This window comes from Thunnus thynnus, chromosome 19 (genome assembly GCF_963924715.1).
Source record: "Thunnus thynnus chromosome 19, fThuThy2.1, whole genome shotgun sequence".
Lineage (NCBI taxonomy): Eukaryota > Metazoa > Chordata > Actinopteri > Scombriformes > Scombridae > Thunnus > Thunnus thynnus.
Genome location: NC_089535.1, coordinates 7,140,456 through 7,212,544, shown reverse-complemented (window position 1 = coordinate 7,212,544; position 72,089 = coordinate 7,140,456). Strand labels below are relative to the sequence as shown.

Below are 72,089 nucleotides of genomic sequence, written 5' to 3'. Positions count from 1 at the left end.
CATGAATGACAAATGAAGCGAGGCTACAAACTGATATAAATACACATGTCCAGATTCAATATACATAATCTCTCTGGAGCTTTGTCAATCCAGAGTAACTTTAGGAGAAATGTACAAGGTGAACATCAAACTGTGTGAGTGAAGAAGGCCGCTCTGAATGATTATCCCTCTTATCTTGAATCTGGCCTTTTGCTGTCATGTTTAGACGTACCTGTGGAGGGGATGAGGAGTAAAAGGTGACGGAGGTCACAAAGGTGTCAAAGGCTGAGAGACAGCAGTTAAAGCTGAAATGAAAGAGGATGAAGAGCAGGAGGGGGATTGGGGAGGAGAAGATCCCTCTGTCAGACACAGGTGGTAGGGGTCTGGGCTCAGGAGAGTGACACGACCCCGGTGTGGTCTCACACCAAGCGCATTAATGAGCGTCTGAGAGGGATTTGAAATTCAGGGCTTAACACAGATCAGGCGCTGATTCTCTGCCTCAGGAAAACGGGACGGGAGTCTGAGCCACCATTATGCAGGCAGTGGCACATGCTGGGAGAGACGCATTAAGGTCGTCTCAAATGAAAGCAGCACCTGAAACAATGAGAGACTGATTTCGGGACATATTTTATATAATCAACCACATCACAGAGGTTGAGACTTGGTTGGCTTATGCTGTCTATCCATATGTCATTCCCTCCCATGTATAGATGTAAAATGCTTCCATGTTGCTGTTGGTTACACTTTACATCATCATTGACAAAATTGGCTACATACTGTAAGTACGTAAGATGTGCAGAGGGCCCAGTATTTGTATTTGTATCTGCATTTGTTGAGGCAGCAAAATTATTTGTATTTGAATAAAAGTGGAAAGAGGCTTAAAAATTCTGTTTTTGTATTTATTACGCTTTTAATTTTAGAAAATTAAAGTGTTACAATACAATGAGCTAAAACTTTACTCATCGACTCATCGCAGACAGACCTCTACCTATTTATACAACAGTAACACAGGGACAGCACATCATGTAACGTGTAGAAGAACTTCAAGGGTGATTCTTGCTTTGCATTTCTCATTTATTGCCTATTTTTTACAACCTAACTTTTTGGACAGGAGAAGGGGAACAACAGGTTATGGAGAGTCCCTTGGGACTTACCCCTGATAGATGTAACAATGGAGCAGAGGCGAGAGACTGAGATAACGATGTAACCGACCTGCGAACTGGTATTTGACATGAGGTTTTTTTTTTCTTCCTAAAACCAAATAATTTTTAAAATATTTGTATGAAACAAATATTTGTATAAAACCCACTATTTGTGCTTTGCCTATTAACGTATTTGTATTCGGGCACACCCCTAGTAGTTACTAGTTACTTTGCACATTAAAGGAGCTTTTTGTGATTGTGAAAGTAATGTTATAGATCAAATGCTATAACAGTAAAATGCTGCTTACAAATTAACGTTCTCAAAAGCAGGCTGGCTTTGTAGTAGAAAATCTTATAACTGGAGTAAACTGAAAAAAAAGCCTGTAATATTATCTATTGTTCTAAAGGGGAAAATCCTACAAGAACCAGAAAGCATTGCCATTGTGCCTTCAATGTAGTTTACTCCTTTTACGGGTATTTTCAACAGCTGTATTCATCGAAGGCAATTGATTACATTTTGCTGATAATACCTTTTGTACTTCTACTTCAGTCAGATTTTGACATCGTGGTATTGCAACTTTGAAAACTTCTTCCTCTACTGCTGAAAACAGACTAATTGTGACATACAGTCTTTACATTTATTTATATAAGTGTGACCTTATAGTTATAGATTATGGATTTTCCCTTCTGTGTGCATTTGATCTGATCTTTTCTAGCTATAAGAATTTTAGTTACAGTAGTCAAATAGGTGAATAAATCTTTGGGTGGAAAGGTTTCTCCTATTTTAAAATGATGATAATAATTACTTTAAGAGAGGAATTTAGCATTGTTTAGATTATTGTTTTTCCCCTTTTTTATCAAATTATATTTGCAAAAGTAAACACTGTCACTGTTTCATGGAACTTGGTTTTTGGTTAGCGGGTTTAATGTTTGTGTGTTGAAATGTTTTGAGTTGTCACGCATCACTGCAAGCATCCTGCTCATATAGTTACTGAAACTAGACTTTGTACTCCACACTGAGCTTTTCTACTGTATCTACACGCTGATGTGAGCGTCTAAAAAGACAGCACTGACGCAGTTGACACATCGTAATGGAACTGTTATGATATAAAATTAGCAGAGGGACAGAAAAAAAAAGTTTCCTACTGCATTTGATGCTATCTTCAAAATCTGCACTCTTAGACAGTCCACAATTCATGTGTAGCCTATCAAAGGACAGAAATATCAGTCAGAAAAAAAATTTTTACATTCACTATAGTACATTAATCATCCACTCTGCATGATTTCTGTATTTCAGTGAAAAAAGGAGAGTACAACAAATACTGATGTCAAGATAAATAAAACCTGATGGTAGTTTTTACTGCCCTAAAGACATTTTTAAAAAAAAGTAAATCTCAACAAAGAGAATCATAACTGCATGCTTTTAACTTTCTATAGGACTTGCTGTGTGAGGTGAAAAAAGCCCAAATGAGCGTTATGTAAACACATTCCCTGCACGCACAGCCCAGAGAGCCACAGCTGGCTGAACTTGCGTAAGAGGCCCTGGCTCAGATTCAGTATATGCCAGCCGGGTTTGTAGATCACTGGAAATCTGCTTTAGTTCAGTGCTGTGTCACAGGCACGGACTGCATGGCACTGCAACGGATGGATTAACATAAGTGCAGGATTGAGGTTGTCCTAGATAACTAGAGAATCATGAGAGACTTTTGCCCCCAGTGATTTCCAAAAGCATTCATGAAACCTTTCCGGGTTTGTCTGAGGGTTATGTGCTGTAATATGATCCACACTGAGCAATTTTTTGCAGTATAAGTTCTAAAAGTACATAGGATTGTGCTGCTTTTTTAGATGTGTATTCTGATTAACCTTGTAACATCAATACATTTTCTTGACATGGATGTCTTTGGACTTTGAGAAGAAACTTGAGCACACAGCTGGCACACCTGATGCCACAAAGCGGATACACTTAGTCATTAGAGGCGTCTACTGGACGAGGAGTATCTCATTTAAAACAGTCTAACAAAGGATACGTACATTTCAGTTAAAGGGGACATGACATGCTTATTGTCATCTGTCATTTATGTCATTTATATACTGTTATGTTGGATGTCTATGTTAAACATAGTCTAAGTTCCAAAATTTGAGGTGAATGAATGTATAAAATGCTGCCTTCAAGTCCAAAGCCAGGGCTTCAGCCTGCTATGAGCGCTCCGTTTGGAAAGTTAGCTCTACTTCCTCATCAAACTGACGTCAGATCATTCGTGAATTACCACAAACCACAAGCCTTCATTGCTAATGTTGCTCCATGAGTTGTTCGGAGCTGCATAAAGGGTCAGATACATTTTTAGATATATAGATAATACAATGATGTTCCAGTAGAGACCCAGATTAAAAATTATGACCTGTAAATGTGCATGATATGTCCCCTTTAAGGTACACAAAAGAATGGCAGCTACTGTTTTTGTCAATAGATGGTTTATTATACTTTTATAATTTAAAAAAAACATTAAAAAAACAAATGATTTTTTAATTTTACTTACTACAATTACAGGACACATCAAGGATAACATGTATTGCATGTTAAAGGCAAGGCAAGTTTATCTGTATAGCACATTTCAACAACAAGGCGATTCAAAGTGCTTTACATAGCATAGCAGAGCATAAAAGGCATCAAGACAGAATATAAAAGCAACACAAGTAAAAAGACATTTAAATACAATTTAAAAAGTGTTAAATTTGGAAATAAAAAGAAGCTAAAAAAGAATAAGACAGATAGAACAGGAGAATAAAAGTTACTAAATTTGGTTTAATGGTACCCTACGGTGTTTTGTTACCACTGGAAGAGCTGTAGAGTGATGTGTTGGTGAGCGAGTCATCGTGTTTGTACTAGTGCAAGTGTGAACATGGAAGTGACTTGATGTACATTTCCTCGGAGTGCAGACAACCACACCTCATGTATGACCTGTGAGAGTCATCTTCTGGTAAATTTTGTGGTGTCTCGCAGCAATTAAATTGTCACTCTTTCATAATGAAATGTGGTGAAATCTTAGTTTAGTCATTGTGTGACAGCAATAGAGGAAACAGTAGCAGTAGGTTAATGCAAGGAATTAATATAAAAGTAAAGAGAATAAACAGAAACATCAATTTCAGCAAGAATGGAAATACGTCTGTTTCCCAAAATGTCAAACTATTCTATAAGTTGCAGACAGGATTTTGTACCAACATAAAGGTGGCTGATTGTGTCAGGAAGTCAAGATTCTTTGCTTGTAGCACAGTTAGCTATAATAGTTAATTTGACTGTATTCTGATGGCATATTTTGGTAATGCTAGCTGTCACAAATAATGGCCGTATGTTAAGTAAGACTGCAAACTGAATACAGAACATAAGAGACTGTCCTCACAAGAAAAATAACACAATAGGTTGTAATGTAAGTCGCCTAAAAGTGACATATAGTTGTTACATTTGAGTCACAGACACCATCTAGTAATGATGACACCGAGCAGTGCTGTAGTTCAGATGACGTATATAAAAGTTTTCCAATTTTCCACATTCAGAGGAGGTCGGGATGGTTGGAGGTATTAACCCAACAGCGGATTTTGTAACAGGAGACCGCTGTTCGTTTCCCATTTCCAACCACCAGTCAGGACAGTTTTTTAAAAACCACATCTACAATCATCCCCTAACCATAACCCCATGGTTATTATTGTAGCCATGACGATGAAGGTCACCTAACTTTAACCACACCACGTGTTTACAAAATAATCATTTTAACCCAAACCATGAGCTTTCCCTAAACCCAACCAAGTTGTTTTTGTGCCTAAACCTAACCAGACCTCAACCACAGCATTGTCACATCATAAAACAGTTTTTTTTTTTTTGGAAAGCACGGCCAAGCAACGTATTTGCTCATTTCATTCGGAGGAATCGTTGGAACCTAAACAATTTGCACCTAAAACATTCAAGAAAAGTCTTTGCAAATGTTTAATGAGGTATGAAATGCATTCATCATGTTTGTTAGACCTTAGAGAAGCATAAAATGTGTTTTCGGTGAGAAAAGAGTGAAAACTCCACCGGGCTCCTTTTTACTAATGCAGGTCTGTGCATATGCTAATGTGTGCTCTTATGTGTGCTACAGGCAGAAAACAGAAAAACATGCAGATTTTTCCATGGCAATCTTTTTCTCTCAAAGCAACAAATTCTAAAAATACATACTCCTCTGCATATGAATAAGAGAAATCACTGTGATTGGGAAATGCAAGCTAATTTTCCAGAAGCACTTACTTTGGCATGAATATGAGGGAAGGTCATGCACTAACAAGTACAGCCAGGCACTGATTAGTGGGTAATGCACTTACTTCAGTAAGTGGAGTAAAGCGCTCCACTGTATAATTGGAATAGACTGGATTTGCCTCACTTGGGCTGCCAGCATGGCACAGTCTTAACTGTCACAGGAACACGTAGCTTACAGCTGCTCACTTCATCAGCTCAGGATGTAGAACCAACTCAACAATGAACTACTGTTGAAGAGAAAAATACAGCAGATAAAACACCTTAACACGCTTTACCCCTCACATTTGTGTTGAGCAGATGCTTGCATATATTATATATTGCATCAGCTGTCAGGTTCGGTGGAGATCTCATTATGTTCGATTACGTTTGTAGATTTCAATCTTCTAGGAGCACAGATGCTATTTAGATATGGAGATATGGACTGGAAGACATGTCTGCTTCTAATGGTTTGTTTCATTAAGTCATATTTACCTCGCTCAGCACTGGGAGCGATTCATTTGGATGTATTTTCATAGTAAATTTCAGCTAGTTAAGCTACAGTGTTTTGTCATGCAAGGTTCAGCTCTCCAGATGCAACTCATTCTCCCACCAACACTTGCACGGGCTGTTGCATCCTGCCTGTTCATCTTCTTAACGATGCACTGAGCTTGCCATACACATAATGTAGTCCACTGATAATGCATCATACTTCTATATCTATATCTACAGTTCAATTTGAAGTCATTCTTATAAGCAAAAGTATACAAATCTGCAGTTGTCAGATTTCTCACACTGTGGAGACCAGTGGCGACCGACTTGTCAAGCTGCAGATGTTCACAGATTATAGGCTTGTGCAATAATCAGCTTGGTGGAGACGTGTTCACTCTCTCATTACAAGTGGCCCTGTGTGGCGGACAAAGATGCAAAGAGCTGTGTCCTTATTCTTTGGAAACTGTGTGCATGCTGGATAATTTGAGGCAAAGAGTTCAGGCACTGAAGTCACTCTCATGTCAACTGATCAGTGTCAGATGTCACAATAACTATACTGGCTTACTGATGCATCATCTGTTTGGCTACCAGCTGACTAGTATAAGCCAATCATATTCATACAAGTAGTCTTTATAAATTGTTAGATCATTTTTATTCCCTCAAACACCCAAACCTCCTCCTTAAGTCATTGAAGCTTTGGTGTTGCTACCTCGCTAAGCTATATGTTGATGTATATATCTGTATAGCTGATACTGTATCCTAAGTGCTTTCTACGGCTATTTCTGTAACTTTTCACAGCCGACGATCTGACATTCACACCAACCTCAGGCCATGATTTGCCACCTGTGTGGAGGTGAGGAAGGAGCCAGGATTTGACCTTCTCTCTCCTCTCTAGTGCTCTTTGAGTTTCCTTCTCTGGTGCTCTTTTTCCATTCTTGACACAAACTATCTCACTGTCACTTTTCATGTGAAAAACCAAAGTGCAACACTACGAATGCCTTCCAGGAACTTATAAACCCTATAAACCCTTTTGACTACACATCATAAGATTCTGATCAAGCATAACCCAACACTGACTCTGCTGATTCTCTAATTCCAATACTGATTGCTCCCACAATTTGCTCCACCAACCCAATGTCCTCCTTACGTTGTTGAAGTTTTGGTATTGTTATCTGGTTCTAAGCTCTATGTTCATGTATATAAGTGTTGCGGGTGTTAAGTTCTCCAGCAGAATACTCCTTGCTGCCCTGATTCTTTAAGAGCTCCAACAAAGAGCAGAGCTGTTTTCACCAAGTCTGTGAAACCACTTACAATAAATAGTCACTTCTTTGACGTAAATGTCTCTGACTGAGATGTGACAAAGTAAACGAATTAGAAGAATGTGTGCATCAGTATCATCAGTAAAGTTTTATTACCACAAAGATAAAAGCAAACATGTAGCCATTTCCAAATGATTACTTGTACACACAGAGATAAAAGCAAACATACTGTTGCCATTTCCAAAGGATTACTTATACTAATTCACACTTGTAAGGTCACCCGAGGCAAGCTGATGTCGAGTGAAAGCCAAATAGTGAATCACAAGGACCCTTAGGATTCATTTGAAAAGATTAAGGAGAACATTCCCTGGATACAGACACTAAAGGCCACCTCTGGTGCCTAGTGCTCCCAGGGACATGTATGGTGTTTGGTTGCCAGGGAAGCAATAGCTCAGTAATTCAGCTGGGCACAGCCTGCTGGACCGTGAGGTTTGGGCTCAAAACTTGCAAGGCAAAAGGAACGAGACAGACTTACTGTAAGCCATCCAGCACAACACAACCATGCCTCTGAAAACTACCACCAACTAAAAAACTGAGCAATGAACTATGAGCTTCACTAACACAGTTTTTGTTGTTTTCTAGTCTGTCCTAAAACAACAGTTAGGTCAGTCAGTTAGTTTGTTTTCTTGCTGTAATCATTCCTCCTGTTAATGCACTTTCAATGTAGGTGATTCTAGACAAAATCCACAGTCCTTGTTTTGAGCAAAAATGCATTTAAAAGTTTATTTGAAGCTAAAATGAGGCTTCAACCGTCCAAAATTAGCCAAATCAATTCAATATATTTCAAAGTTTCTGTAACTTTAGTGCCAAATTCCATTTCAATTTGTTGCTGAACAGAAAAACATTGTCTGTTGAGACACAAATAGGTTTTTTTTGTTTTTTTTTACCAAAAACTCTGTAACTGTGGAAGATATCCACTTTATTTGACTAACTCAGATTAACTTTTAGATACATTTTTGCTCAGACTGAGGACTGTGGATTTTGTCCTCCATCACTCTGTCATCATATCTATCCTTTAACAGCACTAACCTCATCAATAATCTAAGAAAATGGTAAATTCATGACTAAGTATTATGAAATTTGCATGTGAAACCCATACTGTGAACACAGCACTGCATAACCCAAATATGCTGGAAGCCTATCTAAATATTTCATGCAAGGTCCCTTTCCTGAACTATCACTGGAGTGCAGGGAAAAAGCAGAAAGTTGGTGATTTTACATGGGATGAATAGACTGCAGGGATAGAAACCAGAGGTTAGCATGACATCTTTTGAAACAGATTTCAGACCTTTTGTTCTTGGCCTGATGTGTGTAGCATCTGGACGGAGAGGACAGTGACATCGTCGAAATACAACAACCTGCAAGCGAGGACACAATAGCTGTTGGTTCTTTTTTTAGAGAGAAGAAACCTAATGTATGGCAGATGTTTTACCATCTGAACTTGCATTTATTGAACAAGCTTGCATTAAAAGCCTTTATAAATAAATCTCACATCTGTAATAACACAGTCTATTTTGAACTCGACAGATTGCAGGAAAGCGTTTCTCTTTAATGGATGACTCATGCTGCTTGTTGACAAGAACATGGTCCAATGTTCCCAGAGGAGTTTGTATTGAAAAGCCTCCCACTCACATTATCTGTTTTAGGATTTAATCAAGAAGCAGGTTATCAGATGAGGTAAATGCCAAACTTACCTTCCTGTGCATGTCTTTTTTTCTTATCTGTTTCCAATATGTATATTTTGGCAAGACATGGACACAAACACTGCACAGCCTTGTGTTATCTGAGAAACAGCACAGTAAAAATATATAAAGATTGATTCGGGCTTCGGACCAAAGCCATTCAGAACTATGATAATTAGATTTTACATGGAGGCATCACTCAACGTTGCACTGATTTTTATCGCTAATAACATTTCCTGTGGCGCACGGGGGGATTCATGTGAAGAAAACACAAGGCTGCAAAAAAACCCAAAAAAACCCCCGCAACACTGTCTCAACTATATTACACAGATGAATGCATGAAGTCAGTAACAATTAACTGATTATATTGATCTGCATTCCAATGATCTATTAGTAAGCTGTAAGGACAAAAAGAAGCAGTTTCAACCTGTAACAGTAAAGTGTCTGTCTAGCATTTATGCTATTGATTGAGCCCCATCCAGGGTCACATATGTTTATTTATCTTATTATTTTTGTAACCCTTTATCACAAGAAATTCTCAAAAAAGACTCACCAGAGACAGATAAAGTTGATTTATTATCAATAACACCAACTGACTAACAAACCCATTGTAACCCGTATCCTAGAAAAACACTGAGAATGGACTTTTCACTTAACTTTTGAAATTAAAAATATTCGCTTTTTCATAGATTCTGCAATTTTAATGAGGCAGAAGGAGCGGATGCCATTTTAAGAATTTCTAACCAGGTGATTGAACCTTTTTATGGGAAAAAAAACAGATCAGACAAAAATTATTCTTCAAAGCAGAATATTTTCATATGTCTGAAAACATGTATGGAGGGTATCTTTAACATCTAATGAAAACTACAATCTTTTGCAGAAAAGATTTTTAAAATTCAGCTGTAATATGATGATACATCATCATTTACTGAGGAGCATGTGTATATGATATTGCTGTGCTGTTAGGGGGTCCTAATATGAGAGAGGAGTTTCTTAATGAGTTTGGACGGGAGAAGGGTGACAGACAGGATATTTAATTCTAGAGAGAAGATGAAACATTTTCAGGTATAAACTGAGTAAGACCATAAACATGGTGACAGCAGTAGACAGAGGACCATGGGATAACTTTCAAAAATTGTTCTTTTTTTTCTTAAACATAACTACATTGCCCACTGGACACAAATCTGGACATCTTTCTCATTATTTTATAGATATTAAGAGATTATTTCCTGCCCTGCAGAAGTCTCACAGACTTAAACTCACCTGGGGAGGTATGAGATTGGTGTCATGATCGGACAGGGACAATGAGCTGCAATATTTTTTATATCACTTCCTAGAATGATAAAATGCCTCAGAGCGATGTTCATAAATGTCAGTCACGCCCTGGCAGAGAACTGCACCGCTAAATTAATATTACATGTCAAACAATGCTCTATCCAATTTTATGAGTCTATTCCGGATGCATACACAGACTGAGCCTCCAGTCATATAGACCTGTCCTGGCATGCATGATGAAGCCAGACTAGACACTAAGTGAACTGGCTAGTGCTAGATATGAAGTCAATTTCTTTTAGCTCACAGAATGTTTAATTTAATGGATCGGCCCCTCTGGGAATTAACAATTGACATTTCAAATTCAATCCTGCATTGGCGTGCAATTTTGTCCAGAGCACACAATGTGTCTGCAAATCAGAAAAATATCTCTGCAAACAATCTGTACCTCAGTTCTTCCTCATAAAATATTCAAAGCAGGGACCTTTACATGTCAATAAAATCCAACCTCAGCCTTAACAAACCAACGTCTTTGCAGCTGTGTTAATGTCAAGTTAACACAGTGTTACATTTTTGAGGATCATGTTCTATATAAGATATATAGATATATAAGAGCTGCATCTGCATCTAAGGATTATTTTTATTATTGATTAATATGCAAATAATTAATTTTTTCCATGAATTAGTTACTTGTTTAGTCTATAAAATGTCAGAAAAAAGGGGGGAAAAGGCCTATTACAATCCCTCAGATCCCGAGGTGACGTCTTCACATTGTTTGTTTTGTTCAACCAACAGTCTTCACCCCGAAGATGTTCCATTTATATATATGATATAAAACAGAGTCAAGCAACATATCCTGACATTTAAGAAGCTGAATCTAGAGAAGGGTGGCATTTTTATAACTTAAATTGCTTAATTCAATATTAAAATTGCTGGTGATTAATTTGTCTGTCTTATTTCAGCACTAGTGAACGGGCTAAATTGGCAGGTATGAAGGTCTGGGTGTCGTCGTCTTCAAGAAGTCATGACTCCTGGCTAAGAAATAATCCAGCACCACCACATAAAATCTCAAATTGTGGTTTTTACATTTCAGTTTCTGTACAGATTAAACAAACAACATATAACACATTAATTGGTGAGCTTTAGAGTTGCTGGTAGGTGGATTTTGTGAAGGGTAATGATCTTATCATTTAAAGGTGAACTATGTAAGAATCAGAAATTCCTTCTCATTAATGACACCGGTGGCCGTTAAGTGAGCTGCAGTCATCATCCTGTTGCTCATGCTCGCACTCTGTCAGCACGAGCAAGCAGTGACGCTAACATTAGCCAGCTAAAACCACAATATCACAATATTTCACGTGCTTTGTAGTAATGTTAGCTTACCTGTCCGATAGGAAGAAAGCTAGCTCGGGGTCAGATGTTAGCCGACTCCATTACTAAGCTAATGTTAGCTAGTGTCGCACCCTGTTGGTGATGTAGGGGGATGGGATGCAAGGTACTCTGGAGTTTGCATAAATGTCACATCCTTTGGATTTTCCCAGCCAAACCATCCCGAGTCCTTCACATAGAAATGAGTCCACAGGCTGTTATAGGAAAACGAGAAAGTTGGGGAAGGTCTCATGTTATTATATCTTCACATTCTGTTGATAGTTTTAGTTATTTTTTGAATGTTTTTCACTAAAATTCTTACATAATTCTTACATATTATACCAACATCACAGTGAAACAGAGTGTCTTTAGCTTCTGTGCTGTGACATATTTCCCAATGAAACTAAATATGCGAGCGGTATACAATAACAAGTCAAATCAAATCCTTCATATTTTATTGGACCTCAAAAAAAAATGGTCTTGGCATAGCGAATACAGGAACTGCAGAGGACTGTTTGGCTTTCACACACACTTCCCTCAGCCATGTTGACAGGACAGGAGGAGAGCGACGAAGGATAGATGAATTCATTAGACCTCAACTACATTATTTTCATAGAATGAGAAAGTTTTGGCTCACTGATATAACATATTCCCCTCTATGATGCTGCTCTGCTAGCTACAACAACCCACACAAGCATCAATTATGGTTTTATATGATGATGAGTCGCCCAAAGTCACATTTGATTGGATACATTTTTTTGTATACACCCCTGAGTTCAAGATAATTCATGAAAACAGGAAGAGGAAAGTCTTTAACTCTCAGGAAGAAAGCAATGAGTGTATCGCCTAAAATAACAAACTATTCCTTTAAGGTTTGGAGGATAATGAGGATACAAATGGTGATAGGGGATGGATTTCATAGTGTTTGTTAGGAAACAACTTCTACTTCAACTTCAAATCACCTGCTCATATCAACAAGTCTTTGAAAGCTAATATGTCATACATTTATATACATTTGACAGAAATCGGTGCAGAAACAAACCCACAAGTCAAACTTGACAACTACTATTCAATGTAGCTTGTGTTTGTCTCGTGTGATGGACAACTCTGTGGGGCCTCTCCGTTCCCAGCTTTTTTTTTTATGATGCCAGATGGTCGGCCTTATACACAATGCAGCGCCCTCTCCATCATGTCCTGCACACTGATACCTTGTGGTGGGAACGAGATGTGTAGCCCAGATGAAAGTAGCAGGTCATTGCTCACAGTGTTGCTTTAACTGGTCTCTAGAGCCCGGACCCTCTCTTTCAGTGCGGCGTCCAAGGCCTCACTTCTCTTCTTCTCTTGTGTTTTGTTCTTCCTGCTGTCTTCCTCTTGAGGTGTTTTGATTCCCTTGCCATCTGCTGTCAGAGTTGGCCCAAACGTGTATAAGCGCAGCATAGTAAGTGCCAAGTTTGCCTTCTTGTGTCATAAATTTAAGGGTCGTATAGTAATAGAGGTTATATTCCTAGAATGAAAATAAAAACCGGGGATATTTTGGGTTGATAGATACTCACATTATCTCTGACCTTGGACTCGAGCCATAACACTAGACATGTTCCCACATGCAAGAAACCAATATCTCACAGTAAGCCTACCCAGAGCAGATTCTGTCTTTTTCTTATTTCCTGAAACGACATTTTCTCACCTCAAGTAGCAACATGAGATCCTAACAACCACATATGTTAAGATCATATTAAGACCACTTTATTATTTCCATATTGAATATATCCAATATTGCACACAAGAATGCCTTTGATACGACTAACCCTCTTGTCAGCATATGTTTCTGAATTTTATTCTCATGAGATTGAATGTGGAAAAAAGAGATAATGACTATTATTACAGGGTCTTTTATGAGAAACTACTTTTCATAAAAGCTGTTCTGTTGTTATTTCTGTTCTTTAAAACCTCTACATTCCTCTGGCTAATTAGATATTCCCTTTAAATCATCTTTGAAATAAACTGAAATTAAGCACGTCAGTCCTTGTTATGCAATGAAACATCAGTGACAATGGGCTGTGGTGATAAACATCATAGCAGAGGGATGTACAAACACGAGATAATCTATCACCTTCAATAAATGTTTGGACGTTTGGACGCTTGTTTGTCCAATTTTACAGAAGATATGAACTAGCATGCATTTCATTGTACATGATTATATCTTGAGTTTATTTTAAACAGTAACATATGCATTCACTGCAGACAGAAAGCTGCAGACTAAGTCGGTAAGACAATGTTTCTTATAATCTTCCTGAAAATGTAACAGCGGACCTGCAGAGCCAGTGACAGGGAGATGAATGAGTCTCAGCCAGGAAATTCAATTTGCAGCCAGATCTTATAGCCCCCTCATGTAATTCAAATCGACACTTTGAAACCTGTGCTGTGTGTCGATGACGAATTTGAAATGCAGGTGAGAAATAGCTGGACAGATCCTCGCTGTCAGCGTAGAGGGAGAGAGAGGAACAGAACAGTGTGTGTTCTGTGCTGAGCGCTGCGGACATCCTGGGATTATCCACAGCAGAGTTTATTCAGACTAATGTTCTTACACTTCCTATGAAATATTACGTGGACTATACATCATCCACAAGTACTTTAACCCAGTGTTGTTGATGACAATTTCATATTCTTAACTGCAAAGTCATCTGCTAAAGCAAAGCTAAAGGGTTAAATTCATGCGATGTGTTTCAAGCAGCGTCACGCTTCTAATGCTTGTAATGTCCCGAGGCAGTTACACATGAATATAGCTACAGTTAAGTTAAGAAAACAAGTCAAGTTGATGTATAGAGCACATTTAAAAACAACAAATATTGACTTAAGTGCTTTACAGAGAGTTGACAATTACAATCAAATAAAACAACAGACATACTGTAATTATGAGGATCAAAAGAAAATGAATAAAATGTAGAATAGAATAAAAAAAAACACAATGACAATGTAAACATGCTGGTTTTTATCAGGTATAATGTTTACCATGTTCATCATCTTATAGCATGTTAGCATGCTAACATTTGCTAATTAGCACTAAACAAAGAGTACAGCTGAAGCTAAAATGTTTCATAGTTTGCAGATATTTGGTCGTACATCGAAGTATTGGGACACATTTTGGTGCTAGATCAAAAGTTACAGGATCACTACATCATCTTGAGGGGGGCATGAATGTCTGAACCGTTAACTGTATATAAAGAAGGACGTAGATGGCTAACAATAGCTACTTTAGCTAAATTGTGCTAACAGGGCAGTTATCGTAATCAAGTAACATGAAACTAACTGAAATATTGCAACAATAGTCCAACTTGGTGTGAGTTCCTGAGCTGGGGAGAGCAGCAGGTGAGCCGATTGTCACAGCTGTCAATCAACACCCACAGGCAGACATCAAAGCTACTGTAAGTCTTCAAATCTTATTAACAGAGCAATAAATTACAAAATGCAATTAGAGGGCCCAAACTTAGTGATTGAAACCATAAAAACTCAGTATTTCTAGAGAGAAATTGACGCTTTTTGAATGGGAGTCAGTTGGAGCCAGCATCTAGTGGCTGACGACTGCACTTTAAGGTACTTCTGCGTTGGCTTCGGTCTCACAGTAGTTGCTGCTTAGTCTGAACCAAATGTCATGGCAATCCATCACATAGTTGATGAGACATTTCACTCAAATCCATAAAAGTGGAAGGAAAAAAAGCTGAAGGAAAGCTCACAGGATCACCAAAGTCATTAGGATTCATCCTCTGGGCACCATGGATGTCTACCATATTTCATAGCAATCCATCCAGTAGCTGTTGAGATATTTGCAGTCTGGACAGACCAACATTGCCATCCCTAGAGCCTGAAACATATCAGTAAATATCAAATAGTCTTGACAATGAGGTTTCATTGTGTTGGCTAGTTTTCTCATGACGGTGTAAAGATTTCAACCCTGCCACTGCTGGTCAAATAAATCCCTGCTGCATACAAGGGAACAGCAGTGGAAATTGATCCTGAGTCCAAGTCAACCACATGGAATTATCATTCATTTTGGCTTTGTAACTGTGTAATGTCAAAAGGAAAAGCTCATACTGGGACAAAATGTCTTTCCCGTTTTCTGACTGATTGCTTGACAGAGTAACACAGTGGGCTCGCTCTCCTCGGCCCTCAACCCATCCAATCTATGTGAATTATTACCTCCCTCACAGGGAGAGCGTCGTGGCAGTCACATCAAACAAGATTACACTTATAGAGCAAGGGTATATTTACTCTCCTTGGAGACATATTTAATTTGCTTGTTGCCCTGGTAACATGAATCTCACAAAGAGTGGCTGTGGAGTTGCCTGTAATTACAGAGCAGGCCTCTTCATCAGAGGCTTTAATTCTGAAAAATGAATACACTCAGGCTGTCATGTAGGCCCTGTGGCTGCTCACACATGGCCTTGGACACCATGAAATGGCGGCCATAGGAATTAGGACTTATTATTGCTCTTGAACCCATGAACTCGTGAAGTGAGCATTATTCATAATTTTGAAATAACGGGGGAATAGGGCAATTGGTATCGCTATTTCCTGTAGTGTAATGCAAAAAGAAAACATATATTTTGATAACAAAAAGAAAAACAGCAACGGAAGGGTTACTGGGTTTACCGTTCAAGTATGTCAACTAAGAAAAGCAGCCTGATGCATTTGTCTCACGTTGAGGGGGAAATTAATAATTCAAGTCAGGAGAGGTCTTGCCTGCACAGGCACTTAGGAAAGGAACTACATGGGGATGAACAGGGAGAAGTGAGCCTAATATACAGAAGAACATCTGAGAAAATGTTTAATTTATACAATTTAATTCACTTGTAAGATAAAACAATTGGTGAGGACCTAACAAAATGATTAATATGGTGGATATGGAGATTGATACTGCTTCAAAAATGTAAGAGAGGTTAAGATAGAGACATAAAGACGGAGAAAGCAAGAGGAGACATGGGGGCCGGCATGAAGGAGGAGTATTCAGGTTCCACCCAACAAGAATCATGTCTCGTCTCTTGGAAGGGTTTCAAGCCCAAGTGCTCCAAATGAGAGGGCCCTGAAGCAAGGGTGCAATCTCTGCGAGCGAAATCACTGGCCTGTGCTCATCAGCCATAAACATGTCACTGCCGAACTAGGTCACCGTTCTCCGTGCATGCACATCAAACGGAGGCCTCCAGTGCAGCAATGGCTAACTCTCTGCGACTCTCTGCACTGCACCTCCGCATGATGTGGCCCATTTTTTCCCCTTTGTTTATGTGACATGTCATCGCCTCTTGCTCCCACAGCATGCAGTAAAGACGGGGATGGGAGGGGGGGAGGGCGGGGGTGGGATGTGGTCTAAGCATTCCAGACAGGCAAGGGTTAACAGGGGAGAGGAAGGATCAGTTGGAGAGACAAAAAAGAAAGAGAGAGTAAAAGAGAAAGAGAGGAAGTGTGCATACATGTGTAAGGAGATGGCAAGATTAAAAGGGGAAGTTTAGTTGAACTGCAATAGGAAGTACTGTATAATGGTTTTAAATGTAAAAAAAAAAACAATTGCAAAGTTGTCTTTATATGGAGAAATAGGAAGGAAAGTACTTACTAAGGATACTGTAAAAATGCTCTATCTTTAAAAGGACTGTAAAGTGATTAGCAACATTAACCAACACCTCTAAACAATGTGTTACGCTGGGGGAGAAGTTTTTTAAAAGAAAGAAAGACAGAATAAGAAGGCCAAAGTGATCCAAACATTCATGTTAGATGACAGATCAGGTCTCGATCTGTGTCACTGATTTCCCAGAAAGCCTCACCACAGCTTGCCAACATTATTCATTAATCACCTTGCAGCACTTTGTGCCAAGATGCCTTTTTAATGCAAAGCAGAGGTTACTGGATTTTTGAAGCATTGTTCAGCTGACGTGTGGAAGTATACTAACCTCCCATTTTCTTCTTCACTCCTGTTTTAGTTTGCAGCTGTTTTTGTGAATTATTTATTGTAATACAGAATTGATTATGTATTCAAAGAACAACACGTCCACCGAACTAAATGACAAAACACATAATTTGTCATCGGCCATATCAGCTTTCTGATCTGACAGCCCTATTGGCAGGACAACATTGTTTGTCATTGTCTTCCAAAACGGTTACAAATCACTGAATCCAAAATGAAACCTTGTCCTGATGGTTAAGGTTAAGGTTTGGTTAGGTTTAGGCATGTAAATGACTTGGTTAGGGTTGGGAAAGATCACTGTTTGGGTTAAAATGAAATGAAATCTTCATTATCGTGGTTACAGTAATAATAACTGTTTGGTTGAGGTTAGAAACCAACATTGATTGTCGTAGGAAGCAGGAACTGAGCAGCAATCTTTATCTTAAAGTACAGAATTTTGTTGACCCATCCGTCCACCCCCAACCTCCTTCATCTGCAAACTTTGTGGCTCTATAACAACATCACACGACTTCTCAGTTTTCTCTCAATGGACAAGAGGGATCATTTTTTACAACTGATGTTCCCATTTTTCGTGGGAGGACAGTCCTTGGAATAGTTCAATATCTTGGAATTTACTTATTTGCTTTTCGATTGTGAGGTGAAAAGATCAGTATCAAACTCATGTCAACGTCTTTTTTACATTTCTGTAAAATTTAAAAACCATGAATCATCTAAAATATGCATTCCTAAAAAGATGACCTATTTCTTTAAGCTTTCTAACAGTAAAAAAATATGTTCTGCACAGCAACACATATGGCAACTGCAGTATTTTGGCCTTTAGAGTCATTACAGCACAGTTAAGTGTGCTGTGGTTGTCAAACAGTATTCGACTGTACTACTGTCACAGTATCACATGCTGTACATCCTGCGTGTTCCATCGGACTTTCCCCAGCATGACAATAATGTGATAGAGACACATTGCACACATTAGCCTCACACACACACACACACACACACACACACACACACACACACATATGCAGAAACATACCACCAGATTTATCCGTTCAAGGTAAGAGATGAAGCTTAAGAATATTTGAGCATTAATTTAAAGGTATACTATGCAGGATTTGTTGGCCCCTCCTCCCTGGTTTGACACCAGAGTGAGAGCAGTGGTGGTCGAGCGAGCTATTGAGTGAATAAAGAGAGCAAGCGATGCTGGCGACAACAAAGCTGTGAATCAGATAAATAAAATATTATTTTCTGATTGTTTAGCACAAATAAACACGCCCACACCTCTGCACAACCCTGCAGGACGGTGCCGCATTGCCGGATTTTGGTGTGAATGCAGCTTCATCCTGTCCGCTGTGGCCTCTCTGCTCTGTGTGTGTGTGTGTGTGTAGCTCAGCCCTGCCCTCGGTCAAGCAGATACACAGACCTTCTGCTCTTTATACGTCCATGACACAGAGAGCAGAGAGCAGAGCGGAGCAGAGGAGAGAGACGGAGACAGTAACATGTAACCTGGTCGCTATGCTACAAGTCCTGACCTCACACCCTGTACGCTATTATTGGCTGCGGGCTGCACACCCACTGTCCAAAGGTTGACACCCAAACACAGCAAAATGCAAAAAAGATAAACAGATAAATACACCACCACACACTTCTAGTTGGTCATAAGTGACAATGGAGAGGTATTACTTTTGTATGCATCTATACATCGTTTTTTAGGAAAATCCTGCATAGTATACCTTTAAAGTTTTTTTTTATATGAAATTAACGAAAATTATATTGATATGTGTCTATATTTGACTCACTGGATTGTATTATGGTTGATTCTATGTCACAATGTGATTTTATGTATGTTCAAAATGTTCAAATTTCATAAATTTTGGCTTTGAATTTGTCCCATTTTCATTTTCATCATCACAACTGAATTTGGTTTCTGATAATTTACTCTAAGTTATAGCAATGCATAATTGTGAGATGAAGGCTCTGCAGTTTTGTTGTATGGCTGTCTCCCAGCAAACTAAGGTTAGCTCACTTACATTGTATGCATACCACACTGAAAATTGTTGTTAGCGAATGGGGACTGGTTTGAAGTGCATACCCATCCTCATCATGGTTTGCATTGTTGTCATTTTGATCATCTTAAAGAAGACCATGTGACTCTTCTGAGATATGAGCAAAGAAACAAAAATACACATCTCCACCATCTAACAGGTAGGAAAAATGTAACCCAAATACAATGCATGCTGGGAAATACATGCTTATAAACTCATCAGTTGAACATTTAGTGAACTCATCATTTCATTACAAAACTGGATTCATAAATGTAAGACGAGCTTACTAATTATAGCGTTAATAATAAAGAAGAATAGTCTAGTAAGTATGTAAACATGGAGTCAGCTCAAAAAATTGTTGTTTTCCTACATTCCATAACTTCAGAAGACAAATTCACAGAAGCTTTTTTTCCTCGTAATAAATCACAGCTGAGGATTTTGTGTTACGTAACAGGACTCACTAACTATTATTGAAGAAACGGACCACCTTTGTTCGTTGGTTCAGTTCAGTTCAGTTTGTACTTTAAAAGCTGATTGTCCATATTTTTGTATCCTAACAGAACTTTATTAACACCAGCTTCTTGATTTCTACAGCAGATAGGAATTCTTGAGCTGGAAAGCACATGAGGTGTGGCTAGTACTGAAAATGAATGATTTATGGTCTCCTCCAGTGAAAAAAGTCATTGTCTGCCACATTTGATGAGTTGATGGTTGAGTAAGAAAGGAGTGTTCTTCCATACCAGAGGAATGTTGTTAATGACAGGCGCACAAGCAAGCCTGTGCCCCGAGTAAAAAGAATTTACAGGGGTTTCTTTGAATTGCCGGATGTGGAATTAGCGGTGGAAAATCATCAAGCAGCATGACAAGGTGCGCTAATGAAGGCTAATTCCAGTCTACAAACATCACACTTTGACTGAGCGGAAAACCTCAGTGCCAGAGTGCCAGATGAGCGATGCCAATGAGCGTTTTAGAGTCGGAGCCATTTTAAAACATCATATCCAACGGCTATAAAACGACAGCTTTTCTTGCATATTTCTGATATGCAAAGAATATACAAGAGTTTCAACGTTACACACGCTGAAACTAATTCATATCTCAACACTGTCTGTGGAGATTAATGAAGTATTAATAGCTCTGCTGTAAGAACATGTCAACAATATAATAGTAATAATAAAGCACTTTTCAAAACAGCGTTACAAAGTGCTTTACATGAGAGAACCATGTAAACCAGCACAGTAAAATGAAATAAAGTCAGATCACTAAAAATGACAGAGAATTGATCAAATATTCAACAACACAACCATTTAATTAAGGTAAAAATGGTGAAATAATCAATATAACAAGTAAAACAAGTGATGACATTAGTAAAATACTTTTTCTGTTTAAAAAGATGTTTTAACCCTACTGTTCATAATCTGATCCTTCACAGCATCCTCTCGTAATTAGTCTCCACACCAAACACCTGAACTACAAATCTATTGCTTTTAATTCATAAATACCTCATCAATCATTAATAAATGGGTGATTAATCCTTCATAGAGCAGAGAGAGTGCATTCTTTGGGTTTTATGCTGTTTGTTTATGGAGAAAAAACATTTACAATCACACTTTATTATGGTCTTATGATACATAAAACAGGGGAACATCACAGCCATCATGGTTTCATTGAATTTCTCAGAATTGTATTGAATGTGATGAATGCAACGACATTTTTGAATGGTGATTTTTGAATTTGAATAAATATTGAACCTTTAACACTCTCTATGTATAAAAATGTGTATCAGCTACACACAAATAAAGTTGAAATCTTCACATTTTTTGTATTTTTTAGGTAATTTCCGCAAATGTCATAAAATGTCAGGCTAAAAGAATCATGTTTATGTGTTTTTACTGCTCTGTACAAATGACCTGAACAGTATGTAAGGGTTAGGAAACTGATTCCGCAAGCATCCTCTGCAAACCCATAGCAAATCTCATTAATGTCTCAATATGTGTAGAGTTTAATGCACATATTTAATGCATACTGATGGAAATTGCAACAATAAAAAGGCAATTATGAATCATTATACGTGTTTCCGCCTACTGGGTCAGTAGAGATGCACAACTCTGTTTTGTATGGTAATTCCAGAATAATATTCTTTTCATGACGTTCCCCTCTCACTGGATGACGGGCACTTCACTATAAAACTACAAACAACGGAGAAGCAAATGTGTCAATGCAGCAAAGTATTCCTGTGGCAAAAGGGAAGCAAAGCATAAGGAGGAAGTATCCCCCCCCCCCCCCCCCCCACCACCACACTCCTTCTTCTTTTTTTTTTCTTTTCAGTTTTGGTTAAATAGGCGTTGGTGGGTGATGCATTTCACAAGTTCATCTTATGTTAGTGAGCATTACGTGGTTACCCATGTGAGAATTCTCAGCTTGCTCACAAAAGTGAAAGAATCAGAGGTGGGGGGGGGGGGATAAAAAGCTGCCAGTCTGAGAGCCCTACACTCTAAAGTTAGCCATTATTAAAACCTTGAAAACACTGCATAGATTAATGGTTTAAGGGGCCCAATCCATGCAGAGTGAATTCTTTAAGAAGTAGGTCCCACTGTTATAACATGAAAGGAACACTCCGCCAATGTACCTGGAGCTTTAATTCAGAGTCTGATAGCCTATAGAGTGCTTCACTCCCCCCGAGCAAAAAACACTTCTGACAGATTCTGTAAGAGAGGAGAGAGAAACATTATTTTGACTCTACATTTTTAAAACAAATGTTACAAATCCTTCAATGAGCCTGCAGTGTTTTGCTGATAAACGTCCGTGTGTTTATTCATGTGGGATAATTGTGTTCACATTGCTGTTTGTATCCGTGAAATTCTGTGATGTTTATGCTTCTTTATACATACATATAAATATCATCCAACTTTAGGCGAGATTTTTAAATTTGCAATATTTTTCTAGCATCATGAGGTTGTTGACCTATTTTCAGTCTGTTTTGGAATGCCGTGGCACAGTAGGTGGTCCGAGAGCACTTCACACTTTGGAAATTACCATATTAAAGGCTGAGGAGGGCTGACAGTTTGGACCTCAAATAATGTTACTTCAAGGAAGGATATGTCAACAGAAAAGTGCATATCTAATGAATTATTCAAGTAACCTACTTATACATTTCAAGAATGGTTATTTAAAATGAAAATGATCAGTATTTCTATGAGGAACAAAAGCAACAAAACTGATCATGTGAAAACAGAGTGCTTGTAAACCGGAACATGGAGAAAAAAAGTCTCCAGGATGATATATCTAATTAGAATCAGATGATATGTCCGACAAAATGCATATTTTTCATCTGTAAAATTGCGCATATAATTGTAATATACATGCTGACAAATTTTACTGATTGAGCCTTTTGATGCTGACCAGATGAAAGCTTTCACATCGCAAGTTTACTGTAAAGAAAGTAGTAAAAAAAAACTGCTTTCGAAATCCCTGCTGGCGCCGTCACAGTATACATGTTAAGCTTAAGATCACATTTCCTCTCACAATTTTTGCTGAAAAGCACAATTATGACCACAAAATATTCTTAGCATAAACAAATCCAGTGTGTCAAATTACCCAATATTGGAGAATGTGGTATAGGAAGAGAGCAGTAAGTCATGCATGGATTGCAATGAAAGCTTCTTAGCTTTGCATAAAATATGCAAACAATTTCTGAGAAAGAATAGAATATAAAAAGTGGGTCAAACTATTCTAATGAATGCTGGATGTGCAGTCTAAAGAGAGATATTTAATAAGATCATGCAGCATTGAAATATTTAGAAATAATTCTTAAGTAGAGGATATGTGAAAATATAAACAATTCATATGCTGAAAGGCCTTTATGTCCCATAAAAAGTAAATACAAAGTTCAGGACTTCACCAAAACACAAGTGCTAAATTTATACTTGCATCTATGCACTGTTAGTGAAGAAATACACTTAATGAATAGCTTTCGGTTTGAAGAATAACCACTTTTTTTCATTTTTTAACTCACCGAGTGTTGGCACACCTTGTTTGTGCAATATTCTACTGTGCAAACAAGCCAGACAAAGTTATGGGAAGTATGGTGTGCTTTTGTTTTATGTCTCACTTTTTAAATGTCAGTTAGAAAATATTAATAAAGTCCAAACCATTCGATGGTCTGTGTGGGTACAGAGATGCTACCAGAGGTGTCGTTTGGGTATCCGCAGGACAGCAGATGGGTCACCAGAGCCTGACTATTTAATCACAGGGGCGAAGTGTGGTGCTGGCAGAGTGGGGATTATATGGTCTGGTGGTTTAAATATTAATTTCCATCACCTGCAGCAGAAATATAAATCCTGTTTATAATATTCAGTGGCTATCTACTGGACACTGTTTGGTCTGGAATTGAGAAGGAGGAAAAACTCCTTTCTCCTGAAAATGGAGTAAAGGTAGAAAGAAATACTGTCAAAAGTTAACACATTTAACTCAGTTGTGGTTGAGTAAACTGTGAGGTTACTGGCAGCCAAAAAAAGTGTGACATGTGTGCAGTTTATTGCAAAAAAAAAAAAATGTTACGAAGAGAGTCAAATGCGCATTTTGTTGAAGTTTCATAATTCACTCCTGATGTTCCTTTAGTCACTGTTGATTTCACCACCACAAATTCTCATTTTTTCTAGACTTCTTCCTCTTTTCAAAGTGGTGATGGCCACTGATGCCTGTGTCACTGTGGAACACGTAAAGGGGCCTACCCTTGTACAAAGCTGCTTACAGCCTCTTTTAGCACAGCCGGGACAGTAGGGTTTATACTTGATAGGGGATTTCTGCAAGCCAGCCCTCTTTTCCTACCATAATTAGGCCACCCACATTCACAGTCATGCGCCACAAATGGTGACTCTTTAGATTTTGGGACCTTCCACACAGAGAACTTCTAATGATTTATAGGAGAAAAAAAAGTTACATGTATAGACTGAATAAATAACCTGAAACATGGTTACATGTTGTCCTAATTGTCACAGAAAACATAATTCTTGTGTTTTTCCTGTTGGGTTATGTTATGGACGTTATTCTATTTCACACATAATTTAATGTAGAAAGCATACTTCATAGTTTCAGAATAGTGTGGAGGTAGAAAACAAAGAAATTAGGAATACCCCACAATAGTTTATGTTCTTCATGATATACAATAGTCTCTGGAGTGTTGGTCCATCTTTTGGCGCATAGTGGAAGCTGATATCTTTACTGTGCCTTCAATATTTTGGATGATAATTCTGTAAATATAATCCCTGACATGTATAAACACAGATGCTGTTACCAAAAACCAAAATGAACTTAGTTACCATAAGAATTGCATGTTGAAGTTATGTAACTTCCATAGATGTTTCGTATTGCGTGCAGGAATACATGAACGGGGAGTGTCCGCCACTGGACAGAAGCTGATTGGTCCGATTCTGTGATGGTTTTGATTGACAGCGAAATTGACCAATCAGCGGCCGACCTTTGTCTTGCCCCTTGTTGGCCGCATAGGCGACGTTCAAGGCAGCATTTGTTCGGGACGATGAGACCGTGCCGTTATGTCGACAGGCTGTGACAGTTTGTACAGCTCGTTATACCGGATTTAAACCCAAGCAGAGGATTTTTTGTGTGTGTGTTTTAACCGTGCTGGTAAATGACCTGTTTAGGGTTGCGTTTTATTGATAACACGCCGCAAGTCAGACTTTTATCCAAGTGGAAGCGTTCAATGTGGATCCATGCAGACTCGGTATGTAACGTTGCTGCTGTCCAAGTTGGCTAACGAGCTAGCAAATGTTTACACTACTCTCTTAAATAATCACTTTTTTAACAAACTACTTTTTAGTTACTTACATTTTCTGTAAGACAGCTAGGTCAAACTTAAGTTACTCTTTATTACTCTTGCGTTAACTTGCATATCTTTTTTTCTTCTGTGCTGTTCCTTTCTGCTCTTGATTGTTTGCTTTTGTTTATATAACTTAACGCACAATTGCAACTTCTAAGTAAACTTATTGAAATGGCTTTCCGCAGACAGCTAATTAACTCTAATTTGACTTAATGCTAGTCGTTAAGGTTAATAAGCTGGCGTTAGCTGGCTGACTTAAGTAAGCTAACTGTTAACCAGTCTGCTCCCTGGACATTTTTTTTTCCAGGCACTGTAACTTTAGACTCCCTAAAAGTTTAGTTTGCAACCATCAAACGTTTTCCAAATCCACAGGTTTCCAGCCCTTTTTGCTAACACACCATGGAGGCTACTATATTAGTTATATAATACTAACAGCGCTGTGAATTTAAGCTGTCACGCTAAATGCTAATGTTAGCAACCATATGTTGGCTGACCAGCACTGAAATTAACCCAGAATGCCAGGAACTGGTTAAAGGACGGTTTCACAGTTTTTTCCCACAAAAAGTCTGTCTTTAAGCAACAGTTAGGTGCCTAAAATGAACACTGAAGTAGGTTTTTTCTTGCCATAATCATTCCTCCTGTTCATACTGACCATTAGAAGATCCCTTCATAATGCATTTACAATGTAAGTGATGGAGGGGCCAAAATCCACAGCCCTCCTCCTGTGCAAAAATGTGTTTAAAAATTTATCTGAGCTCTCTCAATGTTACAGTCTTTTTAGTGTCAGAGTCCCTCTTTTCTGTGACTGTATTTCCACTGAAGCTTAACAGGGAAACACTGTCCGAGGAAACACAAAAAGGGATTTTTTTATGCTAAAAAGACTGTGAATGTGGTAGATGACTAACTCATACTGCTGAAGCATCATATAAGCTCAGTAAAGTAAAGTACCCAGTTGGAAAGAGTTTAATTTAGGGAAATAGTGCAATGGTGCTTTAAACTAGTACATTATGAAAATTAAGATATTTTAATAAGGTGAACATACAGCTTAAGTTAATGTTACAGTTAATGAAAAACATTGCAAATTTATCTTCATTAAAGAAAATATGATTTGCCGCAAACTTGGCATGTGACTTGGAATTATAAAATAAGTATAAACTGTTAGTATGAAGTGTTTAAATATTAATAGATATAAAGTGCCATCAGTGATACTGTGCAGTGTTTTCTATGATGTACATAGCTGAGTCTAAGCACGCAGTATTAATTCGCTTGGGCTTCAGCTCAGTATTCTTACTGTTGGTGTAAATTCTGCCTTTATCGTAAAAATCTACATTGGTTTTTCTGTTGATTTTATACAATCTTTTTTTGTAAACTCTGTTCACATCTGGGCATTAAATGCGATATATATATATGCTGTAACTGTCTTATGCAACGTGTTGCAAATGGTCTCCACTCTCATCTTGCAGGTCTGGATAGCATTCTCAAGATCACAGCTGTAGGCCATTTACTGATGGGTACATATTGTGAGGCAACACACCAAGAGAAGTGCAAATCATTCAGAAGAGACAGGAACTGTGAAAGAATGAAGACAAGCTAGATATTGTTTCCGAAGAACGGCCGCAGACTGTTGTTGTTGTTTTGGAATCGTACACATACAAATATTTCAACTAGCAAATGTGTACCTGGACTGAACACATAGTCAGAAAAACCTGAAAAGTAACTTTGCTGGTTGAACTACCATCAAGCCCCAGCAGTTCATCTTCAAAAAGAACATCTTGACACAAAGTGATCAGTATGAGTGCTGAAGGATATCAATACAGGGCGCTTTATGACTACAAGAAGGAGAGGGAGGAGGACATTGATCTGCGTGTGGGGGATATACTGTTGGTAAGCAAAGGGGCACTGGTGGCCCTTGGGTACACTGATGGGCTGGAACAGAGGCCAGATGAGATTGGCTGGCTGCCCGGCTTCAACGAAACCACTCAGGAAAAAGGGGACTTCCCTGGGACATATGTCGAGTACATTGGAAAGAAATGGATCTCTCCCCCCACGCCCAAGCCACGGCCCCTCAGACCCTTACCTGTAGCTCCAGGCTCCTTCAAGGCGGAGACAGACTCGGACTCGGAGCAAGGTGAGTTCAACACCGGACCACAGAAGTGTATAACAGGTATTTTTATTATCAATTTATCTACTCCATGTCTTGTATAGTCTATAAAACGTCTGAAAATGGTGAAAAAAGCCCCTAGAGCCCATGATTATGTTATTAGATGTCTTGTTTTGACCAACCAATAGTTCAAAAAATAAAATATTTTCAGTTAACTGTCATAAAAGAGCTTGAAAACTAGAAAATATTAAGGTTTGAGAAGCTGAAACCAATGAATTTTTGGCTTTTTTGCTGAAGAAATGACTTCATAATCAATCCCAGTCGACTTGCTGAATGACGCTAACTTGTTAACACCCGCGTTTGAGTAAAACAACACATTAGTGTGTATTTACGTCACTAGAAGATTAAAATATTATTTGTCAAGGTTCAGTTGTTATCATAGGACTTAACTATGACATTTTGGTCATACTGCACGTGTAGATGATCTCTGACGTCGGATGCGAATGAGTTTTTTAGCCGATGACTAAATAATTGTTATATAAACATGCAGCAACCCACAGATTCTGGATTCCGGTTAGTAAAGTGTGAGAGAGATGCTGATTTTGCAAAACAGTTGCAGTCTTTGATAACAAGTGGCCCTGCTCAGTGCTATACAGCTGCACTGAATGTCAACCAATCCCAGTCCCAGAGGACAATGGTGCTGGCGTGTATCCAGGCTATAGTACACCAGAGCATCTCGTACCAGCCATATGTTACCAGTGGATATCATCTGTTTTTTTTTTTTTCCCCCTACAAAGCCGCATCTTAGGGGAATATAATTCCCTTATCAGTGTGGAGAAAGATGATTAGATCACTTTATACTGGTGATTAACTCAAATTACTTCTTCTCCAGTAGCCAATGGGGAACAGCTAAGCTAGCTCCACCAAAACTGGAAAAAAAAACAAAAAAAACACGCCCTCCTACATTTTCAAAGCTGTATCTTGTTTACATGTTGTTTGTTTGTTTGCTAGCAAGCTGGAAGTCGCCATTTTCGAGTCACTTGAGCTTTGTTCATGATAAAGTTGCAACAGTTTGCAAACTTGGCAACCCGGTAAAAATGCTGCATGCAGTTACTGCATCCTAAAAGTTAGAGAAACACTTATCACTCGAAATACATTACTCCTCCTAAAACCACTTTGATCTATTTGCATACATATTAAACAAGAGTTAACGTGTAAATAAAACAACTTTGGAGCTATTTTTTGCACTTTTGACAAAGGTAGGTGAGCTGTGTTCATGACACATTGTGCAAAACAAAAAGACTAAACACATCTGATCAGTCTGTTTTAGATACAAAGATAAGAAGTCTCTTATCTTGCTCTGTGTAAAAGTTGGACGGTTCCTGTAATGCAAATAAGATAACCCAGTTTAAGTGTTTTATGTAACATCTATAAGCAGTTTGAGTATTTCCCTGCTGCAGATACAGCTGCATTATTGACTAAGTGATGTAAAGACTGTATTTCTCTCTATTAGTGATTTCAATCTAGTTCTGTGAAGCTCGACCTGGTTGCACATGAAAAATACCCTTTGAAATCTGGATCAGCATTACTGAGACCACAGCTCTGAACTGCAATTAAAAACTCGCATCTTTTTAAAGGCACTGTGGTTTGCATGAAATGTGCGCCTAATGCTTTCTGCTCACCTAAAGAGCAGCTGTAGTTGCCAGGTTTCTAGTTTCTGCCCTTTTGTGGTACGATTGTGAAATTCTTTGCTGTGGTTTCGCAGAGGGTGAATGAGGAGCTGTATGAAGGGGGCATGTGTTGAATGGGCTGTGTCGTGGTTGAGTGGCAGCGCCGAGCCTGGAGCGAGTGTGAATGTTGCACCAGGAGAAGAAAAGTCTCTGTGTCCGGGGGCCGTTAAGAGACACAGAGAGGGAGGGAGAGAAGGGGCCCTGAGGTTGCGGGTAAAGGGAGAGAAAGCCTCAGTGCTAGCTAAAAGGTTGGTGCAAGGGATGGTGTGCAAAAGGATCAGGACTAGAGCGGAGTTGTGGGCTTGGCAGAGGGGCTAAAGCAGGGGTGGAGGAGTGGTGGTGGTGGTGGGTGGGGAGGGGGGATTGGGCCCTGCATGCTCAAGGGGGCTTTGAAGAGGGGCTGAGGGCTCTGTGATTGAGGCAGGGCTCTTGTTGCTCCCAGAGTGTTTGTGATTTATTGCCCACCACCAAGGGATCTCACTCCCTTCCTCCTACTCCTCAGCTTTTTTTTTTTCTTCCTCCTCTCTTTTTTTTTTTTAATGTTTTGATAGTTCTACAGTCAGCTCTGGTAGGGGGAAAGAGGTGGAGAATGGAGGCTTGGAAAAGGGGCCTCTCCTTTCTGAGCCACAGGGGTTTACATGAGTGCAGCAGATGTGGAGAGGGTAAGAGAAAGAGAAGAGGGCCGGGCTGGGAAACTATTCTGCCTCATTCCAGCTCTCAGCCTTTTTTTTTTTTTAAACATTAAAGTGTTGCTCCTTTTCTGGGCCTCTCAGTTGAGAGAATATACATGTGCTCGGGCCCGCCAAGAAAAAGGAACTCGAAGATTGAAGCAGATAGAGCGAAGCGCCTTGCAGTTCATATTAGGGCTCCGTTTTTTTATTTTATACAGAAATGAAGAATTGATATGAAAGTGAAATTCTTCAGCTTCACCTTTTTTAAAGCACTATTTTTTTTTCACATTGATGCGCAACAAAGATAACGTGCCTTTGTTTCATCAAAGACGGAAAATAATAGTTTTTAAAGTGCATTTCATCCTCACAAATGTAGTTTTCTCCAATTTTCAACCATTTAAGGAAGTAATATAGTATATTTAAGTGCGTTGAGCAGGCAGCTCCATAAAGTTTGAGAGTATATTGTCTAATATCAGTGAAGCTCAACGACCTTGTTTGTATATGACGATAACCGAGTCGATGGCCGCTAACGGTTAAATGTAAACCCAAGCGTTCTGACTCCTCCATGTTTACTGTTCTCTGTGTGTATAATTGCTCTTTTATCTCCCCAACAGCCAGTCTGAGCGAGCATTCTTCCAAACGTCGGAGATAAAAGTGTGAATAACTGGTCGTTACTCTACATGCTCTCACAAGGTTCAGTCTACATGCAGCGTCTTGTTTAAGGAAATATTTGATGCCGTCACGCTATCTTCGCTTTTCTCGTCTGAGGCTTATCAGCATGTTTTTCCTGTAACTTCACCAGTACGTCGCATTTCATTATTAATGCAAAAGTGACATGTCAAAAAATAATCCCCCCAAAAAATCACAGTATTTAAATGTTAAATATGTCTCGAGTGCATTTCTAAAGCATTTTTTTGTGTGGGTTTTAAAACCAGTAATGGTTTTATCATATATTTGCACAATAGACCACACTATATGTGGAACATGTGGGCTGAAGTAGTTGACTTTCTGCGTATGTAAGATAGACATTTTGAAAGAGACTACTGGAGAGGAAGAGAGCAGGCTATACAAAGGAGACAGTTGCAGAGAGAGAGAGAGAGAGAGAGAGTACTGTGCATAGCTGGAGATTGAGATAATGTAGCTCTCCTTCTCTGGGCCTCTTTAGTACTCAGGCTGACATCTGCTGTATTGAACACTCTTTCTGTCAGTGTTGTTGATTTTTCTCTGTTAATCACTTCTCCCTTTACATTCGGCATGGCAACTTCGGTTTTGGTTTCAATTTCCTATACCTTTTTTTTTTTTTTTTTTTTTTTTTGGCCATAAAGGACAATAACAGGTTACTAAATCCATCCGAGTGGACGGCAGAAACGAACAAAGCAGAAGTTTTATAACATGATAATTTGCTCTGATGGTCGGTGGTTCTTCTGTAGAGCTAAAGGCAGCTGGGGCCAGGAATGTGTTGGCGCTTCTTTGGTGGAGGGGTGCGCACAGACTGCATGGTAGACTGATTTGTAGCTTTGTGATGAATCAGTATTGTGCTAAGTGCTGATTGCAGTAACTTGGTGCACAATGCGGCCGGACAATAAATGGTTGCACGCTGAATAGGACCCCGGCGATTGCTGTTTTACACTGTCATTGTTATCAGTGTACATCCTGCTGGCGCGAGGCTAATTTGACTAATTTAAGTGTATTTGGCTTAGTAGATTATTATTACTAGATCTAGAAGTTCTGCCGTGGTTAAAACCCCACGTCTGTCACATTTGTTTAGTTCGACGGATAAATATTTAGCATGTAATGTCGCCGGCGTCAGTCGGGGGTGGGGAGAGTTGCAGCGGAAAATCCACTGCCCCCATACGTCAGACTCAAGCTGGATTTAAATATATTTTTGGCTCGTCATTGTTTACAACGTTGCACCATATCTACAGAGGAGAATGTCATCATTTTCCTTATCATCAAAGTTTCCGAAACACATGTGAAATTTTATGTCAGGTTCCTTATTGGTTGTGTGTCAGTGTTAGCAACTTTCCCATACTCCCTCCCTCTTTTATAAGCCTAGCAACAGCATGTAAAAAGACAAAATTTACCTTTATTTTATGTGTTGGGGTCATGTTGCTCAGCCAAATGCAGGAAGTTGCTGCAACAAGGGCCAACACTAAAGATTGTTTAATTGTTGATTACTCAACGCTTACTTTCTTGATGAATTGTTCATCTATAAAATGTCAGAAAACTGTGACAAATGGCCTTCATAGTATCCTGAAAACCGTTTCTTTTCTCCTCCCAGCTGTCCAAAACCCAAAGAGATTTAGGTAACCATCATTTAAGACAATGGAAAGGAGCAAATCCTCACAACGGAGAAACTGGATCCAGAGAATGTTTGACATTTTTGCTTTTCAATTAAGGAAAAATTACAGATTTCTTTTCTCTAATAAGTTTTTAATTGTTTCAGCAGAACTTTTGCACACCTGCAGATAGACGGCTGCGTCGGAGAGAAGACCGCGGGCCGTCAATAATCGAAACAAAGAACTCCCGCACGCCGTCTCCTGTGCTTGCAATTAGAGGAGATTTATTGGAAACAACGTTTCGGTACACAGACCTTCATCAGGTTATTTCCAAAATAACAACGTTTTGGTACACAGACCTTCATCAGGTTATTTTGGAAATAACCTGATGAAGGTCTGTGTACCGAAACGTTGTTCCCAATAAATCTCCCTTAATTACAAGCACAGAAGACAAATGTGCGGGAGTTCTTTGTTCGATAATTGTTTCAGCTCTGAAAGTCTCCCATCTCACGGGTTCATTATGGAAAAACCAACTTCAAAGAAAAATATGGTTTAAAAATATCCAAATGTTAATTCAGACCAACTTCTAACTTTGGTTAAAACCGAACGCTAAGCTGCTTCGACCGACTGTCACTTAGATCTTACTGTGTAAAGTGAGAAAATTGTGACTATAATAGAATAAAGAATATCAGAACTACGGCTCTCCAATTATAACTGATGCAGTCATGCCAGTTTTTAGAATATGCTGCGGTTCAGTGGTGTGACAGAGAGAGAGAGAGAGAGAGAGAGAGGGCTCAATAAAATCAACTTCTTCACTATACTGCATTATTGCATAAATCCAGTAAGACTGAAGAAGAATTGTGTGCATGAAGGCGTGCATACTGTAACTGTTTCATTACTTGATTGTGTTCAGAGTCTGAAGTCTGAATTGGCAAATCTTCTTTACTGGAGTCCGAGCATGTCTGCTAGCAGGATTAAGAGAGAGAGAGAGAGAGAGATAGAGAGAGACAGGCAGGCTGATAAACTTGAAGAAGTGGTGCAATAAGACAGAAGTGAGATTAGAGAGAAGCACCAAGTCAAGGGGAACAGAAAAGGTATTTCAAATATGTGATATATTAAGAGGGAGGGAGGGGAGGGAGGGAGGGAGACAAGGTGGACTGGCTAGTGTAGCTAGGTGCCGTGTAAGCCTCGTGCGGAGGTGTGGCATTACATAATACTGTGAACAAGATAGATCATAGGCTCCTTTTTAAAAGCCAGGGTTTTCCCTAGGTGTCTGCAGGGCTTAGGTGTTATGGTTGCAGCAGGGTGGGGGTAGTTAAGTTGAGGGGTGTTGGGTTCCTCCAACCAAGAATAAGGACTATTATCGTTGCAATATTTATTAAAAAAAGCACAGGTTGTAGTTTTTCACAGTACATTCAGACATTAGCAAGAAGTAGAGTGAAATAAATAAGCTTACAGATGAAGTAAGCCTGAAGTTATCCTTCATATTTTTGTGAGTGCTTGCACTGTGTGCCATTAAAAAAGGTAATAGTCATAAAATAACATTGGTGAAACAATGCTGCAAGTGAAGGGGTTTGAACTGCTCGTCCTCCCATGGCGAGGGTGAGGCCGTTACCCGAGCTGTAAGGATGGGTGTCGCTTAGATTTTAATCTTTATCTTATCTATACTCTTATGGGTTCTCTATCATTACTAAAGAATTGTTTTACTGTATTATAGAACAGGATTAGAATTGATTTATATCTTTAAATATAACTAAATATTGTTTCTAGAGCAGCAACGGTAATGTTTAACTCAGAAAGTCACTATATACTGTAAACTCAATATCTCACTGGAAGAAATTTAAATTTTGGTGAAATAAATAAGATTACTGAGTGAAGTTTAGAAAGAATCAAGAACGCAGACATCAGTCAGTATCAGTCCTTCGTCCCTCTGCTGCTGATGTGATTCACTGCCTGCAGGTACCGCTGGTAGAAGGAGGACGGGCCGGTTTGACTCAGTTAAGTTTACGAGAATTTGCCAACTTTTAAGATTTGTGGCAACTAAGCTAAACAGGCTACATACAGACAGCTTTTGTTTTAGCTTGTTTGTAACAATTCGCTATTAGCTTAACTAGCGCGGTGTGGTTGTGCAAAAAGTATCAGGAAACTGCAGGCAAAGTAGATGAATGAATGCACTTTCCTGCATGTTTATGCCTGTTGAAGAGGCGGTTTGATAAATTACTTTTATTAGCTTTTTACTCGGAAAGCTTTTATTGCACTTACAGTAACGATTGGAGTTGTCATTAACAGGAATACAACATTATCTTCACTTCACCTGGCCGCTCTGAATGTGTGTGTGCATGCATGTGTGTGCGTTTGTGAGGAGGAGCTGAGCCCCGCCCTCGGTGAAACACAGACAGCAGAGGACAGAAGCAGCGGGACCAGAAATGACAGCAAAAACGCGGCAGAGACTGTGAAAAAACGCTGAGGCGCTGCATCTCAGTCTTTATAATGGCAGGGAAAACCCTGAAAGCTTCAGTTATTTTCAACCAAGTACTTATTTTCCTAGTTTTGGCCAAAATACTCATCAGTTATGTTCAAAAATAGGCTCAATTACTTCACTTTAAAGTGTCCCTGCTTCTGATACCTCTGTGTGCATGGTTGCTAGGCCAAGGAAACTCAAAGAGCAGTTATAGCACACCCTTTCAGCAGAGCTAAAACTCACATTGCAGTTACTCCTCTCCAAAAACAAAACCCAACTGTAGTCATATCTCTAGAAGTGCCTTATCATGATGACATCTCTTTGGTACAACTTCAAAGTGTTCATGCATAACTCATCAGAGCTCTAATGTGCAAAATCATTTTTGTTTTTAGGATGTTTGTTTCACAGGATTTTACAAGATTTATTTTGCAGTTTTCACTGATGGTTATGATTTTTAATACCTTGGACGTCTCGCTAAAGTGGATTCACTGCTCTGTTTATTTGTGCTGACACACAGTTCAGTTAGGGCATGCAGTTTATCAGGGCATGTGTAAATTATTATTTTCTTTATTGATCACTGTTCTTTTTTATTCAATTAATCGTTCTGTCTAAAAATATCACAAAACGGTGAATAATTATAACAGCTTAAGGAGATGTTTTATGCAACCAACAGTCCAAAACCCAAATATACTAAGTTTACAATGATATGAAATACAGAAAAGCTGCACCACCACCAAAAAAATATATACTTGAACGACTTATAACTATTAGTTTTGGGCACTTGGGAAATATTGGACCCTGCAAAACCTTTCCTACATATTCTTTTTAATTTAGTGAATCCAAGGTAAATTCAGTATGTCACCACTGCATCAGAGTAGCAATTAAGACTATAATATACTTAATTTTCAGGTAATTTGAACTTTGACAACAGGATATAAGCCTGTGTTACTGCAGTGTGACTGAAACTGTGTGGAAAGGAGATATTTCAGGAAACTTGGGCTGTTTGTAGAGATGTGACCCTATGAATTAAGAGGGATATCAGACTTGACAAAGTGACAAAAGCTGAGAAAATAAGGTGCAGGTTGAAAATAGGTGATATCATCCTTCAGTATGTTTTATTCTAAATACACACATCTGTCAGTCTTTACTCAGGGATCCAAGCTGACAGACAATATTTCTATTAGGGCTTTAGATTTGTGCCTCAGCCACTTGTCTCTCTAAAGATTTTCATTTTAATTTAATGTAAAGAGGCTGTAACATATGTGGGAGTGCTGCTGTGCAAAGGGAACACACATGTACAGAAACATGCTAAATAATCTTCAAGTAATAATTACTTATATACTTATTTTACCATATATGTTTTGGTATGTGAAGTGAGTACTTATTTGCATAAAAATTGCACTCAAGGACATTGTGGTAATTTGAATTACGTTTGGAGATTCACTGATGGGCTGCTCTTCATAGGGTTAATTGTCAAGCTGTAGCAACAGGCTCCTCATTGGCTGTTGCTTAGCTTTTGCACTGCATATTCCTCCCTGCAGGAGGAGACATTGCCTGCCCTTTTTCACTCCTAAGGTTTGAAGCTGTATTAATCATTTGGTTATAGTGCAAGCATGTGAAAGTATGTTTCTCTTGCAAATGTATTAATGAAAATGCTCTGCTTTTTTTGTATGCTTTTAATGCTGAATGTCTGAATAATGCTTTAGTGTATCAACTGCACCCTGTCTCATAAAAGATACTGCAGAAACTATCCACTTTTTTTAATTTTGCATTACTATTCATACTTGCTGCTCTACAATGTGCTCTCGTGTGGTGTGGTGTGATGTTCTTTCCGTGGGTTATCAATCTTTACTGGCGTGCCTCGGCTAGACCTTTCTTCAATCAAGAAGAAATGGTATAACCTGAAAATGCTGGTTACTTGAGTAGGCCCTCTAAATTTATCCAAAGTGTGTGCTATCTTTAGTGTGTCCGTGGTGCCCCAGCCCTGTCCCGCCCGCAGTCTGCAGTTCATACGGCTCAGACATATCGTTTGAGCCGGGGAGATTGTCCCCCACACCACAGCAGCACCAGTGGCAGCTGCGTCGACTTCCTCAACCTGCGGTTGACTAACTGACTACTGACTGGCTGAGGCCTTTTGGGATATCATGAGAAGGTCTGCCAAACATGCAGGCGTGTAGAGACATGTTCAAGGGGCCCCTGTCTCCTTACTCTCCTGTACCAAGTTGCCACAGAAACCAGGGAGAAAATTTGAACAGTCTCATGATGTGTGTAGCCCCTCAGCTGTTCTAAACAGAGCAAGGCAATGGTAATACATTGTGTTAGCAGTGTAGCAACTCTGAATACTACTACAAGGAGGACTATGTAATATGTTTCTGGAACTGATTACATTGGTTGTTGGAGATATTGTAATTTTGCTCATAATGAAGGTGTTTCTGATGTTAACGTCCCTCTGGAGACAACTGGAGTTTTAGCTGCCTTTAGATACTCCAATGAGGTTTGCACAAAATTCGCAAGCAGTTACAGAATATGTGGTAAAATCAGCTGTGAGCCTTTTCACACCTGAATGTCTGAACCAAGGTTTATGTTTTTGTTACATTGTATACATATGATCCGGTTAGTTTTGGTTTCACATTGCAATTATGTGAGCACACTATAGAACTTTACATGACGTACCTACGTCCCGTCGTCATCACCTACGTGTGCTGTGTCTCTCTATAATTGACATTGATTGGTTTGTAGTCAGGCGTGCGTCTGATATTGGCGTGTCGTCAATTCTGCAGGTAGCCTTGTATCGCCATTTGAATTATTGGAGAAAAATGAATGAGCAGATTAATTTTGTTGCAACTATATTATATTATAACACTATATATACTAATATAATAACAGTTTCTTGATCTTCAGGTGGCATTGCTCTCCCGACCTCTCATACCGTCTCTCTCTCATCCTTTCCAAAAATACCTGAAAAGCGTCAGCATTTCTATGAATTTTTGCTAGATGACTTTTTATAACATCGTTGGACCATATTTCAATTAAAAACTTGGTCTCCGCTTCCCACCATGTGCTACCGCGGCTCAATTTTCCTTTTAAAGGTTCTGACGATAGCCTGCCAGAACTTTCTGTAATTGGTCCAAAAGTCTGAAGCATCCAAAAAACATCTTCACACTAGAAACAAACTGAACCATGGTTCAGTTTGGTCTGGATCTTTTCGTCAAACCGAAGTTTGGCTGTTTGGTCCGGTCCGAGGAAGGTTTCATACATGTGATTTTGGTTCAGATCAAACTGAAAAATCCAAAAGTCTGGACCAAACGAGGTAGGTTTGAAAGGGCCCTATAACTTCATGCAATGAATGCTACAGAATGTTATCTGCTGTTATCTAAAAGTTGGCCACAGTGAGAGCTAGCACGCATCATTACCAAACCTTAAATGAACATTGCAAATCCTTATGCATTTTTTATTTATTTATTTATTTTGTATGTATGTTTCCATGGTCATAGGAGTAGCGGGTAACCTTCTATCGCCATTTGAATTAATGGAGAAAAATAAATGAACAGATTGATTTCGTTGCCAATATATTATATTATTATATTATATATATACAAAAGTTTCTTGATCTTCAGGTGGCATTGCTCTCCCGACCTCTCATACCGTCTCTCTCTCATCCTTTCCAAAAATACCTGAAAAGCGTCAGCATTTCTATGAATTTTTGCTAGATGACTTTTTATAACATCGTTGGACCATATTTCAATTAAAAACTTGGTCTCCGCTTCCCACCATGTGCTACCGCGGCTCAATTTTCCTTTTAAAGGTTCTGACGATAGCCTGCCAGAACTTTCTGTAATTGGTCCAAAAGTCTGAAGCATCCAAAAAACATCTTCACACTAGAAACAAACTGAACCATGGTTCAGTTTGGTCTGGATCTTTTCGTCAAACCGAAGTTTGGCTGTTCGGTCCGGTCCGAGGAAGGTTTCATACATGTAATTTTGGTTCAGATCAAACTGAAAAATCCAAAAGTCTGGACCAAACGAGGTAGGTTTGAAAGGGCCCTATAACTTCATGCAATAAATGCTACAGAATGTTATCTGCTGTTATCTAAAAGTTGGCCATAGTGAGAGCTAGCACGCATCATTACCAAACCTTTAATGAACATTGCAAATCCTTATGCATTTTTTATTTATTTATTTATTTTGTATGTATGTTTCCATGGTCATAGGAGTAGCGGGTAACCTTCTATCGCCATTCGAATTAATGGAGAAAAATAAATGAACAGATTAATTTCGTTGCCAATATATTATATTATTATATTATATATATACAAAAGTTTCTTGATCTTCAGGTGGCATTGCTCTCCTGACCTCTCCTACCCTCTCTCTCTCATCCTCTCCAAAAATACCTGGAAAGCGCCGGCGTCTAAGTTTTTTCCAGTTCACTTTTTATAACATCATCGGGCCATATTTCAATTAAAAATCTGGTCTCTTCTTCTCACCATGTGCTACCGCGGCTCAATTTTCCTTTTAAAGGTTCTAGCGATAGCCTGCCAGAACTTTCTGTAATTGGTCCAAAAGTCTGAACCATCCAAAAAATATTTTCACCCTAGAAACAAACAGAACCATGGTTCAGTTTTGTCTGGACCAAGACCACATCTTTTTGTTGAACCAAGGTTTGGTTGTTTCGTCCAGTCCGGGGAAGGTTCAACACCTGTAATTTTGGTTCGGATCAAACTGAAAAGTCCGAAAGTCTGGACCAAACGAGGTAGGTTTGAAAGGGCCCTATAACTTCATGCAATAAATGCTACAGAATATTATCTGCTGTTATCTAAAAGTTGGCCACAGTGAAAGCTAGCACGCATCATTACCAAACCTTAAATGAACATTGCAAATCCTTATACTTTTTTTTTTTTTTTGTATGTATGTTTCCATGGTCATAGGAGTAGCGAGTAACCTTCTATCGCCGTTTGAATTAATGGAGAAAAATGAATAAACAAATTCATTGCATTGCCACTATATTATTTATATTATATATATATACTACAGTTTCTTGATCTTCAGGTGGCATTGCTCTCCTGACCTCTCCTACCCTCTCTCTCTCATCCTCTCCAAAAATACCTGGAAAGCGCCGGCGTCTAAGTTTTTTCCAGTTGACTTTTCATAACATTGTCGGACCATATTTCAATTAAAAACTTGGTCTCCTCTTCTCAACATGTGCTACCACGGCTCATTTTTCCATTTTACGGTTCTGATGATAGCCTGCCAGAACTTCCTGTAATTGGTCCAAAAGTCTGAACCATCCAAAAAAAATATTTCACACTAGAAACAAACCGAACCATGGTTCTGTTTTGTCTGGACCAAGACCACATCCTTTCGTCGAACCAAGGTTCGGTTGTTTGGTCGGTCCGGAGAAGGTTTAACACCTGTAATTTTGGTTCAGATCAAATTGAAAAATCTGAAAGTCTGGACCAAACAAAGTGGGTTTTAAAGGGCCCTATAACTTCATGCAATAAATGCTACAGAATTTTATCTGCGGTAATCTAAACGTTAGCTACAGTAAGAGCTAGCATGCATCATTACCAAACCTTAAATGAACATTGCAAATCCTTCTACATTTTCTTATTTTTGTTTTTGTTTTTTTGTATGTATGTTTCCATGGTCATAGGCTATGGCCATGTTGATTGTTTGATCTCATGCCGAGACATCTTCGAAATCAATGATAGCTTGAAACATGTCTGCCATATTTTGTCCGCTACTTGATACAATCCATTGGTGCCGAAACTATCACATCGTTGACAGTACCGAGAAGCAACTCTATCTCCAGGCTGACCTGTGTCACTCATAGGCCAGCCATGGATAGAGTAATAAACACAAAGTGCTGGATCACTTTGAAGATCACCAAACCTTTGAAGAAACACAAGACAGTGGCTTTGAAGTCTGTATATTATGTGTTGTTGAATATGTTGCGTGGTGTTTTAAAAGTGTCCATTAGTTACAAGACATCTCAAAAACATCTCGCAATAAAGACTTAGACGCATAGTTTGTCAAAAATGTTTAATAAAACCAGCCTACCTAATTTTTATGGATATGAACAGTGGTTGAGGGTGGGTCAGTTGGGGGTTTAAATATAACTTCAGGTTGTGAATTGAGTTTCTCAGAAAAAGGTTGGCTGTAGAATGGCAGCCGTGTTAGATATCTTGTCTGGGAGAAAGGTTACACTTCCAAGGTGTGCAATGGCAGCACTGCGTGTCTCGATCTCTATATAGGGAAACTTTGGTGTTCCATCTCAGAGTTCACGGCTTCTGAGAAAACCCCCCTCCCACTTTGCAGTTCCAATAATGTCTTCCAGATGACCAGTTGTCTTACATGGAGTTTTGTGTGTTCTGTGGTTAGAAGGACTTTGGTAATCTAGTTTCTTCACACGCAACATGCCAGGCTGTGCGCTGCGCTGGCCAAAGAGGATGTGGATTTGGATAAAGTGGTTCATTATTTGCCTAATTGAACACTCTTTGGGGGAAGCGGGTAGCTCCTTGGTAATGAGTAGCACGCATGCATCAGTGGAGACCAGTAGTTGCCCGTTTAATGCCTGATTCAAAAAATGTAATAATTTTTAAGGTAGAAAGAAAGAAAAATATGGTTGCGAGAAAGGGTTCCATTCAGTTTCTCAGCATTTTGAAACTGCAGACTCAGTGTTGAACAGTTGAGCCATTCAGGAAAGTGCTCTTTCAAAATACGCCTTTGCAAATCCAAATAAAATCCTTGCCAACCCCTCAATCCTTTCATGTCCACACCTGGGTGCAAAGTTCTAAAGGAAAAATAAGGAAAAAAGCTCAGACCTGGCTTACCTCATATCACAGGGTATTTGCTTAATTCCTTGGTCCACCAAACCCTAACTTTAGTGCTCAGCACCTCCTGTTCTTGAATCAGTCTGTTGTAAATACTCACCTTTTTACTTTTGATGGCAGTCCTTTGGTCTCGTACCTGCTTCCTTTTTGAAGTACTGAGCAGTTTTGTAAGTCGTGCACTTAATCAACCTTTGCTGCCTCAGATGAATTGCAGCCCTCACCATTTAATGTCACATAAACATTCATCACAACTTCTGGAAACTGACAGAGGGGATTAGATTTATGTGACTACCAGACCGTTTCATTTCTGTATGGGTCACATTTACTTTCTATTTTTGCTTAAAATCTGTTCCATTAATTTGCTGATTTGACATAGAATTGTATACAAAATAAACCCATTCATTGTTACCATCCTCTTCAGAAAGAAATAAGCCAAGTTAAATCTCCATAGAGCCATTTTGTTTCCAAAACAGCCTGAAGGATGAGACGATATATTCTCTTGGCCATGATTATGTTGCCCTTTTCTCTATATTTAACAGCCATTCAAACAAAGCTCTTCTGTGCTTTCATATTGTGGCAGATATTAATGTATGAGAGAATGGGCGTGGAGTCGAGAGCAGTATTTCTTTCTTTGCATTGCCTGTGTTTTTATTGGGACGCTAGAATGAAATTTACCATAAAGACTACTTATTCTGTCAGCATCATTTGCAACCAACAAAGGAACACTTTAACATATACTCTGAAAATCATTCAGCCTGGTATTATAACTGCTATTTAGAGCTGAAACGATTAGTTGATCGAAAGAAAAATAACAATAGTAATAATAACTTTATTTGTATAGCACCTTTCATACAAAAAAATGCAGCTCAAAGTGCTTAATCTTTTTAACTCATTTTTCAAAACTAAAAAAAAGAAACATTGCATAGTTCCAGCTTCTCAACCATAAGTATTTACTGCTTTTCTTTGTCTTATTTATTTTAAGGTTTTGAAGTATTGGTTGGCAAAACAAGCAATTTGATGACATCACCTTGGGCTTTAGGAAATTGTGATTTTTCAAAATGTTCTTTCAAAGAATAAACAACTAACCAATTAATCAAGAACACAATAGGATGATTTATCAGTAATGACAGTAATTGTTAGTTATTAATAGCTGCTTTGAAAAGAACATCTTTGATGTACCAATACCCAGTGTAGGCTTGGATTAATACACTTTCACACTACTCTCCAGAGTCTGCATCATTGCTGCATCATTTCCTCACTGTGTGTTGACAATATCAGTATTTGATTTACACTCATGATGTGATTCACCAGCAGTTTCATCTCAATACATCTGAGACATTTTCTCAGTTTAATTAGATTTTCAATCCACTCACGCAGGGTAGGTTGGTAATGAATTTCCAGTAGGTTATCCATACAAACATATTCATCATGTGTCAGAAGCAGGATCACATTAATCCAATCAAGAAGTAGTGGGAAGCCAGTTTTACTCATCAAAATCACCTTGGCTGACAAGCTGTTTTAATCTCTTCCAGGCTTCTGTCTGCTGGACTTGACGGAGCAGTTTTCCCTTCCAGAGACATCTCCGCCCATGCTAGCCAGACTGCTGGAAGCTATTGAGAAGAAAGGTGAGCTTGACCAGGAAAACGTCAAGTTTACTTCACATTTACTGTGCTTATGTAACCTGTTAAACAGAAGCACATGCATTGCCTGGTATTAGTTTTGGTATTTGTTAACTTGTGTTTCACTGATTGTTTGTAGGTCTGGATAACCCCACATTATATCGGACATTTACTGCTGGTGGTGGACTTGAAGTCAGACAATATTTTGATTGTGGTAAGCAGATTTTTTTTTTATCACTCTTTTATCAGCTCATATGAAACTTGTAAGTTTCCAATAGTTGAGTGCAAGGAAAGTTGGGGGAGACAGAAAAGAGGAAATGTCAGATAGATGCGGCTAAAAATGGTGCAAGTGGTGATAATGAAGAGAGCTAAATATGTTAGGTGACCAAAAAAGTTTTCTGCACATGCATATATAGTCTGTTAAAAAGATAAGAAAGGTCTATTTTGCATCCATGGTTGCATCTACAAATGCATGATATAGTCTTGCAGATAATACATACTCCTACAATTACTCATCTCTCTGTACAGAAATGAGTTTTTGTATTCAAGTGTGTGTCTGTGTTGCTCTGCACTTCTTCAGATCCTCCCTCAGCAGACTTGGATCAATTGGAACTTCCGATCCTGTGTGATGGTCTGCGTAGGTACCTGCAGGATCTTCCCCAGCCCATCATCCCCACTGCAATATATGCTCAAATGGTCCACACTGCCAAAGGTGAGAGCAGACAACTCTGGCACAATTTCAGTGATCATTTGTTTGCTGTACGGTTCGTCTAAAACAGAAGTGCTGACGTAATGTACCCGTGCAGCACTATTGAACATTCGGTACTTTAAACACAATACCACAAGATCTCGTCAGTACCCCTTTGACCTATTTTAAATTCACAGTGTATGTAACCAGAGTTTTTTTGTCACATTCTCTGAACTTAGTTTCTGTCTTGTTGCATGCACAGACAAAAGCCTCACACCGCACATCGTTCTGTAGAGTTGCATTCTCTTGCTGTCACATGGCCAGAAACAGGATATCTGTGGTTAATAGGAACTAAAACAAGCCTGAAAGTTTATCTCTAGCATCTCTAAGCAACCAATCACCTGCCAGTGTACCTTACGCTCATTGTCAACCACACAATCTCTATGCGGTTTTCAAACTGAACTGCACATGACATTTTTCCATCTCCTCATTGTGTTAAGAAACATCTTTCACTTTGTTGCACCTCTTCGACTCCGTTTTTTTTCCCACATCTTTCTTACTGACCCTTTGGTTGCTCTCATGTGTTTCAACAGAGGTGGTGAATCCTGAAGAATGTGCCCAGCTGCTACGTCGCATTGCCAGCAACCCGAGCCTGCCTTCACAATACTGGCTAACCCTCCACTGTCTGCTAAGGCATTTCGCTAGGGTGTGCCAAAACGGCTCTAAGAACTTGCTCTCTGCCAGAGCGCTGGGCGAGATCTTTAGCCCTGTGTTTTTCAGACAACAGGCCAGCAGGTGGGTGTCAGGGCAGCACAGTGTGCCCCGGGATCATGCTTTGCTGCTACATAGTCTGATCTGTCAAAGATAGATACTCAGGCAGCAGACAGACAAGTGTGCAAGCTCAGTCATGCAATACTGAGACACACAGACGCTCAAACATGCACACTTGCAGACACTCATATTCAGGCAAGCACACACACACACACACACACACTGTCAGCCCATAGTGTGTCATGCACTCATAGGTTTTAGCTGTACACGGATATAGGTTGGAGCTTTTCTACTTACCAGCTGTGCTGCGCAATTAAAGTAGTTAAGCCTGAATTACCATCAGATTGAAACCAGCACAGAGTAACCAGAGCAGCAGAGGCTGTCACCTGGGCTGTAAAACACAGACTTTATTAACTTGCATTTTTCCTCTCCCGCCCCCCCCCCCAACAGTTGTGAACCCAGCTTGGACGCTCACATCAAGATCATTGAGGTTCTGGTGACCAGTGAATGGAGTGAAAGTCAGGCAGCTCCAGGTAGTTACCTCATTTTTGCTTGATTTTCCTTCACTGTCCACAAAGTTATTATATGCTGTTGGTCTGTTTAGTGTTGCTGCTCAACAATGCACCATAGTAAACATTATTTGTTTAAGAAAATGCACGCATGACTGTTTTGCATTGCATTGCTGCTGTTTGGGGACTCTTGCTCGTGTCTTCTGCAGGGTCTAAATTGCTGCAGAATATGTTCTAAACACCCTCAGACCTGAACTATTTATAGCTTGTAGAAAGGTGTTGATGCTTGCAACTGCTGCAGTTGTATGGGGACCACAGAACACACTGACGTTACAGGGCTCATTAATACAGTTTAATCATCAATCGGTGAAAGGTTCACTGTGCAGTCATTTCTAGCTCTGACGCATTTCCTGATGATCTTTGTTGCAGAAAAGTGAAACAGGTGCCGTTTCTAAACCGTCTCTAAAGCTTTAGCTGCATGAGATGTCAGTTTTCTGCTTTTTAATTACCATGTTGTACATAAATAATACATTCTGTTTTTATAGGGGATTAATTGAAAAGTTACCAAAACTGAAATTACGACTCAATAATCGACCTAATTTCAGTCATGTCAGTATATTCAGTTACTAAATTCAGAGTTTGCTGTGTGGATTCATTTCGTAAGTTTAGTTGGCTCCACTTCGACGTTTTTAAGCAATGTAATTAACTATGCAACTGTATTTCAACTGTAGAAATGCAGTTGGGGCAGGTGCAGATGAGATAGAACTAGTACACAAAAAAAGGTGTAATGTGAGCACACTTTGGCTTCAGTCCACACGATACAGAGCAAGCTAAATGTAAATACTGTTGGAAAATAGCAGGGTAGTAGTGTATTTGGAAGATGACAGGTGTGCAGGAGAGAGAGACAGACAGAGAGATAATGATGATGATGATGAAGCTGCAGGACGGGCAGGTGCGCAGCTGTCGTAGTGGAGTGAGGTTAAAAGTAACACTTGACTTGTTCAGTGTGAGTTACGGTTTCTCAGAAATAAATGCTAGAGCTCCTCGAGAGCAAAGCAAGTTTTGTTTACCAGCAGCTGAGTATAGTGACTGGGGCTCCAAAGTTAGCTACAACTTCTCCCCTGTGCTTCCCAACAACAGTCTGGAGGCTGACGCAGGTCATTTCAGACGCAGCAGTCTATCAGACGAGCATTTGATTTAAATAACGTCACTTCACTCTCTAAAAACGTCTCAGTAGCTGTGGTTACATGCACACTTTTTTTTCCCACTCTGATTGAAGTCATTTAGATTGAAGATTCTGAGTCAACTGTTAACATGGGATGTGATCTAATACGTTCTGGTGTTAAAATGTGCAGACACATTTAATCGAACAGCTGTGAGACGCACAAAAGTGGGCAATATGTCAAAATGTTCCTACCAGCCACGGACAGTCACAACAACTGAGGGGGGGGGGTCAAGCCAGTCCACCTTAAGTGAACTGGTCAGTTTAAGCTAACCCATTGTCACTAACTTCTGGGCTTCAGTTTAACCAGCAGGTGACTGTAGACACACTGCACTGCTACGTTCCCAGCTGCTAACTTCATACTGTCTGTCACACACACACACGCTCTCTCTCCCTCTACTGTCACTTACTGTTACCCACACGTGGGCTAAACATGTGCAGATTTGAATGTATATATTCCAAACCGTGAGGAACGATCAGATTAAGCGTTTGCATGGTTATTAGGCGCTAATATTTTCCTACTGAATGGATTATCAAAGGTTTACATCAACCCTCTCAAACCGAAAATTCCCTCCCTCCAGGCCAATCTCTTCTGATTGGGGTGGGAAAATTTTTATTCTGACGGGGCTGTTATTCCGATTATTAGTGGAATATTAGGGTCGATGTAAACGTAGCCACCTATGGAACAGTGAGATAATAGAAGCTGTGAGCAATACGTGCTCTAGTGAATACATTAAATATTACTACAGTTTTCCGTGCAGTACAAAGTATTAATTAGTTAATCTGCTAGAAACTGAAAACTGAAACCAAACCGTTATCTGTTCGTGATTACTGTTTAATTTCCATCTAGCATAAGGTCATGTGGGTATGAAGATTGAAAATGAAACCTTTAGATAAAAATCTTGCTTGACATTCTGGCTTTCCTCTCTTATTATCTGGTAATATGTCAAACACAGACTTGTTGGTTTAGTGGTGGTCTCCATATAGAGGTTGCCAGTCTGGTGGCGTACGAGTGCAGTGCATTGCGTGGCACAGTTATGTTTTTACAGCGCTAGTTAAAAGCCCTGTCGTTGGCTGGCTCAGAGGCCCCAGGGCTGGCTGTGGCTGTTTAAACATTTTATTACCTGTTAGGGCTATTTATAATGTTCCTATGCATGGGCCACTCTCAGTTGTCAGTAATTTGCACCTGCGGGAGCACTTTGGCAGAGGGATGGATGGATGGAAGGAAGTAAGGGCGGGCATGGCGGGCAAGACCCAAACCCTGAAACTCTTTTAAATCCTCCTCCTCCTCCTCCTCAACACACACATAACATAAACACATGACCCTGTCAAACATATGACAAAGTTCAGGTGCGTGCCAAACTGGTTTCACTCACCTGTGACGTACAGATAACAGGGTCACAAGAACAGAGAGAGGAAGAATAGCCTACTTTGTAAACATGTACATTATGTACATGTGTTTCTGAGAATGACCCGTGTGTGTGTGTGTGTGTGTGTGTGTGTGTGTGTGTGTCTGTGTGTCTGTGTGTGTGTGTGTGTGCGGGTGTCTGCATGCCTCCTCCCAGTTACTGCGTGCCTATTTTAAGTAAGCGACAAAAGGCCCACTTAGATTTGGTTGGCTGGAAAGTCGGCCTGCTCCACAGAGCACTTCTTGTTAACTGAGGACTGCTTCCAGTTTCTAGGGCCACTCTCTCCCCCTCACCTCCCCCCTCCTCCCCTCCCCTCCCCTCCTCGGTCCTCCCTCCGCCTGGATCTCCACATGTCCTGCCTGCCTCAAAGTGCCCAGCTCAGCAAATATTTGAAACTTTGCAAGTTAATCATAAGACTGAACACCCCCTGCCTCCTCCTTTACAAACAGAGAAAAGAGAGAAAGAGGGAGTGACCAAAGAGACGGAGAGAGAGATAGAGAGAGAGAGAGAGAGAGAGAGACACGCACACACACGCAGCTGGCACGAGTGGCTGCTTTCAGAACAGGCAGCACTGACACCAGAGCAGCTAATCATTAACTATCTGCCTTCACGCTAGCGAGCAGGCTTCAGCCTCCCGCGGCTCAGGAAGAGAGAGCGAGCGAGCGAGCGAGCGAGCGAGAGAGAGAGAGAGAGAGAGAGAGAGAGAGAGAGAGCGAGCTAGAGAGAGCGAGAGAGAGCGAGACTCAGCCCTATACCACAGTTAAAGCAGGAACTGAACAGTCAGTCAGCTAGACAGTCGCATGTTGCACCTGCCTCATGCCGAGCGGATTACCTGGATTTCATTAAGAACCACATAAAGCCGTAACCTTTTGCGAATTAAACAAAACCACATCCAGCTTCTGAGTGGCCTAAACTATGAAATGGAGCTTTACTGGAGGACTTGAAAGTAACTCTGTTGGATTTAATTTACCTTTTGGGAATAAAAAAGAAGCTACAAAGAAGAGTTTGTTGAGTCACCAAAACATGCACAACTTGCAACGTAAGTTTGATGCTCTGTCTTTTGGTTTTTTTTTTTCATTTATTTTAATTATCATACAAAAGTGGAACAGTGTGCTTCTACTGCTTCTTACTTCAGGCTATAACGAACTGGGCCACATGGGATAGAATAAGACACAAAAATACCACAGCTTAAGTAAAAAGACCAGAACAAGAATAATAGGTTTTTGTTTTCTTTAAACCTCCTTGTCAGCGAACAGTTTTGCCCGGGGCTTGCTGCTCATGCTGTATAGTTATGAGCTATTCTTACAGGTTGCATATATACAGTAAGTTGGCATTGCTGTGAGGCATGCTGATAATACTCAAGAGTTCAATGTAGAGTTCAGTTTAGACTTAGTATTCAAAGAGACCTTAAACATTCCCAACAGGTTGTGTGCGGCCAACAGCGGAGAACGGCAAGCGATTTTAATACATCGCTTTTAAAAACGTATACATACATTTTTAAAAAGTGTTTTGAATGCCGTCATTAATTTTCACACGCAGGTGTATCCTTAAGATCTTAAAAGAGGGGGCGGGTTAGCAGGTTTGCTTATTTAGGTCACAGACTTTTTCTTTCTCTCTTGACATTTTTCAGAAACGCTGATTTAGTAGTTGATATTATCTGTTTTGTTACTTTAAGTTGAGCATATAGATTTACAACAACTGCTCCACAGTCAAACCTAGAAGGATAACAGCGGCTGCGTTCCTCTTGAATCATTACATCTTACCAAGAACTAGGTCTATTTTAATATCACTCAGGAAATCAAGGGAGCTATCTCCGTCAGGCTGAGTGTCACGCTGTGGGATTACAGGCGTATTTTGGAGCTCTGGGTGCCTCTGACTGGGCCAAGCATTATAATTTAGCTGTGTACGTGCTGCTGCAGCAGAGCTGGCTTTGTCTGAGTGCCAGCAGTGGGACGGACTAAACCTCCGCACGACACACGCAGTGAGGAGGGGCTGAGCAACCTGCAGGAGAGCAAGCGGCAAAGCTCGACAGAGAGAGAGGGAGAGAGTGAGAGGATGACAGAGGAAAAGCATGGAGCAGGCTGCAGGTCCTTTCTTTCCCTCTGCTAGTGGAGAGATGCTGCACATTTGCTTTCACGGATGGATGCGCGCTAGCACGTAATGCCGGATTCTGCCGAGAGAATTATGAGGTATTTTAGTTTCCTGTTTGTTAGATGCAGTTTTGCGAAGAATTGAAGCGGGGAGGTAAAAGGCTTTCAGAATGACCTCATCGCTTCTCAGGAAATGAAAGATGCAGGAGTGGCTGGTGACAGACCCCCTTGTGTGATTGGCTGTGGCAAGTGATGTAACACGTTACTGAGCAGGTTGCCCTTAATGGCTTTTTAAATGGGTGTTTAGTTGGTGATATAAAAAGCTATTTTTTGTGCATTTTTTTGAGGGCGATTATTGCGCTCAGTCATATATGCAAGCTGTTTCTTTGTAGTAATGTGTGTGTGTGTGTGTGTGTGAAGCTGTTAGAAGACTGGATTGTACACATGACCGGTTTAAAGAATTAGAAATTTCTAGTAATCTAGAGATGAAGTGTTAAGGGGTTGGAAGGCAGATGTTCTGAGAAGAGCAGCGGAAACCATGTGCTGTGAATGAACCTATAGGCAACACTTTTGCACAGATTGTTAACCTCCTGCATTTTGTGCCATGTCACAATTGTAGCCGTCTGGCAACAGAGCTCTCAGTCTCAACGAGCTCTGTCCATTGCAGCAGAAAGGGTGCTAATGCAGAGGGAGTGAACAAAGGCAGTGCAGATTTGTGGGTTAAAAATAGCCTGCTACCTTAGCTCTGCTGCTGCTGCTGCTGCTGCTAGCTTCTCTGTGAAACTGTCAGCCAGTGAACAGACACTGCAGGTTTTAGATCTTTTTTCAGATGCACAGCAGGTAAAATGTTCAGATGAGTCAGTCCTCACCACATGAAAATCACCACTACAATGCGAATCTTAGTGTCAGAAATATGCAATGCTGCCTTAAAGCTGAAACTAGGAAATGAGATTTAATGTTCTGATTGTAAATATGAAGTTAATGCTTATTATCTTAAACAGAATCTGTGCTATTCAACATCAGAGCTGCATATTTTTTGGTGGCAAAGCCTTGTATGGTGAGCTGGGTGTTTTGCATTAGGTTTCACAGTCTGTCTCCTATTTTATTAAAAAATGTGCTGTTTGTACTTTTAATCTTTCCTGATGAAAGAAACACATAATCCTGTGGTGGATATTATTTATTCTGCACGAGAATGTAAGTCATCATCCCTGTATCTGCAGCCTGGAATATTAATAGACGGCTCTTTTTTTTCTTGAATGAAATTCATTCTCCCTGACTCACGCTTCATTTCTCCTCCCACTGCCTCGCCGTTACCGCCTCGCTGCTGGAGAGGGGCAGCGTTTTTTTTTTTTTCCCTTTCCCAGCCCTGTTTAATCAATGGAAAAGGGATGAGTGAGAGAGCCAGAGCGTGTATGGAGGAGAGAGAGAGAGAAATGGCAATATGGTGGATGCCAGATTTGGTATCCAGTTGCATTTTCTGCAGCGTTAAAGCAGGATAAAGGGACGGTTTACATGCAGCAAGACTCCCTTTCCATGTATCATAACTAGCCAGAAAATCAAGTGTATAATTCAAGCTCAGAGCCAGTTTAATGTAAATGTGAGCACACACACACACACAGGCTCCGATCACAGTTATTTACATTCTGTATTCCTCCTCGCAGCTCTACCTCCAAAGCCACCCAAGCCCACATCTGTGAGTAACAACGGTATGAACAACAGCATGGCTCTACAAGACGCTGAATGGTACTGGGGAGACATCTCAAGGGAGGAGGTCAATGAAAAACTGAGGGACACTGCGGACGGTACGTTTTTGGTGCGAGACGCCTCTACAAAAATGCACGGCGACTACACCCTGACTCTGAGGTGAGCTCTTTCTCCTTTTCAGTTTCAATTAACTTCCTCTTTTTGACAGTCTTTTGTTTATTTATAGCAGTTAGGTTAACTGGTTTTGTTGCTTTTTTTTTTTTTTTTTTGGTCTACAGGAAAGGAGGAAACAACAAACTCATTAAGATATTCCACCGGGATGGGAAGTACGGCTTCTCAGACCCTCTGACCTTCAGCTCCGTCGTTGAGCTCATCAACCACTATCGCAACGAGTCACTGGCTCAGTACAACCCCAAGCTAGACGTCAAACTGCTGTACCCGGTCTCCAAACACCAGCAGGTAAGACGTTAGCTCAGGCTAATGTAGCATGTTTAGAAATGCTCATATTGAAGCAATTTAACCGCAACTGTTTCTGATCTTCTTTTCAGGATCAGGTGGTGAAAGAAGACAACATCGAAGCGGTGGGGAGGAAACTCTGTGAGTACCACCAGCAGTACCAGGAGAAGAACAAAGAGTACGACCGTCTGTATGAAGAATACACCAGAACATCACAAGTGAGTATGACAGCATGGCAGTGAAAGTCAAACCATGACACTACTATATTTGTACAGCATACACTAATACTGTGTCTCTGCTTTCAGGAAATCCAAATGAAAAGGACAGCTATTGAGGCTTTTAATGAAACTATAAAGATCTTTGAGGAGCAATGCCAAACACAAGAGCGGTACAGCAAAGAGTATATCGAGAAGTTCAGAAGAGAAGGCAACGACAAGGAGATCCAGAGGTAAGAATATACCTCACTTAACCATATCGCTTGAAGATAAATAAGATGTTTTTGTTCAAAACTCATCTGAAGTAATTCCTTCGTTGTTGTTTTCAGGATTATGGGCAACTACGAGAAGTTGAAATCCAGGATAAGTGAAATCGTAGACAGCAAGCGTCGACTGGAGGAAGATCTGAAGAAACAAGCGGCAGACTACAGAGAGATCGACAAGAGGATGAACAGCATCAAGCCTGACCTCATCCAGCTCCGCAAGACCAGAGACCAGTATCTCATGTAAGTGTCAGCGCTCAAACAGTGAAACAATGTTTCTGAAATGAAACACTTCCCTCTGAGAGGAACATCAAAGTGGATCCGCCCCGGTTTCTAATGTCCACGTGTTTCCTCTCTCGTTCAGGTGGTTGACTCAGAAGGGAGTCAGACAGAAGAAACTCAACGAGTGGCTGGGAATCAAGAACGAGAACACAGAAGAGTAAGTTTCCATTTCCATTTCTTTAAGCAAATTAACCAACACGTTCAACACAGGATGCAGCTTACATTGTCATCTTCTTTCTCTAGTCAATATTCTATGGTGGACGATGATGAAGATCTTCCTCATCACGATGAACGGTCCTGGAAGTTGGGCAACATCAACCGACTACAGGCGGAGGCTCTCCTCCAGGGCAAGAGAGACGGAACATTCCTGGTTCGAGACAGCAGCAAAGCAGGATGCTACGCCTGCAGCGTTGTGTATGTATCCGTTTTGTTTTCAATCAGCTGTTAGAGAGAGTTTTAGTCAGAAAGAACACTTTGATTGCCTGCAGACAGAACAGATTGTGACCATTGTCCCCTCTCTTTGCAGCGTGGACGGTGAGGTGAAGCACTGCGTCATCAACAAGACCCCCTCAGGTTATGGCTTCGCCGAGCCGTACAACCTGTACGGCTCGTTAAAAGAACTCGTACTTCACTACCAGCACACGTCTTTGGTCCAGCACAATGACTCTCTGAATGTGACGCTAGCGTACCCTGTTTATGCCCAGCAGAGACGGTGAGGACCCGGATGTTTCCTAAACGGACAGAATAAAAGGCCTCATGGGAGATGGAGATAACATGTCATTGGACTCCGTGATTACGACGTGGCTCTGTTGCCTAATACAGACTTGAAATCCGAGGAAAAGACGCAATAAAGCCTGAAACATTTCAGTGACTTTGCTCGAGCAAGCGGCGAGTCTGAATGTAGATTTATTTCTCTTTTTTTGCTTTTTGTGGGAGCACAGAAATCAAGCGGAAACTGCTGAACTCTCCCCCAGCGGAGGACATTTGAGGCCTTTTCCTAATGGTGCTTGTTATTTTTCAAAGCTTTACCAGCCGGAAAGTCTAATCGCAGCAGATAAACTCTTCAAATGGAACTGAACCCACCGGCCACAAACTTTGTTGTTCCACTTTTGTTTTTTTCCTTTCACGTCATCTACGTGTGTACGTGTGTATGTGTGTACATGTGTGTGTGTGTTTCTGCACAGGTGTTTTTGTGTATGTGGCTGTGAGTGTGTATGCGTGTGTGTGATTGTGTGTGATTGTCCATGTGACCAAAACTCATAGAATCAGGAAACTGTGTGACGTCGGAGGCTGTGTAACACATTTGCTTGTGTTAACTGTTCAGTAGCAGACCATGAATCAGCTGATAAATGTAGCAAAATGGCACTTTTTAAACAAAGTTTAATTTTTTTTTTTTTTTTTTTGAAAAGACTCCTATGGACTTTTATCAGAAGCGCAGAGAGGACGAGATGTCTGCGTTCTGCCTTCTTAACTGTCGAGCTTAACGCTCAACAGAAGTGCAGAAGTAAACTTGATCTTTACTGTCGGCAGGTGAAACTATGAATGGACTTACCTATTTCATGTACATATGTGAAAATGTGCAAAGTCATGAATCAAAGTGCACCATACCAAAAAAAGATCAGTTCCTGTTTAGTTATCTTCTGATCTGCTATGCAATTCTTTCTCCATTATTTCTTCAGAATTGTGTTTTTATTCTGTTGCAACCCACAATATAAGCTTGTTTTATTGCTTGAAAAGTATCTTTTCCTGTGTAAATATCCAAGAGGATATTTTGTGTCAAAATGCCAAGATACAGTAAAAAACTGCTTATGATTTTTAAAAGAATAATAGTAACATACACTTTATTATAAATTACTTTAACAACTGGTATAAAGATGGAAAAGATGAGTATTTTATTAGTCTTTTTTTGCTTCAAACTAATGTTCTTCTCAGGCAGAGCCTTTTGAGTATTTGAGCTACTTCAGTCACAAGTACATTTTCTTAGAGAGCTAAGCCTACATGCAGTTCTTTGTTGAAACGGACAAAGAAAGTTCGAGCACTCAGAGAATGGGATGATGGGATTCGTATTGTACAACCCTTATCAACCCTCATCACCACGAAAAACAACAGTATAGATTTATTTTGTTATAAAATATATATGTTCCCACACAAGAATTATATAAAAGCAGACTGGTGTTTTCAACAGATGGATATTGTTATTAAAGATCAATATACATTGTCCACTTAGTATTTTTCTGTATCAGAAAATGACTGTGTTTACATGGGTGGATCAGCTCATTTCAGATAGTCTAATTTCATATTTCCAACATGCCAGAGGAACCTGTGACAGAAAAAAAAAAGTTTTCTTACCCCATCTCCTTATTTTAGCTTTTACAAGTCCATGATTCAAGTGATTGGTACGTGTGTAAACACAGTGGACTGGTAGTAAATAATATTAGCTTTTGAGTGTTTCAGGCCACCACAGCTACTTATTTGTCACCCTCATTAAGTCTAAACGATGTGAACGATGACGAATTAGATCACTCAGAAGACAAAACGTCTGCCATTAATAATATATATATTTTTTCTTTGCAATCATAGATCTACCTGTCATGAAATTATTTAGATGTGATTTTTTTTTTTTTCCACCCCCAAAATGTACTCATGGTCAACTCAGCTGTCAAGTTAAAGTAACAAATTAGTTGTAAAAAAAAAAAAAAAAACACCAAACTTAACCTTAATGTAACTTTTAATTATCGATCATCATTGACAAGTCAAATTTTCACTCTTAATTCTCACCACCACCATCTGTGAAAATGTGTGTGCGCGTGTGTGCATGTGTGCGCGTGTGTTTAAACAGCAGCAAATCTGCCACTCGTGTCGCTTTTCTGTCAAAAGAAATGTGGACAAAAAAGGAGGGACACATTTGATTATCGTCCCCTTTTGAGAGAAAACGCTGTGTAAAAATACGACCACGGAATAAGTTTTGTAGCATGAAAATCATTTAATTGTTTTTTTTTTTTTTAGTTAATTTCATTATTATTCTCAGCCCCACACGGCAGAACTGTAGTACAGCTTGAACAAGCTACTGTACACAAAGTGTAAAATGTGTTTTAGATGTTTTTCGACCAAATTACTCATCCAAGATTAAATTCTTAGCACATTGATATTAACTGTCATTTATTTTAGGTTTTATCGGTTCTATAAAGGCCGTTAACAGATGTCGCGGATACTAGATCTGTCATATCTGACATTTATTTTACTAGAAGAAGCCTGATTTTTATTTACCTCCCCAACAGCTGCTGGCATGAACTTTTTGTTTCCCCAATGTCAAAAATATTTTTTTATAGTTCTTGAACAACATGCACCATTATTTTCTTTGCCCCATTCTGGGTTGTATGATTATTTTAGGTGTCCTTTTTTTTATTTTTTATTTCAAGCTCATCTTTTTTGTGGGTGTCCCAGACATGTTGATTGGATTGAGATTTACCAGTGTTCCCCAGTTTTGCTTCAAATCTGTATTGGGCTTTGTTAAAAAGGAAATAAAACACTTCTTTTTAAAGAAACAATTCTTGTTTTAGTCTTATTATTAAAGAAAAATCTGATGTTGTTGCTCTATTTTTAACATAGCAGCATTAAAACCAGTGCTATTCTTCCAGCCTCTTAGATTTAGATCATAGAAGTTTGACTTGTATCAGCGTGCTGGAGTATCGCAAACACACAAACCAGTTTTTTGTGTGCAACGTTTTCATTTTTGAAAAGTACGCCGGACGTGACACAGCGGAAATTTTTTAACCAGATTCCGTCCAAACTATTGTTACAAGAAAACCTCATGTTGTGTCTTCAGCGGTGATGGAAAGTTATTCATGTACATTTGCACACAAACAACCCTAAGAATAGTTGTTAAAGTATTAGTTTATAGTATCAGATACATATATTTAACTCAACTACATTTATTTTACAGCTATCACACTTTGCATCATATTTTACAAGCATATTCTACTGTTCTGTATGTAAAATCTTACTCTACATTGTTATACATTAAACTGTTCATAATTACATAAACTAGTTCAAACTCCAGCAGCTACAAAGTTAAAATGCTGCTTACAACTCTAAACATACAAAACACCAATCTGCATTTCATGATTTTTGCTCTTTTATCATATATAATACTACTGTAAATAATAAGTTCATGCTTGAATGCACAACCTTTACATAAATATTAAATGCTTTATAGATTTGTACACTGTAGTTTTGCTAATCTTACTTAAGTAAAGGATCTGAATATTTCTTCCACCACAGTTCATCTGACTCATCTGACAACTATCCACTTGAGATACAAAGATTTTATAGTATTTTACAACATTATTTTATTATTTATACTCCCTAATTATGGCCCAAGAATGTCACGTAGCACACAAAATGAAAATATCTCACATTACATAAAAATTATAAAAACATATTACCTAGTATCAAACTTTTTTATATGTTCATCACTCAATTTGAATCATTACTACATTTTAAAATAAAACGGTCAAGGTCAATTAATGCTGTCAAACAATAACTAGTTCTTATCAAAGCAGAGTCTGCGACAGTCATTATCTTAGATTCCACAAATAGAAACAAGATAAAGCAGAGATTCAGTAGAGCAAGGATTCATTTTCATTCTTTACTTTAACTGTATTTATTTAATATGCAGTATTACTGTAAATATGACTTTACAGTAAATCCTACTTTCATACAAAACTGTACTGTATCAGTTTCACTGTTTCCTTTTATTCATGACATCAACCTTAAAATATTTCAGTCACTCAAGTTTAATTATCTAAAATACATTAAGCTAAAATGATATTGTAATACTAGACAGCAGTGTTTGAATTACACTGTTACACGCATTATCGACAGAAGATAAAATCAGGCGCACTTCCCAGACGAGCTGTGCACTTAAAATTTAAAATGATAGATACATTTCTTAGAAATTTGACTCAAAATTTTGCACTTCCGGGGGAACTTGGGTCTCTTAGGTAAGCTAAATCTCGTATCGCTTCACCACAATTAGAACATTGCTGGAAAGCAAACAGACTGAAACCACAATTAACACAACTGTAACACATTCAATACACTGCAACAACTTGACAGAGATACAACAATTGTATTTCCTTTTTCCATCTTCACACTATTAGCAGTTGTATTGCATTGCTGCTCAGCAGGGTGTTAAAATAAGCAGGAATGCTTGCAAACACATGTTGCATTGATTCGCTGAACGCTTACAGTAACACTTAGAATTGAAACTTGTGCTAATTACAGCTGAGGACTTAGCATGTGATTCAGTTTATTTGTTCTTTTTTTTATGTAAGGACAGCATTTTTCAGAGGACAGAGTTTGTGAAAACTGAGCCAAAGCATATGTAAAATACTATAAAAAACACTCCTTACACCTTATTGAAATGTGGTCTATCATAAATCTGTAATAAAGTAATAATAAAATAAAAGGTCACGTGTTCTAATAATGGTAGAACACGTGACCTTCAACTGTGAGTTCAACCTGGGCAGAAAAATTAAGTGGCTGCAGCAGAAGTCGCTACTTAACCTGAAGAAGATATTTTGTAGAGTTAACACACACACAAGTGCATACAAAAACTAACATTAAACTCCAGCTACTACATTATTCACAGGTGGATACGTCTCTGCATAACTTTCCACTGGTTACACGAAGCAATTCAAGTTGTGTAAATGTATAGAAGTGCTCAACATCACGAGTAAATCTGCTATAAACTTGTCTCCGGTAAAACATGACTTACAGTAGCATTTTTGTTTATGAGATATTATTTTTAGCTACTTCAGTGTAGCTGGGTGGTGTCGTTAATGACCTCAGCAGCTCCTATGACTGTGTTTAATGGACGTTATCCGTAGAGAATATTTCATGACACGAATTTGGAACGGCTCAGATTTCTTTAAGAACGAGATACATGGGGTCAAGATATTATAAAGCAAATATATATGAAAATAATACAATGCCGAGGCTTACATAAAGTACTGTTTGAAGTACTTGCAATGAAATACTGTTCTGTTTCTTGTTAGTTGTCTGCCAGCTTTAAGACAGTCGCCGTGCTAAGAATACACATTAGGGTAAATATAAGTTATTTTCCAAACTTTTGGCTGCTTTTTTTGTCTCTAGACCTTCACAAAGAGGAATTCATCCTCATGTAGGTCAGACGCATGGACTGTAATGTAGCCACACTGGTTACAGAGCTGTAAAGGATGAGGTTTAAAGATAAGGCAACGGGTTCAGACGGCTTATCTTAAAAAACCCTGATAGAGGGAGCAGAGGCTCTAGCGTTGCACAGCACTCTGTTAATATTTCACAGGCATATCTGAGGCATTGATGAGCAACTCTCAGAAAGAGATCTCAGGGGAGTAATTAGGGACCAAAGTCCGTCAATCACCACCCTACAAGGTATTAACGAGCTCGTCACAATTGGTGACATATATTTCATGCGTATTTCCACATTGGTGCTCAATCTACTGAATGATTTGTGTGTCATTCAGCCATCGTGGTGCAACTTTGTAGAAGTACGTGTCTAGTGGCAGGCAGTCACATTTTTACTATTTTGTGTATGTTAACAGTCATGGTGATATTATTCTATCAATAACAGAAGTCTATGTTTCAATCACGTTTCATATCACTCAGACACAAAACCGAAAAAGGTCCATTATCAGGTTTTTTTTTTAGATGAGATACAACCACAATTATGTGTATCCACTGAGAAGACTCGTTTTTTGGAACTTGACACGTTCAAGGAAGCAGGTTCTCTCAGTTATCTAGATTAACTTTAATGAGTAAAAACAGGAACCACCTAAAATCTGGATTGAAGAGCTAAGAGGCACATAAAGATAACTGAGGAAACCTGCTTCCTGGAACTCAGGCGAGTTACCTTTACATAAATACCGAAAGAATCGGACTTCCACTGAAGGCAGTTACAGAGAAAACAAACTGGGAATGTCAGTTTTGTCCTCAGCTAGACTGATGACCCCACTTAACTGTTCCAAAAATACATATAGGCCAGACAGACACTGCCTCCTCCAGCAGCTGAACATGTGGTTTACACTGGGAAGCCTCCAGGTGTGCCGCTGTATGAATATCTCACCCCTGAGAGAAACAGCCTGATTAGTCACACTGTGAACAACCTCAGCCTTTAAACTACAGGGACGTCTCAGATGAAATAAGACGACTTCGGTACCTAGTCACATGTTGCTGAGTGCAGCTGCCCTGCAGAAGTATGCACACTGCAAATACTCAGATTGTTAATCAATAATCAAAGTCATTATGCTGACTAAGCGGCTCTTGCCCGAGCAATATGTGGTGTCTGGAAGATATGAGGGCCTGTAGTCTATCTCGAATGCGATCATTTTAACAGATAACCGAGGTGACATCAGTTCCTTGAACTTGAGTAGATAGGTCAAAACTTCACATATACAGAGGCTCGCATAAGGAAAAGTGCATATGCATGTTTTAAAAGCTGAAATAAATGAATCTCAAGCCTATGGAGCCCAGGAGAGGCCGTGGAGACAAAAAATAACTAATTCAAGCTCTTGATTTAGTCATTTGTGCTCTCAAGTTAATAACTTGTGCTCTCAATTTAATATTTCGTGGTCTCAAGTTAATAATTTGTGGTCTCAATTGAATAATTTGTGGTCTCAAGTTAATAATTCGTGGTCTCAATTTAATTATTCTTGCTCTGGATTTAGTAAATCGTGCTCTCGATTTAATAATTTGTGTTTTGGATTGAACAGAATTCACTATCATGCCGTTCTCTCGTCCTGCGTACACCCTCATTATGGATCGCTTGGATTTAATAAGGTTTTATTTTGAAATTCGACTAAGATATGTGGATATACTTGGGGTTTTGGCTTGTCAGCGCAACACTGTCTTATCCCTGAGCTCCCTTAAATATATTGGACCGGATAGTGGACTTTTTCATCGTCAAAACCTTTCATGGTCCTGCAGATGTCATCAGGTTCATAAAAACTCAGCTTCAGGGTTCAGCAGGGTTTGCTAGCAAACATTTGGTTTGGTGTCCTCCATAAGAGGGGAACAGGCAGAATAGATAGAGCACTAATTAAGTCAACCGTGCGCACAAATTATTCAATCAAGAGCACAAATGTGTTTTTTTTTTTAATCGTTGCCCCTCCCAGCCTCCATACAAATATCAGATGATCAGATTTATGGATAATTTTTAGTATCTCAGAAGAGCCACAGCTCTGTACAAAACAACAAACTCACTCTGTTGTGTTAAAATTGTTGTTAAAATGCACACCTCTTATTCTAAGGGACACCATTAAAGACATTTAACTTACCGTAAAAATGTATGTTTTGCTTAAATCTGCATTAACTGTTTTTTTTGGCCACTTGTTTTCAGTGGAAACTAGTTGTGAACGCAACACTGATATATCATCACCTTTTAATTTGCTATGTTGAACTTGTTAGCAAACAGTTGCTTATTTTCATATCCAGCAGTTACGGAGCAACATTATCATTCATTTGGAGTCGTGTTTCTGTCCACCTGGTGAATGTAAGTCCCAATATTCACTCTCTTTAAGCTCTGTTTTTGGCCTCCACCAACTCCTGAGGGAAATATCTGGTTCTTTAGTTGCTAAATGCTCCACTTTGTTCACCAGCTAGTCTACAGCTAACTCTGTCTGTTTGCCATTTGGTGCTGGGCAGGTAGTGTACTGCGGCTTTTTAGAGCTTTTTCTCTGAAAACAGCTGCCTGCTGCGGCCAAGAGTGAACCAAAACAGTAAATTTGCAGCCAAACAACGAACTGATATTTGCTATAAAGCTCCGTAAAGCCGAGAGGAGCTGCAGAGTTGCTTCATCACTACAAGCGACGCCTCTTACATTAGACATCTTCATTTCATATGTTGTTACTACAGAAAATATTAATTATAGCTGCTTTAAACCCAAAAAGGTTAGAGTGCATGTAGAATGTTAATCTATAACAGTGGTTCTCAAAGTGGGGTCTGGGGACCTCCAGGGATCCTTGAGGGGGTTCCAAGGTGTCTGCAGCAAAAGGGGAATAATTTATTTTCACTATAATTCATCTATAAGTAACACAATGACAGAATGTATGACTATTTTGGTCGTGGGTTTCATGCACTTTCTGTAATAAAACATCTAAAAGCAATAATCTTATCAGATGAGGGTCCGTGGTCTCATTTGTTTCAGTTTATGGGTCCTTGATGTGCAAAAGTTTGAGAACCACTGATCTATGCTGCTGCCCTCTGACTATGTTCTCAGCTAATGTTAGGGACAATTATCTAATTGCTAATGTGTAATATGGGTCTCTCAATAATTAACGAGGGCTCCGCCTAGCTGCGATGACATCAGCTCTGATTAGTAAAAGTATGTGAATGGAAGTCAAAGTGCTGCTGTTTTAGTGCGGGCCACACCGTAAATTATGATTCCATTAAGGCTGAATATATCTATTTCACAACAAGCCTGTCATGTCACAACACAGACAGCAAGCTGCTGCTTCATAAACAAAGGCCTTAGATTTGACTTTATTTAACAGTAAGATATTAACAGGTCCGTCTAAGACAGTGGTGTTTTTATTATGGTTTTTCCCCTCACTTGTTCCGGCTTGTTCCCTCTTCAAAGCTGCGCCGAGGGCTATAAAGGAGTGAATTACGTCCAAATCCTTACTGTCTTTGATCTCTTATCCTCTTTAGTGTACTTGTCAGATGTTGGTAATAAAAATGGGAAGATGGGGGGTGAATTAACACAAGACATGATCTCAACAACAATCAAACATGGATTGTTACAGGTGTTCATGATAAGGTTTCACACACACTTTAACAATTTGACTTGTTACAGTAGAAAAAGCACTGAGGGTTACTAATAACATCAACAATGGCTCCGTTCTATACACATGTCCCAGTCAGGTTTTTATTCTACTGTGACATGGCAAAATGTCTTCTGTGAAAAGGCTGTTAATTAGGTCAGAAACTATATAAGTGTCATATATTAAATAATAAATAAAAATAAATTCAGGTTTGATTACATGTAACGACAGACACTGGCTGACGTGAGGTGTCCATGTTTGTTTAGTTTTCAGGCACTTCCTTATTATTAAGTGCCAAGTAAGATCATATTGGAGCTTATTATTATTATATTGCAGTTTCCGGGTCATAATTACAACTTGCAGGTTGATGTGAACACTATTTACAAGTCGAAAACATGTAATAATCTCTGTTATGACATGAATGGCATGAGGCACAACAGAAGTGCTTGAAGCTAACATGCTCACAAACATGTTCATTTGCTAATAACACTAAACGCAAAGTACAGCTGAGGCTGATGGGAGTGTCGTTAGTTTTGAAGGTGTCTGGTGACAAACTTAAATATTGGACAAATTGCAATTTTGCAAGTCTTTATCCTCTGGAGAACATAAAAGTCTGTGCCAAATTGTATGCCAATCAATTCAACAGTGGTTGAGATATTTCATTCAAAAGCAAAATGTCACTAGGACCAAAATTCACAAAATTTAATGTCAAATGATTGAAATAGTTCAGTCTGGATCAAAGCGGTCAATTGACCATGCTGTTAGAATCAAACTAAACAAAATCAGAATTAAATTAAACTAGAAATAACATTAAAAAAAAGTTATGCCATTTCAAAAAAAGTCAGTTGCATTACGTGATCACATTGTAAGAGGTGAACTATTCCACAGTGTTGGACTGAAGACAGCGAATTCAGTCTCTCTTCTGGCTCTGAGAACGTCAGATTGCCATATAGCTGACCTGAGAGACTATATGCTGCTGAACTGACATAAAAAAAAAAGAAATGTACTCAGGAGCGTCATCATGTAGAGCATGAGAGGTTAATAACCACAGGCGGAGGAAATGCTAGAGGCAAAGGTAGCAAAACCACAGTATAAAACTACTGCTTTACAAGTCTTGTATTCAAAAGCTTTCTTAAGTACCCCAGTCAGTGTTGTATGTATTATATATATACAGATATAGTATATCAGTGCCTGTAAAACAGTATTTACCCCTGTTGGACTTTCCAGTTTCTAGTAAAACCAACAGAGTGATGAATTTCTCTCGTGACCCATGTGAGCCAATTCGAGCCACCTCTCTCAGACTTTGAGCTCACGGTGATGGAAAGTCTCACCGTGTTGTAACCTTGCCCCACTGTCACAGATAAACTGACCTGAGAGGAATGAGAGTGCAACACTATTTTCTCCTCCAGCCACAAATGCACCTCGGAAGGCCAGAGCTACAAAGCTGCTGCGGTTTCTGCAGTTTCAAAGAGGAAATATGTGAAACGTGGAGGACGGCGCTGAAAGACAGATTGCTTCTCAGCTGACTATTAGCCTTCACTTTTCTCCTGTCCAATCGCTCATTGTCAGCGTTGGTATTTTACTGCACACGGCTTTGTGTGCCTTGTTACAAACCCATTCCCAACAACTTCATTCATTTCTCATTTGTTCTTTACTCTTCTTTAAGAACTGTGTTTACAGACTGCAATAGCTACTCTGTTTTATTTAATAGCCGCACCAGCAGGCTCTATGGTTGGCGATGGCGGTCGGTCCGCTACTTCGGTCCAGACTGAAATATCTCAACAACTATTTGATGGATTGCCATGAAATTTTGTACAGACGTTCTTGGTTCCCAGAGGACAAAGCTTGCTGACTTTGGTGATCCTCTGACTTTTCCTCCAGCGCCAACATTAGTTTAACATTTGTGGCTTTTAGTGAAATGTCTTCCCAACTATTCAACGTCCTAATGCAATGCAATGACATCCAATCATGTTCCCCAAAGGATGAATTGCAATCAGAGAGCCCTTAAAATACCCTCATGACATGTATAAGACATATAAAAATATATCATAAATCATAATTATGTGTGTCTGATATGGTTTTTCCACTCAAATGTTCAAATTCTGTGATAAAATGACTCCCTCTCCCTGATTTAAAAACTAAATCCAGAATCTATCAATACGCAAATATTTTTCATTTCATGCAAGATGTTTCCTGCTTCACCGTAGTCCGATTCTCAGCGTACGTGCGCTGGAGGCTTCAAGTTTCCACCGTTCCAAACTACTGGTGAAATACCTCCAAGAGCAGACATATTTTATCTTTTGTAAATGCTAAGAAATGCATTCATGCTTTTTGTGTCCTCACAGCTAGATCATTGTAATTCATTACAGTCGTGACTCAGCCAAGGAGCTGTAGCTCGTCTGCAGACGGTTCGTCTTCTAACAAAGACAAAGAGCGGCGAGCACATTACTCCAGCGTTGGCTTCTCTCCTTTTGGCTGCCAGTAGAGTTTAGAATCCAATATAAAATGTTGGTTATTACTTATCAGGCTCTACAAGGTGAAGCCCCCGCGAGTATATCTCTGAATTGTTGTGTCCTTAATTAAAATCTCTCTGATTTATTACTAGTTCAACTGAAAACTTCTCAAAACTTACTTATATCCCCACTCTTTTTAAAACTGATGCTTGCTGGTTTATAAAAAATATGTAAATATAACTTGTGTTTTGAAAATTGTGTTCAAATTCAGATTTAATGCAAGTGCAGAGAAACTTTCCAATGTGAAAACAGCCTTCTAGCGTCTGCACATGCATCACTCTGCACAGTGAATTACAGTGAACAGTGATTAGCATGTTAGCATTGTCACTGTGAGCACGCTGAAGCACGGCCTCACAGCACAGTACCAACCGGAATAATATGCTAAAACAGGACCGCTAACTACAGTACAGCTAAGTAACAGGGAATGTAGTGAAAACTCTCCGGTAGATAAAACCTGTCACCTCTTAAAAAAGCAACAGCACTTATCAAAAAACGGACTCCTCGCTGGAATGACAGCTGATCACATCTATGTTTAGCTATCACAACACAGATGAGGATTTATAAACATTTGAAATGTCAAAGGCCACGCAGGAGCTGACCTCTGGGTTCGAATGCCCGGGGATTCATTGTGATGCTAATCCTGTTTTATCCAGTCGGACCCTAAAATAAACCCAGCGCTCTGAAGAATGAGCCGTAATCCCTGTCACCGAGCTCCTGTTCTGTTCTGAGCCGGGATGTTATGTCACAGTTGGAGCTGCGGAGCTAAAACCATCATCGAATGAGGGAGAAGGAGAGTGAGCAGGTACAACACTGGTTTTTTTTACAGTTATCATAAAGGGATTTGCAGAGTTGATTTGAAATGGGTTGTTTTTTTTCTTACACAACAAATAAACAAAACAAATGCATGTAAACCAACAGGTGCTGGACTGCACGCAAATCCTCCTTTAACTGTGTTTGCAATTTGAATTTCACCATTTTGACAAGATTAATATTTCTTATGTGAGTGCAGTAAATATAAAGCTATAGCCAGAAGCTGGTTAGCATAGCTTAGCATAAAGACTGCAAAGAAATGGAAACAGCTGGCCTTCCTCTGTCAAGTGGAAACAAATATTTGCATACTAGCATGAAGTTCACTTACTAACATACAAGCCTATTACACAGACACAATAAACGGAAATGAGGGTGGTGTCTATTTTGTTATCGAAGTCTTGGCAAGAATGCAAATATTTCTCGAACTGTCAAACTATTCCTTTAAACCTGCATTACATATCATCATCATCATCATCATAGATCAACAGCTGCTTATTTTCCACATCCAGCAGTTACGGAGCAACATTATCATTCATTTGGAGTCGCGTTTCTGTCCACCTGCTGAATTTAAGTCCAATATTCACTCTCTTTCACTTCTGTTTTTGCTCTCTACCAACTCCTGAGGGAAATATCTGCCTCTTCTGCAGAGTTTATCACTACGAGCATGGCTGCAACTAACTATTATTATAAATCGTTTTATCAGAAAATACAGTTAAAGTGCCTGTTATAATTGCGCTAAAGGTCAAGGTGACATCTTCAAATGCCTTGCTGTGTCAGGTCAACAGTCTAAAATCCAAAGATATTCAGTTTATTATCATATATGACACAGTAAAGATTCAAACTCTCAGATTTAAGAAGCTGCAACCACTGAATATTGGGCATTTTTGCTTAAAATATTACTAAAACCAAACAGATTAATTTCTGTTGATCGATTAATTGACTTCATGTCATACATTAAAATACATTAAAATAGATAGAGATATTTAGACAAACTGGACGCCATCTAAAGAAGAACCTACATGTTTCTTTCAAAATGTAATAAAGCAAAATCCGACATGTCTTTTGGCAGACAAGGTTTTTAATCAGGACGACTATTTCTATTGCAATTACAAGGACATACATGACTTGTACTATACATTCACAAATGTATAGGCTGATGGAATTTGTTTGGATTGACTATAAGGAGCTTTGAACCCAAAATGCCTCAAGTTCAAGTCCAGATGGCAACTCAATGATGTAAAGAAGTTGGGGTTGTGATCTCTGTAGTGTATGTAGGACCGCATATGTGAGGTTCAACATGTATGCTCTAAACACCGCTACAATCCTCTTAGGCTCAGGTCCAACTTGACGTACATCTGCAGCGATCTAATGAAATGTATTTTGCCCTTAATGCTCTCATTGTGAAGCAAAGGGAGGAACTGACTGTAAAGGATTACAAGATCGCTTCATTTGGGCTAAAGAGGAAGGAAAAACGACTGTATCCGGAACAAAAGAGATGAAATCTGGTATGACTGTAAACCGCCAGCCAAATAATTCAGTTTAATGTAGCTGACAGCTCTGCTTTCTTGGCTTTTAATCAGACGGTCAGACATCTGGCCTCTGGGCTTTCATGTAATTGCTCTGCTTTTTTTCTGAAATGGACAATAGCCTGAAATCTATAAATTTGATCAAATCCTCGGTGATTAACTAAATGAGCTCTGTTGTGAATCTATAAAATAGGGATCCATTAGAGGAGATCACTCACCGTCTGGATGGGTTATAAACCTTCCACGCGTGTTGGTATGTATGTGAGAGGTCAGTGACACTCAGCCAGCCTGAGCGTATTAGGCACTTTCTCATTTTACGCGCTTTAATTTTGATGGCACGTCGGACGGCTGCATCCATTGTTGAGCCCGCAGATGTCAGGACATGATCACAATGATTAATGATATTAATGGGATCATTTCGCACAATCCTTGATATTATGTATGATAATCAGTATCATAAAGCACATAAAGGGCTGTGTATTATTGCATGGGGAAAAATAATATCCTACAACGAAAATTGCATCTTTCTTAACTGACTATTGATGTTTAAACATATAGACTACCATCGGTTTTTACAGATGCTGGAGGGAAAATGCAGCCCATCTAATCTATTCTTTATTCTTTATTTGGATCCTCATTAGCTTCCACAAAGTGGTCGCTAGTCTTCCTGAGGTTCCACACAACCACAGCAACAATTTAGAATCACACTGATAAATAAGTCAAGAAAAATATCAGATAATAAGTGAAATAATTCTACATATGAAAAGGGAGAAGATCAAAACCTACAATAAAAGTAAAAGTGTCAAGATAGAAACAAAAATGAAAGTAAAAATAATCAAAAAGGTTCCAAAATTGCAACATCTATGTGAGCTTCATCAAATTTAGTTTCATTTATTATATTCAGTTAAGCTTTCTGCTGCATTCTGTTCCTCAAACTATTTATTTTTAAAGACTTTCTGGTGTCAAAATAGAGGAAAATCATTACAGTTTTCTGTAAAAGGTTTGTAAGAATTGTTTTTAGCCAAATTAGCTGCATGGCTCAGATGGAAATTTGACTGAAATATCTCAACAACAATCAGATGGATTGATTTGCAGAAGTTTTGCAGACATTCATGATCCCCAGAAGATGAAGCCTGTTTGCTTTGGTGATCCTATGACTTTCCCTCTAACACCACCATGAGCTTGACATTTTTATGTATTTTTAGTGAAATGTCTCAATAACTATCAGATTTAGGCTATCAGGGATTTGATAACAGTAACTTGTATTTTTGTGCCAAATGATCAATCCGATCATTCAGAGGCAGAATTAGAGTATGACAACGCCAGCTCCGAGGACGTGAACTTAACCACTAAACATCTACACCTGAGCACAGTACACGTATCCATGTTGCTATGACCACAAAATTTGTGATGCTGACAACTGAGGTTTGTTTTTAAAAATATAAAAGTCACTGGAGAAAAACGTAACAAAAACCATGTGTCAGGGTTGGTTTATTAACGTTAATACTGTGTTCTCAAAAGTTTACAAGCAATATTACTTAACTTTGTAGCTCAGTTTGTGTTACATAAGTAATAAGTTAAGTCTCTAAAGACCTGAGGTATGTAGTAATGTTAAACAGTTAAGTCATAAAATGATAAAAAATGGCCAAAAATAACTTTTATAACACTCTCCAGAGACATTCAAAGAACATGGTGTATATATACATATGACAGTGTGAAGAACATGGTGACTTTTTAGCGTGTGGTTTTATATAGGTCAGTAACTATGGCAACACATCAGTATTATGATGTGTTATGATAGGTAATTCTGCAGTGGTGGGAAGTAACTAAGAACATTTACTTCAAGTACAATTTTGAGGCACTTATACTTCTATTTTCTGCTACTTCATACTTCCACTCCACTACATTTCAGATGGAAATATTGTGTTTTCTATTCCACTACATTTATTTGACAACTTTAGTTACTTTTCAGATGAAGATTTGACACAATGGATAATATAACAAGCTTTTAAAATACAACACATTATTAAAGATGAAACCAGTGGTTTCCAACCTTTTTGGCTTTTGACGTCTTACAAAAAGCAGTGTGTAGTCGGGTCACATGTCAGATGTCTATGAGTTGTTAACAGCTTCACCAAATAGTGATTTTTCCCTCTAAACTTCTCACATGGTTTCATTTTAATAAATGTTCAAATGATCCAATATTTCACCAAAAATCAAGGATTAAAGAAAAAGTCCTAAAACTGAAAACAGATTTGTGTAACAGAACTTTGTTTTTTCTTCTTTCCTCTCCCATTAATCATCTCACGACCCCTCAGATTTATCTGCTGACCCTTTGGAGGGGCCCAACCCCTAGGTTGGGAACCACTGGACTAAACTATCTAACTGTATATAAAGTAGTTGAAACTAGCTCCACCTCCAGCAGCTACAACAGTAACATGCTGCTCTAACACTGATGCTTCACTATTAATAATCTAATGATGTCATATATAGTAAATGAGTATTTTTACTTTAATACTTTAAGTACATTTTGCTGCTAATACTTGTGTACTATTACTTAAGTGGGTTTTTTTCATGCAGGACGTTTACTTGCATTTTTACATTGTTGTATTGGTACTTCTACTTATGTAAAGGATATGACTACTTCTTCCTCCACTTGTGTTCGTGTGCTTTTCCTGTGCAGTGCTGCTGTAATATACTGCTAAAATGCAGCACATAATAGTATATGCAGCATAAATCAACGTCCAGTAATGTTTGGTGTAGTGTGTGCGTTGTCTACTGTTCAAAGTTTGTTTTGAGCAGTCCCCCAGGCAAAGTATGTGATGTATCTTTGGTGTGCACTCAGCTCGGAGTCAAACTTCTCATATGTGCTTTGTACTTTTCTGTAGCAGACAAACTCTCAAAGATTCTCAAAGGCTTTCGTTTTATGGGCTGAATAAAGAAAAAAAATACTCCAAAACAGTCAAAAACAAAACTTAAATCACTACTCAAATCTTATGTGCAGGCTTTAAAAATAAAATACAAAACCCTCTTTATGCTATAAGTCATTTTTAACTTACAGCACATGCATGAGAAATTCACTCAGCATATAGGATAATCGCACAGAGCATGAAATTACCTATTTTTCAATTACATGTGTCCAATGGTGGAGTGGAAAGTGTGGAGCGCACTGACAGGGCCGTGCCAGATGATTTAGATACATGTTCACACACAGTGCCAGGGACTCTGCACCCAGAGCACAGCCAATTCAAATATAGCACTGACTCTCGGGAAAAAGTTTCCTTGAAAAACATGATTAATGGCAGTCCAGCGTGTTTCAGCGTGGCTGCATGGCATGACTAATGCAAACAGGTTTTCTTAGGCAACAGAGTAACCTTTGCTCAACTGGTACATACAGAAATCGCATTTGTATTTCGGCTCCTATTTGACCTCAGTGAAGTGAAATATCTGTACATGCTGCTTTCAGAATATATCTGACACACAGACACAATTCCCAAATCACTTTTTGTCTGTTTGATTGCAGGTGAAGCAGTATCCAATTACTCAGTAAGTGAATAATAAATAAAAAAACCTCACCCAATAAAATATTCATTTCATATATATGAATAGAAACCAGACTGTGGAAAGGCAGACTTGTCTTTAGGTCATTGCATCAGCGGGAGAGAGTTGGCTGTGTAAATTCTCTGAGCAAACAATGATATAACACTGTACAAATACTGAGAGTATCACAATGTGTAGCAACACCATGACAGTTCTGAGAACTGTTGGCTAATTTTGGTTCACATGTACTGAGGCAAGTCCCTGTTGAACCACAGCCTTACCTGGGGCTGTATACATTTCCCCTATAGGAAGTACTGTATAGCAAGTAGCTACATTATTCAGTATGACACCTAACAGTTTGTAGTTCGCATGATTTAAAATCAGAACAGTCTACCGCCAGGGTTGCAGCTCTGTGAGGCTGTGTATGAGTGTGTGTGCTGAGCTAAATGCTAATGTCAGGCATCTAACATGCTCACAATTCAATCCCAACATGTTGATGTTTAGCAGGTATGTTTACCACAACCGTCATGTAACACATGTAAACTTAAGTGTTGGACACATTTCAAAACTTGTTGATATTTTTCAGTGTAATTCATTATATCTGTATTATTTTAATCATATCGATATTTGTGCTATACAAACTACTGTCACTGCAAAATGACTGGCACATTCTTGTTGTCATAGCAACATCGATGTGTGCAGTTGTCATGTTCATGCTCCAATTCTGCCTCTGAATGATCTGATGGATCATTTGGCATAAAAAACATACATAAATCCTCATCATCAATTAATTCAGTCACATTTTCATTTTCAGTTATTGTCATCAAAACCCTCCGATATCTAAGAACGTTATGAACCTGATAGGGCTGCAATTAATGATTATTTTCATTATTGATTAATCTGTCGATTATTTTTTCGATTAGTTTTTTGGTCCATAAAATATCAGAAAATAGTGAAAAATATCAAACACTGTTTCCCAGAGTCTAACATAACGTCTTCAAATGTCTTGTTTAGTCCACAATCCAAAAATATTCAGTTTATTGTCATGGAGGACTAAAGAAACCAGAAAATATTCACATTTGAGAAGCTGGAACCAGAGAATTTGGACATTTCTCTCTTTAAAAAATGACTCAAAACAATTAATCTATTCTCAAAATAGTTAGCAATTAATTTGATAGTTGGCAACTAATTGATTAATAAACTAATCATTGCAGCTCTTAATCTGACACACCAGCAC

At 39.1% G+C, this 72,089-nt stretch overlaps 1 protein-coding gene across 4 annotated transcripts; it reads left to right on the top strand.

The window, feature by feature from the left end:
* The first annotated feature begins 25,028 nt into the window (after positions 1 to 25,028).
* On the top strand, positions 25,029 to 56,190 carry pik3r1 (phosphoinositide-3-kinase, regulatory subunit 1 (alpha)). 4 transcript variants are annotated; one of them, XM_067575071.1, is made up of 15 exons: positions 25,029 to 25,247; positions 26,807 to 27,471; positions 42,947 to 43,039; positions 43,173 to 43,247; positions 43,614 to 43,745; positions 44,315 to 44,516; positions 44,943 to 45,025; positions 51,384 to 51,585; positions 51,705 to 51,885; positions 51,975 to 52,100; positions 52,188 to 52,330; positions 52,427 to 52,603; positions 52,725 to 52,799; positions 52,886 to 53,056; positions 53,169 to 56,190. In XM_067575071.1, the coding sequence occupies exons 2-15, from the start codon at positions 27,135 to 27,137 to the stop codon at positions 53,356 to 53,358; spliced, it is 2,187 nt and encodes a 728-aa protein (XP_067431172.1). In that variant the 5' UTR covers positions 25,029 to 25,247; positions 26,807 to 27,134; the 3' UTR covers positions 53,359 to 56,190. The 4 variants fall into 4 exon arrangements, with proteins under 4 accessions (XP_067431172.1, XP_067431171.1, XP_067431173.1 ...); XM_067575070.1 differs by having other exon boundaries at positions 26,807 to 27,507; XM_067575072.1 differs by lacking the exons at positions 25,029 to 25,247; positions 26,807 to 27,471; positions 42,947 to 43,039; ... (2 more) ...; positions 44,315 to 44,516; positions 44,943 to 45,025 and adding an exon at positions 48,153 to 48,671.
* The last annotated feature ends 15,899 nt before the right edge of the window (positions 56,191 to 72,089 follow it).

Excerpts from the sequence above, each read along its gene's own strand:
- pik3r1 (XM_067575070.1), top strand. The coding sequence starts at position 27,135 with ATGAGTGCTGAAGGATATCAATACAGGGCGCTTTATGACTACAAGAAG. Across the intron at positions 43,040-43,172 it reads GGAAGCTATTGAGAAGAAAG|GTCTGGATAACCCCACATTA; the intron begins GTGAGCTTGACC and ends GATTGTTTGTAG. Across the intron at positions 52,604-52,724 it reads ACCAGAGACCAGTATCTCAT|GTGGTTGACTCAGAAGGGAG; the intron begins GTAAGTGTCAGC and ends TCTCTCGTTCAG.